Source organism: Eurytemora carolleeae, unplaced genomic scaffold, assembly GCF_000591075.1.
Source record: "Eurytemora carolleeae unplaced genomic scaffold, Eaff_2.0 scaffold469, whole genome shotgun sequence".
NCBI classification, from domain to species: domain Eukaryota; kingdom Metazoa; phylum Arthropoda; class Copepoda; order Calanoida; family Temoridae; genus Eurytemora; species Eurytemora carolleeae.
In genome coordinates this window covers 124,670-196,758 of record NW_019396442.1, presented here as the reverse complement: position 1 = coordinate 196,758, position 72,089 = coordinate 124,670, and the positions used below count along the sequence as shown (strand labels likewise).

General features: G+C 31.8%; 4 protein-coding genes across 5 annotated transcripts; 3 read left to right on the top strand and 1 right to left on the bottom strand.

The window, feature by feature from the left end:
- Positions 1–5,143: 5,143 nt before the first annotated feature.
- LOC111703404 (uncharacterized) lies at positions 5,144–20,655 on the top strand. The gene is made up of 11 exons (XM_023475337.1): positions 5,144–5,179; positions 7,256–7,328; positions 7,985–8,095; positions 9,610–9,680; positions 10,620–10,714; positions 13,089–13,162; positions 13,695–13,739; positions 16,489–16,692; positions 17,211–17,492; positions 18,912–18,993; positions 19,558–20,655. The coding sequence occupies exons 1-11, from the start codon at positions 5,176–5,178 to the stop codon at positions 19,987–19,989; spliced, it is 1,473 nt and encodes a 490-aa protein (XP_023331105.1). The 5' UTR covers positions 5,144–5,175; the 3' UTR covers positions 19,990–20,655.
- Positions 20,656–23,719: 3,064 nt separating this feature from the next.
- On the top strand, positions 23,720–48,074 carry LOC111703395 (calponin homology domain-containing protein DDB_G0272472). Its single transcript, XM_023475326.1, has 21 exons — positions 23,720–23,824; positions 25,031–25,108; positions 25,617–25,715; positions 25,949–25,994; positions 27,173–27,269; positions 29,145–29,220; positions 30,306–30,393; positions 30,821–30,926; positions 32,061–32,159; positions 32,283–32,305; positions 32,452–32,524; positions 32,844–32,931; positions 36,837–36,928; positions 37,389–37,453; positions 38,084–38,145; positions 45,072–45,138; positions 45,858–45,919; positions 47,189–47,260; positions 47,778–47,844; positions 47,907–47,971; positions 48,008–48,074. Exons 1-21 carry the CDS (start codon positions 23,796–23,798, stop codon positions 48,057–48,059), a joined length of 1,506 nt encoding a protein of 501 aa, XP_023331094.1. The 5' UTR covers positions 23,720–23,795; the 3' UTR covers positions 48,060–48,074.
- Positions 48,075–48,806: 732 nt separating this feature from the next.
- Positions 48,807–58,690, top strand: LOC111703394 (uncharacterized). Of its 2 annotated transcripts, XM_023475325.1 has the most exons (12): positions 48,807–48,906; positions 50,139–50,215; positions 50,305–50,369; positions 51,768–51,892; positions 52,091–52,192; positions 53,313–53,376; positions 54,428–54,486; positions 55,466–55,542; positions 56,459–56,536; positions 57,336–57,484; positions 57,663–57,713; positions 58,233–58,321. In XM_023475325.1, the coding sequence occupies exons 1-11, from the start codon at positions 48,865–48,867 to the stop codon at positions 57,668–57,670; spliced, it is 846 nt and encodes a 281-aa protein (XP_023331093.1). In that variant the 5' UTR covers positions 48,807–48,864; the 3' UTR covers positions 57,671–57,713; positions 58,233–58,321. The 2 variants fall into 2 exon arrangements, with proteins under 2 accessions (XP_023331093.1, XP_023331092.1); XM_023475324.1 differs by lacking the exon at positions 57,663–57,713 and having other exon boundaries at positions 58,233–58,690.
- Positions 58,691–60,554: 1,864 nt separating this feature from the next.
- LOC111703397 (testis-expressed protein 9) lies at positions 60,555–71,071 on the bottom strand. The gene is made up of 17 exons (XM_023475328.1): positions 70,990–71,071; positions 70,823–70,882; positions 70,287–70,437; positions 68,621–68,668; positions 68,473–68,538; positions 66,864–66,921; positions 66,685–66,722; positions 66,022–66,092; positions 65,424–65,469; positions 65,003–65,082; positions 64,875–64,937; positions 64,458–64,526; positions 63,775–63,853; positions 62,876–62,953; positions 61,319–61,395; positions 60,865–60,912; positions 60,555–60,679 (listed from the first exon to the last, which is right to left on the bottom strand). Exons 1-17 carry the CDS (start codon positions 71,058–71,060, stop codon positions 60,655–60,657), a joined length of 1,128 nt encoding a protein of 375 aa, XP_023331096.1. The 5' UTR covers positions 71,061–71,071; the 3' UTR covers positions 60,555–60,654.
- Positions 71,072–72,089: the final 1,018 nt, after the last annotated feature.

Below are 72,089 nucleotides of genomic sequence, written 5' to 3'. Positions count from 1 at the left end.
TTCTATTTTCAAAAATCAACACACTATAAAAAAATTTGTTTATGTATTTTTATTTTTGCAAAAAATGCTATCACTCCATCCAATTATATATGACATATCTTCCGTAAAACCATGATTGTATAGAAATAAATGTCATTTTCATAAATGTATCCTTATCTATTTGTGTCGTTACTGTGCCATTTGTTAATTTTTACAGTGATATAAATATAAATATAAATATATTTTAAAATTTTTCTAAAATGTTTCTGTCAAAGTGGGTTTTACCATTAAAAAAGAACCTCGCCCACTTATGTTTGATATCCATACAAAAGTTAAAATGTGGTTGATTCAGGTAAATATTTGCAAAATATCACATAATGAATCCAAATAATAAATGTTTTTCTAATTTAGTATCTTTCGGCTTTTTTATCAACAGAACAAGAAACGTTAACTTTAGGAAAGTGTCAAAAGTTAACTTGTCGATGTTTTTGTTGCATTCCCAATAAAAACCAATCAGAATTGTTTTATTTGTTTAGGGTTGAAAGTATAGAAAAAAGTGTCAAGATTATGTTTGTTTTTTAATTTTAAAAAATTCTGTTGATCCTAATTTTAATTACCATGCCATTAATGCTTTGAATGTCTTAAAAACTATAAAAGGAATTGAGTCTTTGTGACAAACTCTGATTTTCTAATCCCTACAATAATTGATTATGTGGCAAAATCTCAGTTCCTTTAATGAATTTGAACCGCGTCTCAAATCAGACAAAACCGGTTTTAATTGAGCACCGGCTTAAATCTTGAAACATTGAATACAGTTTTCAGTGGAACCAACCATATTTAAGCCGCGTCTAAAATTTAAGCCTTGTTTCAAATTCAGTAAATGTTTTTTAAAATGTTTTTATTTATTTGATCCTTATTCACCTCAAATTTTAATTTTTAACTAGTCAGAATTTTTTTGTTGTGAATCTCCATCTTATGCAGATTCCTTTCGAAAATCCAGCGGAATCGTATACCCTGCAGAGATCAAGAAATAAGGATTTAAGCATTTGAAAGTGCCCACATTAGATATCGAGATCAAGAGTTTAAGATTGAACAATATCCACGCCAAAGTTCTGGCCTAATTTTTTAAATCGATAGATGGAAAATAGAACCAGTAAAGTTTTAAACGTTTTGTGAATAAAAACGAGGGTTTCGTGATCAGAATACATTAATTTTAGGTTTGTAAAGATTAAAGTCTCATCCGTATACACGTGCAGCTTTACCATAGGACATTTTTATCTTAAAGAATGCGAGGAAAATTTATTTCTTCATAAAAAAAACATACAAAAAATGCCTGTATGGCCAGGGTCAGGACACGATTGTATTTTTAATATTCAATATCTCTATCTTAAGGATGAATTTTTGTATTGGAGCCTGATAATCTCGATGCTTGATCTTGATATCCACAGTGAACGCTTTTGAATTTCAGGAAGAATCTGCTTGATCTCTTGATGAATATATCTGTAATCTCTCTGTTTTCTCATTGTTTGATGCAAAATCCCCTGGATTCTGATTGGCTATTCACGGGATATTAGATTGGCACTTTAGAGAATATCAAAAAAAGATTAAACTAACAAAAGATCGAGATGATGTCGATATCCACTGTATACAAGTTCGCCACTCTGTTAATTTCCAATAATAGTTTAAGTTTGTGTTGTTACCTAAGTTCTTAACCTGGATCTGAGTATTTTCTCATCAAACATTATAAAGATAACACCACAATATCTCCGAATTTTCCTGTTTTTAGTTTTTTAAAAATGCAAAAATCCAACTGTAAAGTTAAAATATTCTTTTGATTTCTGGCCTGTTAAATGTAAGGTATACCTTTCCACATAAAAAAAGGTGGCCTGATCCACTTAGTAAGCCGTTCAGCCATTAAATAAGCTAACACGCCAACTTTATGCATTTATTATACCAGTTGACAACTTCATGTTCCTACTTATTTTATTGCCTGGATATAAACCAGAATTATATAGTTCTGGTATTTCGTAGGTTGGATACTTCTTCTCTTCCTACTCTCTTCTGTTGTTCTACTTTTATAATTGATTCACAGCTGTAACTAACATAAAGAAATTAATGGAACCTTTCTGCTTACTTTTTATATTAATTGACCTAATGCTGTAAGGGGGAGGGGGGAGGGGGGGAATGTAAAGAGGAAACCCAACCAATTTTCCAATTAGTTAGTTAATATTTAGATTAATATTCTTTTTTGGAACAGAATTTTTCCATCATTTTCCGTGCCGTGATTTTTCGATTAGAAAATACGATGAGCATTAAAGACTGTGTCACAATTTTCTGTGAGTTTAGTGCGCAAATCGTGCATAAAGCTTTATTGTTTAGTGCGCAAATCGTGCTTTAAGCTTTATTGTTTAGTGCGCATGCCGTGCTTAAAGCGTTGTTATTCATTGCGCATGCCGTGCTTAAAGCTTTATTGTTTAGTGCGCATGCCATACTTAAAGCTTTGTTTAGTGCGCATGCCATGCTTAAAGCTTTATTGTTTAGTGCGCATGCCGTGCTTAAAGAGTTGTTATTCAGTGCGCATGCCGTGCTTAAAGCTTTATTGTTTAATGCGCATGCCATACTTAAAGCTTTGTTTAGTGCGCATGCCATGCTTAAAACTTTATTGTTTAGTGAGCATGCCATGCTGTAAGCTTTATTGTTTAGTGCGCCTGCCGTGCTTAAAGCTTTATTGTTTAGTGCGCATGCCTTGCTTAAAGCTTTATTGTTTAGTGTGCAAGCCGTGCTTAAAGCTATAATGTTTAGTGCGCATGCCATGCTTAAAGCTTTATTGTTCAGTGCGCATGCCGTGCTTAAAGCTTTATTGTTTAGTGCGCCTGCCGTGCTTAAAGCTTTATTTACAGTATCAAAAAGACACCTTTTAAACATTTCTAGCATACAATATATTCATTGTGAATTGGTGGGTTAGTAAAAGCTCAAATCCTTGAAGTTTAAAAAAATTATTTTCAAAGTTCAAAGACATGAAAGAGGCATGAAGGAGGCATTAAAGAGGCATGAAGTGGATCGTGTTTTCGAGCTTTTCTAGACTATTTTCTTCATAGTGGTAATCTGCAGGCTTCCTCAGGCTTATCAAACTGACTTAGCGTCCTGTATTCAAGTGTTAATCTAAAAAACTACATAAGATGATAAGCATGGATAAAAATATGTATTCTTTTTAGAATGCTTAAAAGAAAATAAACATATTGCTTGTCATGATTTAAATCACCATCAAAATGACAGATTCAATTAAAAATTTTGATTTCTTAAATGTGACGTTACATCTAATCTCCTCCCCCCCCCCCCCATCTACATCGATACATTAAATGAATCTTATAATTTTAAAATAATAATGTAAAGTGGAATCCTAGATATCCTACAATCTCGAGGAGAGGAGTAATCCAGATCATCCAGATACAGTTACTCTAGTCCACAGATACATTTAATAGTCTCATGCAGATACATTAATATTCACAAACTTATGGATTAGATCTTATATCAAGTCAGGATTGAAAATTTTGTCGGAAATTTTCATTTTTCCTGAAGAGGAAGATTGTATCTTCGTATTTGAACAGAGAATACTGAATTAGCTCTTGTATCTTCCTATTTGAACAGAGAATACTTAACTTAGCTGTAATATCTTTCTATTTTAACGGAGAATACTGAACTTAGCTCTAACTTCTTCCTATTTGAACAGAGAATACTGAACTTAACTCTAATATCTTCCTATTTTAACGGAGAATACTGAACTTAGCTCTAATTTCTTCCTATTTGAACAGAGAATACTGAACTTAACTCTAATATCTTCCTATTTGATCAGAGAATACTGAATTAGCTCTAGTATCTTCCGATTTGAACAGAGAATACTGAATTAGCTCTAGTATCTTCCTATTTGAACAAAGAATACTGAATTAGCTCTAGTATCTTTCTATTTGAACAGAGAATACTGAATTAGCTCTAGTATTTTCCTATTTGAAGAGAGAATACTAAAGATAACTCTAATATCTTTTTAGTTGAACACAGAATACTTTACTTACTCTAGTATCTTCCTATTTGAGCAGAGAATACTGAACTTAACTCTAGTATACGATCCTATTTTAACAGAGAATACTGAACTAAACTCTAGTATCTTCCTATTTTAACAGAGAATACTGAACTTAACTCTAGTATCTTCCTATTTTAACAGAGAATACTAAACTAAACTCTAGTATCTTCCTATTTTAACAGAGAATACTGAACTTAACTCTAGTATCTTCCTATTTTAACAGAGAATACTGAACTCAGCTCTAGTATCTTCCTATTTTAACAGAGAATACTGAACTCAGCTCTAGTATCTTCCTATTTTAACAGAGAATACTGAACTCAGCTCTAGTATCTTCCTATTTTAACAGAGAATACTGAACTTAACTCTAGTATCTTCCTATTTCAACAGAGAATACTGAACTCAGCTCTAGTATCTTCCTATTTCAACAGAGAATACTGAACTCAGCTCTAGTATCTTCCTATTTTAACAGAGAATACTGAACTTAACTCTAGTATCTTCCTATTTGAGCAGAGAATACTGAACTTAACTCTAGTATACGATCCTATTTTAACAGAGAATACTGAACTCAGCTCTAGTATCTTCCTATTTTAACAGAGAATACTGAACTCAGCTCTAGTATACGATCCTATTTTAACAGAGAATACTGAACTCAGCTCTAGTATCTTCCTATTTTAACAGAGAATACTGAACTCAGCTCTAGTATACGATCCTATTTTAACAGAGAATACTGAACTCAGCTCTAGTGTCTTCTCATTTAAACAGACAAGACCAAACTTAACATAAGTATTTTCCTATTTTAACCAAAAAAAAATCTGAAAATAAATTCAATTCTGAAAAACTAAAACTTTAGCCTCTGCACTTTATTTTGATTAAATTGAATTAGCTGATTGTTTCAAATTTGATTTAAAAAAGCTGTGGTGAAGTGGATATATTTTCCAAGTTTACAATTTTCGTTTATTTTAGTTAGTCGCACATATAAACCGAAACCTGAAACTTATAATTTATACTGTTTAAGTATCAGTTTTTAGCTTTAAACAAAAAATTATTCTTATTAAAATAATAATAAATATATTTGTTTTCAGAAAAATGACTTGAGTATCATCGGTAGTTTTGCTCGCATGGGTAATATGATATAATAATCAAAATATTTAGTTCTCTGTCCTTTTTAAGAAAATCTACAGAACACTAAATCAGTTTTTAGTTTCTTTCTAAACTTCACTTTCTTCTTCTAGGAGAGGATTCAACCATTAATCTTAAACATATATATGGAGTAGATACTGGTACCCAGGGTGGGAGGGGGAGTGGTGGAAGTGGGGACCAGGGGAGTGGTGGGTAGTGAATGGAGTGGGGACCAAGGGTAGTGAATGAAGTGGGGACCAAGGGTAGTGAATGGAGTGGGGACCAGGGGTAGTGAATGGAGTGGGGACCAAGTGGAGCATGGTGGGAGTAGAGACATTGAGGGAGTGATCTTGAATAATGGGAGGAGGATAGGGTGTATTCTTGGAGGGCTATAGGGCTAAATACCCTGTAAAACCATAGTTTTCACTTTTCTATTGGTAACCTGTATAGTATATATGGGTCCATACACTTAAATATAAGCAAATCAAAAATATAACGTAATTGACAAGAAACTAGGCATTTTATCAGAAAATAAATATTTACAGAGAACAGAGTAGAAATCACAAACAAACGCTGTGTCAAAGAAAAATCAGTCTTTCAGCTTCAAATATATTTAAACAAATTGTTAAATGGGGGGTTAATCAAATCACAAAAATAACAAAAAAAATATTTGGCCTTAAAATATTTCTACAAATATTTAATTTAACAAATAGTATTTTCAATTTTCTATTTTTTTAATGTTACCTAAATACATAACTAAACAAGACGCAAGTTTTAAGTTATGCCTTAAAAGTCTTTTTTATAATAACGAATTTAGTGATAAATTAATTTGAATCCCAGACTACATGAAGTATACAGGGTTGCCCAAAAAGAATGAGATTGTAAAGACGACACGAAACTCTTTTCATATTTCCAGGGTAAATTTTCTGCCCTAAATATATTCATAAAAAACTGAAAAAGTAAACAGTTGCAGGGAACCATTAATGTAAGGAATCAGACAGTATAAATTTCGTACAGTCGTCTCTGAAGTCTCATCCTTTGTGGTTATCCTTGTATATATTGTATACACAGCAAATATGTCCCCTTTCTAGCCCACTGTAATCCCAATTCAAGGACTAAATATTAATATGTACTCCTCTGTATAGTTCTGTATTAATCTCTAAAATCCTGAAGACAATTAATTATTAGTCCTCTGTCTTTCATATCCTCATCCCTCTTCCCCTAATGTAGACTCATGTTACCTCCTTTCCTTCCGTTGTGTTGCAAGAAGACTTGTCCCCACACCTGAATAATGCATATCACTATACTTTTTTTATTAAGTAACTAGTTAATAGAGAAATAAAAGATGAAGATTGTGATACTAAACGATTAAACTGCACATTCTTTATAATTACATTTCTGATCCCAAATGGGATCGGGGTTGAAATTACGTTTATGAGCATTAAAATACACTTTCTGTGTCATGTGAACTTTGGCAAGTTTTTTGTTTACACTTTAGAAATGTGTACTGCACTTGGGGTGTTAAAAGATGTAAATATCAGCAAGACAATAAGGCAAGGAAAGTTAATTGCTGTTGCGTATTATTTGCGTAAATATTGAAATTAGTTCTCTCTGGGCGGTGATTGTAAACATGAAAAGATGAATCAGTATCCGAGGAGGATAAAAGCATTTAATTTTGATAATTTTGATAATTCACAAAATAGTTTCCAATACAACCAGAATATTTCATTGATTTTTTAAGTGAGAAATGGATCCCATGTCAGGCTGTGACATCCGTACTGTGTTTACTTTACAGCCCAGAGACAGTATACACTGCTGCAGTACTAAAAATGCGGAGTCCTCTGAAATAACTTTCCTTGTATTATGAATGATTATTTGAATAAATTATGATATAAAGAAAAATGAACACTCTCAAGATGTATACATTCTGCGGTATGGAATTTTTTCTACAACTTGACATCATACTTCCAATTGTTTACAATAACAACATGGTTAATTCCTGCCACTATTATCAATCAATCAACATTTGGTATCGTATTAAATGGAATTATATGGACCTCTGAGTCATTTTGTTGTTAGATCCTGGAACGAACTGTTCGTTCCTTGGTGAAGTGAAGGCTACGGACCCTCTAGCATTCCTCAAACTAAATGAGTGAGTATTGAGTACACGCAAGAAGAAAATGTTCTCTTACTTTTTATTTTATTTGTTGAGACAATAGACCCGTAGAAAAACATTTATGCCTATAAAAGGACCTTTTCTGTCTTGTGCACTCTTTCTGATAAAATAAGAAAAAAATTTCATTTATCCGAAACACCAAAAATACTTCATATTCTTCAGATGTTAATTAATATCCCTACATCAAGGCTCTTTCTTAAAACCGCCCCCTTCACCTTCCATCCACGATTTACAACGGTTCTCTTTAAACCTTTGGCTGATTAAGGATAACAGCCTAATTGTAATTCTTGAACACTTTGTTTGTAAGCTATTTTATTTAAGGAATATTAAATTAACTTTCCTGAAGCGGCAAAACATAAATTTCTTCACATTCGAATATTTGAATCCCGGGTTGTACAGAAAATATATTTTCCAGATGTAAAGTCATCTGCCTTGGATTCGCACAATACACTTGCGGACACTCCAATTAAACTACTTTTTACACAGTAAATCAGAGATATACACCGAGTTCTCAATGCTCGATGATCCGTCAAAGGATTAAAATGTCATACCGTTTTGTATCGGAAATTTTTAAATGGAAGGGATCATTGGAAGTTACGCTGACAATCCCAACAGTAATTAATGTTTTCCAGACCTTGGACGGAGAAACCGTTTTCTCCATGGAAACCTGGAGATGCGTTCTCCCAGACAGATGATTGGTTGAACCCGGAGCATCAATCCATCAAGGAGGGGAAACAAATCAGGTTTAGAATTTGAAACTCTATAATATTGTAATATCTGAAGACTGTCATGAACAATTCACAATCGAATTTATCTTTTCATAATTTAATTGAATAATTATATAAATATCTAAAACCCTGAAATCACAAAAATTTTAGAACCTGAATCCACAATAATTCTTTTAGAACCTGGACCCTTGAGCAATAGTAAATATTTTAAACCTGGAACCATAATAAATATTTTAGACCCTGGAACCATAATGATTGTCATAGAACCTGGAACCACAACAAGATATTCTAGAACCTGGAACCATAATAAATATTCTAGAACAATGAACCACAAAAAACAATTTAGAACCTGGCACCATAGTAATTATTTTAGAACCTAGAACCATAGTAAATATCTTAGACCCTGGAACCATAATAATATTTTAGAACTTGGAACAATAATAAATATTCTAGAACAAGTAACCAAAACAGCATTTTAGAACCTGGAACCATAGTAAATATTATAGAACCAGACACCATAATGACTGTCTTAGAACCTGGAACAATAATAATTATTTCAAAACCTGGAACCACAATAATTATCTTAGAGCCTGTAACAATGATCATTATTTTAAAACCTGGAATCATAATAATCATTTTAAACTGGGAACCATAATTACATATTTTAAAACCTTGAAGCATAATAGATATTTTAGAACCTGAAACCACCGTAATCTTAGAACCTGGAACCATGATAATATTTTAGAACCTGAAACCACAATAATAGTTTAGAACCTTGAACCATAGATAATTTTTAAAACCTGGAAACACAACTAAATAATCTGGAACCTAGAACCACAACTAAATATTTTTTAGGAACTAGAACCATAAATATATTTTAAAACCCACAACTAAATATTCTAGAACATGGAACCACAACTACAATATTTTAGAACCTGGAACCATAAATAATATTTTAAAACCTGTAACTACAACTGGAACCACAATAAAATTTTAGAACCTGGAACCACAATAATATTTTAGAACCTGGAATTACAATAATATTTTAGAACCTGAAATCACAAAAATATTTTAGAACCTGGAATCACAATAATGTTTTAGAACCTGAAATCACAATAATATTTTAGAACCTGGAACCACAATAATAGTTTAGAACCTGAATCCATAATAATAATTATCTTTGACCCTAAAACCATGATAATATTTTAGAATCTGAAACCACAATAATAGTTTAGAACCTGGAACAATAAATAATATTTTAAAACCTGGAACCACAACTAAATATTCTAGAACATTGAACCACAACTAAATATTTTAAAACCTGGAACTACAACTAAATATTTTTAGAACCTAGGACCATAAATATATATTAAAACATGGAACCACTATAATATTTTAGAACCTGGAACCACAATAATATTTTAGAACCTGGAACCACAATAATATTTAAGAACCTGGAATCACAATAATATTTTAGAACCTGGAATCACAATAATATTTTAGAACCTGGAACCACAATAATATTTTAGAACCTGGAACCACAAGTCTCGACGATGGTATTACCACACGGCAGAGGGAGAAACCACAAATGGTATCACAGGTCAATCTTTATATTTATTTACAATTTAAAGAAAATGTTTATAATCTCTATTTTTATTGGTAACAATCTGCATAAATATGCATTTTGTGTCAAAAATATTAAATATTAAAATATAGCATTTTGAACTTGAAAGTATTCCCAAAAATATGTTTTTTTTGCATTAGACAGCTTTTCTTTTAGGGAATATGGAATAATAAATATGAAAAAATACGATTTGAAATCGTTTGCCAAAGGCAGTGCTCATTTTAAAAAGAAAAGTATTTAACATTTTTCTGATAAATGACTCCAGGAGGATATTATTTTCTGATAAATGACTCCAGAAGGATATTATTTTCTGATAAATGACTCCAGAAGGATATTATTTGATGCAAATATGATGTATTTACTATTGTACAGCTGAGGATCTACTCTATCCTATGTACATATTGTTTATTGCAAAGGAACCTTCGTAGTCGTATTACTTTAATTGTACTGCAGAGAATATATTCTATGTGCATATAGCATAATTGTACAGGAAAATTCGTTGTGGTAATACTAATTGTACTGATAAGGATCTACATCTATAAACATATTGATTTATTGAAGAGGAACCGTCGTGGTCGTAATACTAATTGTACTGATAAGAATATTTTCTATGTACATATTGTTTATTGTACAGGAACATTTGTGGTCGTAATCTTAATTGTACTGCTGTGGATCTACTCTATGTACATATTGTTTATTGTACAGGAACATTTGTGGTCGTAATCTTAATTGTACTGCTGTGGATCTACTCTTACATATTGTTTATTGTACAGGAACATTTGTGGTCGTAATCTTAATTGTACTGCTGTGGATCTACTCTATGTACATATTGTTTATTGTACAGGAATATTCGTGGTCGTAATACTAATTGTTCTGCAAGGGATATATTCTATGTACATATTGTTTATTGTACAGGAACATTTGTGGTCGTAATACTAATTGTACTGCTGTGGATCTACTCTATGTACAGAATGTGGATTGTTTGGGCATACACACTCAACTTTGATCAGGTGCATTTTTATCTTCAACTCAGGAATAGGAGTACTATAAAAATTTACAAGGTTATCCACAAATTATGAGTATTTACGCTTGATATATATATATATGACGTTCTAAAGCTTTTTGCTATGTATTTAGGGCTTTATTTTAATCTATTCCAGAGGTATTCAAATAGCCTACTATACTTTATTTTATTCTTTTCTAGAGGTATTCAAATAGCGTACTACTTTATTATCACATTTTCTTCTTTCTTGATAAGATGTTGTCCAATCTTTTACAGCAAACTAATAGTTACTAATAATACTATAAAGATCAAGATTTAAAAACTGTTTTAAAAGCTAAAAACCCGTTTAGCTGAAATAAAAAAGTATTAAAATTCTCTGTCAAGAGAGTTGCTGGAATCTTCCAGAAATTGATAATATATTTAGTTTTAATCAAGTCAAGTTAGAACTTTTAGAGACATTTAATAGGGTTTCTTTTTTGAACACGGAATAAGAAAAGTTAAATAATAAATTACAAAAATTTATCACACATTTAAATCCCTTTGCCAGGGTGGATCTTCATTTTTATGGCGAATTATTTTTAGTAAAAATAATATTTTATAAAAGCCACCTAAACCCTTATTTTAGTTTTCATCTCTTATTCTTGAAGTTAGTCCAGAGAGTGTTGAATGTCGTGGCTTGACGAACAAACGTGTTTTATATTTTAATCCTTAGAAATAATTAGTCTTGTTTTATCTGTGTGGGGGGATTTGGTGGAGTGGGAAACAGATTGTTAAGAAGAAAATCTAATTAAGAATTTTGTTTAATTTTTGGAGAGAAGGAGAATCATACACTTTTGTTACTTTTTACTAAAGGGGGGTTGAACCCATTTGACGGTGAAACGTATTTTCAAAAGGGGCCACTTAGGACTTCTTCCTTTAAAATAATCTCAAGGATTAAAAATAGTTGGACAGGGTTTGTTTATTTACGTCAAACTAAAAATTAGAAACCCCCTATCACTCTAGTATGCCGAGTCCATTAGCGCCTGATCAAATCAGGGTTCAGCCATGTGTTAGGTGTCTATTCTGAACCAATAGAAATTGCATGGCGGTAACATTTATCTTTCTATCTAGCTCATTATCCAATAAGGTATAAATCCTTATATCAGCGCTACAACAGTAAATGGAAATATCTCTGAATACAGACATTTTTTTAAAAATATCTCTGCGTATAGACAATATCTATGTATAAAGACATCTTTTTTAATATATCTTTATATAGACTTTTTTTTACAATATCTCTGTATGTTAACATTCTTTACAATATCTCTGTATATATGGACATTTATTACAATAGCTCTGTGTATAGAAATTTTTTACAATATATATGTATAAAGACAAGTTTTACAATATCTCTGTATAAAGACATTTTTTAATGAGTTTATATTGTAGAGTAAACAGAAAGAATGCATTGTGTTCTGGTGACAATAGATAAATATTTACTTATGTTTATACTACCATTAATGTGTATAGGTATTGGAGAAATCATTGTTTTTTATGACCAGACTTTCATCTTTAAATAGACTGTCCATGTAATTATTGAGGGACTGAGGTGCCTTAAATGTTGAATTAATACTTAATTATTTTAATCGAATTTTATATCAATTTCTCGAGACAGGAACATCAGATATGCTGTAGCCTATACCCCTTTTAATTTTAGTCCCTTTCAATAGCTATATACCCGATTTAAAGGGAGTGTTCGCGAAAAATGAAAGGGGGTATAGGCTTAATGCGATAAAAAAGCGCTTTTGATCGCTACTAGTATTCCTTCTATCTGTTGTTTCTATAAGGAGAAAATTGTTAAAAACTACAAATACCGAAGAACTTAGTGTCCATACAAATTCAGAAAGATGCACCTTTCAACTAGGATCGTAAACAAATCAAATTAATTCCAAACAAATCATTCAGATATTACAAGCAATAGTCATCGATTATTTTTCGACGCATTCGTAAATAGCTGATATTTCATAATATTTTGTATTTTTCATGATCTGAGAGTTACTTTTGAAAACATTTATTCCTGTTTCGAGGATTTTTGATAATGAAGACGACATTTTCATATTTTCCAGGAATGTTCGAAAATCCAATTCGCCAGCGAAAATTATTAAAATAAAATCTAAAATACTATGAAATATTAACTGTATACGAATGCGAACACTCCCTTTAAGTCAACAACTTCTTCATTCTAACTCAGATAAAGTTTTTAAAGGTTGTTCTTTTATGAACAAACATTAAGATTATAATTTAGATTATGTTTCTCACGCTGGAAAAATATGAAATATATATAAATACTTTTTATAAAACTGAATGAATTTTAAAACATTTTTCTAAATAATTTTGTTCAGGCAACAGTTGCAAACCCAAAGGGTTGGGATTTCCTAGTATCCTGGCTCTCAAGCAGAATAACAACCAAGAAAAGGAATTTATAAAGGATTCAACTAGAATATTAAATGAGCTCTGAAAGACACCATATTATCATATTTACACTTTAGAAAATATTTTCTAGAAACTGTGTTCACTAAATCATTAGACTAACAAATATTTAGCACTTTGGAAAAAATACTTTGGAAATTTTAATCCAACTCCTCTATAGTCTCTACTGAATAATTTTTAGGAATATTTTGTGCTTTGTTTGATTCTTAAAACTGAATATCATAATGGAAGAAAATTCGGCCAAGGAATTGAGTCTTTGCCACAAAATCAATTTTATAATTCCTATATCTTTGCAACTCGATTGCTTAAGTCTTTGATATTTTCAATTTAGATTATTTGATCTATCAGAAATCATAGTAGTTTGAATATACAAGGTGTACGACATTGGGTTGCAAACTTATAGGGATTTTGAAAGTTAGAGCCTGCATGTCGTAGGAGCTCTTTTCATAATTTGTGAATAACGAAAACTCGCATTTTATAAAAGTTTTTGTATTTAAACATTTATAAAATGTGTTTAGAAGAAGCAGAAAAAAAGGCTGTGTTCAGGACATAGAGAGGCACAGGTAAAATACGTTCTTTAGAAATAGAAAGGAAAAAGTTAATCAATTCTTTAGAAATAGAAAGGTACAATTGTGAACTGGTTTCTATCAGTATAATAAAAAGGTACAATTGTGAACTGGTTTCTATAATAGAAAGGTACAATTGTGAACTGGTTTCTATCAGTATAATAAAAAGGTACAATTGTGAACTGGTTTCTATCAGTATAATAAAAAGGTACAATTGTGAACTGGTTTCTATCAGTATACTAGAAAGTTGCAATTGTGAACTGGTTTCTATCAGTATAATATAAAGATGAATGTGAAGCAATCATTTAGAAATAGAAAGCAACGGTTACGTGCTTTCTTTAGAAATGGAAAAATATCATGCTGCACAAATTGTAGATTTAAAAACAGATTGCATATACAGATCTAATCTTAGAAGACTGAATAAACATGTTCCAAATACAACTATATACTGATCAACCTAATGTAAACACAGAAAGGGAAAAAAGAAAGAAAAAATCCTGAATTAAATACCATAAGATTTTAATATATGCTAACCTTCTTGATGTCCTTAAATTTTAAAGGGACTGTACGTGTAATTTCAATTGTCTCTCTTTGCAAGAAGGGATGCCCAATTTACACGCAGTGTCTTTTAAACCTTTGACTGATCAACGAGTGAACTTTTACAGCTGGCGTTAAACTCATTTCTTAAAAATCTAAAATGTGTTTTGTTTTCGAAAGGTGATTTTTAAAACATCGATGTAAATCTGCGTTTCTTGAAAGTAGATTTTGATATTTCTTATAATCAAAAGAAATTTAAAAAAAGTGTTCAACAATTGTGTTTGTGTAAATAAGATTCGTCATTTTCAAAGGTTTGAACTGTAATATTATAAAGCCAACACGTCACTCTGCACATGGAGTGTTTACGGTCCATTTAAGAACTTTATTTTGCACATGGAGTTTTTACGATCCCTTTAAGATCTGTATTTTGCACATGGAGTGTTTACGATCCCTTTAAGATCTGTATTTTTCACAAGCAGTGTTTATGATCCTTTTAAGATCTGTATTTTGCACATGGAGTGTTTACGATCCCTTTAAGATCTGTATTTAGCACATGGAGTGTTTACGATCCCTTTAAGATCTGTATTTAGCACATGGAGTGTTTACGGTCCCTTTAAGATATATATTTTGCACATGGAGTTTTTAGGGTCCATTTAAGATCTGTATTTAGCACATGGAGTGTTTACGGTCCCTTTAAGATCTGTATTTTGCACATTGAGTGCTTACGATCCCTTTAAGATTTGTATTTTGCACATGGAGTGTTTACGGTCCAATTAAGATCTGTATTTTGCACATGGATTGTTTACGGTCCCTTTAAGATCTGTATTTTGTACATGGAGTGTTTACGGTCCCTTTAAGATCTGTATATAGCACATGGAGTGTTTACGGTCCCTTTAAGATCTGTATTTTGCACATGGAGTGTTTACGATCCCTTTAAAATCTGTGTTTAGCACATGGAGTTTTTACGATCCCTTTAAGATCTGTATTTAGCACATGGAGTGTTTACGGTCCCTTAAAGATCTGTATTTTGCACATGGAGTGTTTACGGTCCATTTAAGATCTGTATTTTGTACATGGAGTTTTTACGGTCCCTTTAAGATCTGTATTTTGCACATGGAATGTTTACGGTCTATTTAAGATCTGTATTTTGCACAAGGAGTGTTTACGGTCCCTTTAAGATCTGTATTTTGCACATGGAGTGTTTACGGTCCATTTAAGATCTGTATTTTGCACATGGAGTGTTTACGGTCCATTTAAGATCTGTATTTTGCACATGGAGTTTTTACGGTCCCTTTAAGATCTGTATTTTGCACATGGAGTAATTACGGTCCATTTAAGATCTGTATTTTGCACATGGTGTGTTTACGATCCCTTTAAGATCTGTATTTTGCACATGGAGTGTTTACGGTCCATTTCAGATCTGTATTTTGTACATGGAGTGTTCACGATCCCTTTAAGATCTGTATTTTGCACATGGAGTGTTTACGGTCCCTTTAAGATCTGTATTTTGTACATGGAGTGTTTACGGTCCCTTAAAGATCTGTATTTTGCACATGGAGTGTTTACGGTCTCTTTAAGATCTGTATTTTGCACATGGAGTGTTTACAATCCCTTTAAGATCTGTATTTTGTACATGGAGTGTTGTTTACGGTCCCTGTAAGATCTGTATTTTGCACATTATAAATTTTGAATCTGGAAATGAAAATTGGCAACAAATTTTAATTGTCTAATCCCTATATCTCCGTAGTATGATTCTGTAGACCTATGATATTTCACACTATGATTAATTTTGTCATATCAAATAGTCAAAGTTTGTAAATATAAAAGGTTTACACCATAAGCTTGCAAAGATTAAGGGATTTTTAAAGTAAAGTATTTAGTGGCTAGCAAATAAATTATAAAGTACAATAGGTGGCATCAGAGCAATGGGTCAATTATACACGACGTCAAAAGTGTCAAATATAACAAGAAAAACAAAATTTTCTCATATTAGTTGACGCTTGACATGTTTTCCAAGATTAAATAAAAAAGTGTAAAAACAGAAAATAAAGAACAACATATAATTGCACTTATTTCACTGTAAGATAAGCTCTTTATTCTAAAATTATCACTATCATTAACAATTTTGTCGGACACAAAAACTAAGTTGACACTTGTGACGTTAGAATACAGCAGTACTGAGAGTGTACAAATTCCACGTTGTATTTAGGGAGATATTAGGCCATTTATTGGAGACTAATGAAGTAAAATCTGAAGGAGAAGATCACAATGAAGAAAATGCTAAAAGTGAAAATGTAATCCAAGATCAGTATTATTCTAAACACAAACAATTCAAAAATTATAATTTGTCCGAGGAAGATGAGAAGAAGAGAGAGTTTAGGGCGTGTTCTGAATACAGAAATAATATAAAAGGGTGAGTTTTTGATTTAACAATTTATTCAATTCGTTCCAAAGAAACTGAAAACTTGCCTCATTATCTAATTTTCTTATTTTTATATCTTTGAAACCTGCAAAGAGATAAGAATTAGAAAATCAGAGATCAAGTCCAATGTCCAGTTTGGTTGCCCATGTTTACCCAGATGTTCATCATATACTTAAAAAGCTACCACATTAAAATGAATAGACATTTTATAATTTCACTTTTCTCGTTTATATTTTTCTATACCTAGAACTTTACATTTCTAATACTTAAAGTAATTGAGTCATAGCCACAAACTATAATTTAAAAATCCCTTATATATTGCAACCCAATGTCTTAGATCTTAGATATTTCAAACTGTAAACTCTGTTGGCTCAGATAAGTTTGAAATATCAAAGGTTTACATTATCAGTTTGTTGGGATCTAATCCCAAAAAATTGGGATTAGAAAATTTGAGTTTGTGGCGAAGACTCAACTCCTTTAGAACTTTAAATTGTAATATCTGCTTAAAGATCTGTGTCTGATATAAGCTGGTTCCAGCAGCCCACCAGGACTAGGAGAGAGAGCTACCGACAAGGAAGCAGCCACACAAACCCGTCAATCCTTAAATCCTTTCCATCCTACAATAATTCATACCCGGAGAGAAGACCGTCAATCCTCAAGTCTTTTCCGTCCTACAACGATACCCCCCTGGAGAGGACGTTGTCCAGGTCTAGTTCAAGTCAAGACTTCTCTCCCCAGGTCTTTTATCAGGTTCATCCGGCACAAGTTCACGTTCAGATGCGGCAACAGAGGTTGGTTTTCGAGCATTTCTCTGTAAAATCAGATTTTAGGAATATTGAACTTTATTTTTGAATTAATCTTTTCAAATTTATCAATGCATTACAATATGACATCCTTCATCTAGTTCTAAGTATAGTTTTTTGTATTTTTGGACATTACAAAATGTGTCCGATAAAAATTAATTTGACTAAGATTTTATACTTTTGTTTTTATATCTTTGCAGGTTAACACTGAACATCACTCGCCACAAATTCTAGTATTTTAATCCATATATCTTTGTAACCGAATATCGTCACCTTCAACCAAGAAATATATAGACCAGGAACCGCCATATCTGATGCGTCAAATCTGTGTCCTGCAGTGGGAGGAGATCAAAGATAATATATATATGATATGCAGGCAGGTAGAAACCTCCTTCCTAAATTGCTAAAAACATACAGTACGCGTATTGCATCCTGTATAGTTCAAGTGTTGCTATCTGGACCTGTTTGACCAATAAAATTAAATTTCAAGGTAACACAAACATACAGTACGCGTTTTGTTTATGTTATGATCAGATCAGTTGTACTTTGTCCTAGATTCGATGTACTTTTATAGTAATAATTTTTATTTAAATTGCGTTAATTTACGTTTGCCATTCAGTACAACTTGCACATTTAAACTTTGTCTAGTCAAATTCTTACCTCAGTTTTATTTGCATTGATTAATTTGTTTCATTAAGTACAATATGCAGTAAACATTGTTAATACTATAGTACGCATTTAGTGTTATCACGCATAAACAAAGTGATAAATTAGCAACAATCCAGAGGATAAAATGCCATGCGTACGACAGAGATGGTGCTGTAATTGCACCTTTTCTCAAGACCTCTAAATTTATACCTGCCTGCATATCTATATATATATTATCTTTGGAGGAGATCAAAACAAAGAATTCAGGGGCAATGCTTCATTTTTGAGGGAAAAGTGCTCAAGGGGTGGAATAAGAATATATTGCTATTGTATTTTCCATATTGACCATAAAACCAAAAATTATAAGTATTCGGTCTAACTTGATATATTAACTTGTTTTTTGTTGGACTGTAATAACACATCAGAGCTGTAGTCCTTTCCCTCAACTTCTGTGGGGGTACTGGGTTTTTTTTACATTCCTCCCACAGTGTACAGTACACAATTTGCGCATATCTGAGTTGGGCGTTCCTGTATTTAGTTCCTTGCCTTCAACTAAGCTGTTGCGGTAAGTTACAGTAAACTGACTCAAGACATAATTGGTTTTAGCTTAGCTAAGAGTGTCATAGGCCTTAGATGTTTTAAACAATCAAATTGTCTAAATCTAAGATATCTAAGGTTTCAAATTTGTAGGGATTAGAAAACAGAGTTTGTTGCGAATAATCACTGAATCATTTTTTTGGTAAATAAACCTCTATTCAGACAAAGGAAAAGTGCTTCAGTGCAACATCTAGTAGAACAGCAGCGGCTGAGTTTAGGTCCAAATACAGTTTCAGATTTACAGGTAGCGTTTCCTACTCACAGGCAAGGATGTAATGCGAGGCAAGTTGATTACGGTCGTGTATACTCTGCGTACATATTGAAACCAGTTCCCTTTGGGCGGAATTTGTAAACAAGAATAGCTGCATCAGTGTTCGTTTAGTATCCGAGGAGGTTAAAGGCATTAAATTTTGATAATTTTGATAATTCACATAATAGTTTCCTATGACCAGAATATTTCATTGATCTTTTTTATGTGAAAGATGGATCCCATGCATGAGGCTTCGACATCCGTCTTGTGTTTACATTACCGCCCAGAGACAGTACACTGCAGTAAAAAAGATGTGTACACTTCTGAAATAACTTTCCTTGCATTACATCCTTGCTCACAGGCAGATCTTTTAACTTCAAGTAATCTTAATTAAGTTTTAAAGAAATATCCTTTATTAGAGATTATTTTATCAATTATCTTTTACATTCGAAAACAAAGTAAAACTAACTTTTTCCATCTAAAAAAATAATATTTAAAGGTCAGGGTTCTTGAAAGGATTTATATCTGCAAAAACCTTTCTTTTGATTTTCTTTCTAGATTAAAGAGAGAAGATTATCTTATCATCAGAAACCAGAAGATGAACCTATCCGGGATATCAGGGGCGGAGGCCAACACCTCCCTCCAGACCCTCATGGAGTAGTTCGGTTTAACAAAAATCCTCTAAACCGACGGAGGTTTGACACTTTTCAGAATACGGGTTGGGGATCTCTGGATAAATATACTGGAGAGATGAGATATCCTAGATTATCTAGATCTAGTTATTACGCAGATCAGGGTTCTACTTCTAGGAACCTACGACGAGCCGATTCAAATCAAGATGATTACTTTACACCTGAAGATAGTAGTGCGCACAGGATGCGCGTAAAGAAATATTTGAATGCACGTGAATCCAATGATTATATGCGAATGACAGTGCGCTCAGAAAGTCCCCAACCTCTCACTTGCAATCAATATTTAGAAATTGATTAAAAAGTTGTCGGTTAAAAGATAATTCTACATTTCACTGCTATGTTATAAAAAGTACCCACATAATCTACAGCTGGCGTGTTTCAATAAACATAGGATTCTAATAAAGACTTCTGAATCGTAATACACGTAGTATTCTTCGAAAATTTCGTTGCAATGTATTCAAAGCGAAAAAAAAAATTTCAAAGATGTATAAGATGTTGTCTCCATGTTTTCTATCTTTTTAGAGCAACAAATAACTTTTCCAATTGAAAAAAAAACCTATTTATTCTTGACCAAACAAAACTTTTTAGGTCGTATTGTTGTAAATCGGACCTTACATTCTATAAATGAAGCTTAGTTTAAAATTAAGTTTAAAGTCCCTTTAAATTAAAATATAATGTGTTCAAACATTTCTTGTGACACTCCATATGTGACGTTTATCCCAACTTAATCATGAAATGAAATAAATGTTTAGAAATGCCAAACAAAAAAATCTAATTCCTTCCAAGCTTTGAGAAACCAATTTTCAAAAAAGAGAGTAATTTTCTTTAAATATTTGTTTAATATTTAACAATTTTTCGACCAATGATAAAATGTCTAGATGAGTACTCTAATGTGTAACGACAAATTTGTGTTAATGTGTAATGTAATGTATTAATATGTAATTTTATAGATATAACAAATATATAAAAGATTTATCTAATTAAATTATGCTAAATTAATACAACTAAAAAATAATTAATACAGATTAGAACGTGAATGTAAGTCTCTAAGTTTCGGTAAAAAGACTCAAACAAATTTTCTAGCACTTAGGTTTTCCTAATAATAAGCAACTTTGAAGCTTTTTAAAGTCAATTGTAAACCAACCAAGGGTTTAGCCAGTTGTACATAAGCTGATATAAGTTCATTGCTCCCAGCGGGGGAAATGATGCATAATAAATGCAATCTATAAAGCCAAACAAATCCGGAGTCCATCCAAGAGTATTAATCTCTGAGTATGTGTGCAACCCTAGATATAGAACAGTGTAGAACATATAAGGCTGCAAGCTGGCCGGGGGGTGAAGTGAACCCGGAGTATAGGTAGCCTGACAACAAACTCCAAAGAGTATCAAACCTTTTTTTATCTAGAAAAATAGGGGAGTTAGGGAACAATAAATCAGTCAGCACAAAGTATCTGAAGAGAAGAGTCGAATGGAAATATATTCGTCCCCAGGTGTAATTAGATCAACTTTAGTTGTTCCATCACTAATTGTTTGTATAGTTAAAGTATAAATATATGTGTGTGTGTAACCATGCTTTGTTATTCCACTCAATCTTGGTTTTTTAATACTGACATCTTTTCAAGTCTATACAACAATCAATAACATTTTTTTTTGCAGTCTTTAGCGGGCTCGCAAAGGATTCCGCTGGGTTCGGGCAGTGTTCTGCTAACTTCCTGAGTTCGAACAGGATATTTCTGTGCTCATGTCCGCATGGCTCCCCTACCTCCACCTTTAGCCGTCTTTACGTTTATTGGATACAAACCATCAAAAAAACACCCAAACGCCGAAACGTACAAAACAGATAAAAGAGATTTGTTGTTTTGATAATGATCTAAAGTCAAAATATGGTAGAAAATATGCCCCCCCCCCCTTCAATATTCTAATGAAGTCACCAAAACAGTGTTATTACCGTATTATATATTCAATATGATATAGAAAAATGCACAAGCATATTATTAGAAAATATTTGAATATGAAAAGCATAAATTAATTTCTTTATATTTTGTGTTAGAATCTCGAATCCGTGGGTCTGAGGTCTCTAGATTATGTTGATATAAAAAAATTGCAGCAAAAATTCATGGCTTTGCTTCTATACTTTTTTAAATGGTAAAAAAAAGAATCTTTGAGGACCTCCTTCCTCCACCACTTAAATATATTTGATGAAAAATCTAAACAATCTTCTTAAATACTGAACGTTTATAAAATATGCTTGGGCTTTCATATCCTAGCAGAGAAAAGAATGGCTGGTGAGGCTATAAAGTATAAATAGAAAATAAAGAAGATTATTGTTGTTTGATCGGATTCTAAGATTTAAAGGCATAATGAAAGCATTAGAGACCAAGAACTAGGATGGATACTGAACTTCATAATATTTAAGAACATAAATAGTAAACATTTAAGGTGCTCGCCTTTAGATGCACATAGAAATGAACGTTAATCAATCATTCAATCATAAATAGTAAAAATTAAAGTTATATATATATAATAGATATAATAAAAAAGATACATATTTAGTATTTTTGAGGACTAATTCTCACAATACTAGAAAAGAACATTGAACAAAGAGAGTAAAAGGAATGAAAATAAAAGGATACAAATTTGAAAGTAACAAAGGAAGGGGATAAATGTAATAAAGGAAAAATTTTAGAAAAATAGATAGAATTTAGAAAAAAGAAAAAGATAGATGGATAGAATAAAATATCCTTTATATCTTTATTAAAATATCCAAGTGATGGAGATTGATATTCAAGATATGATCGATAAAGGATATGATAAATAGGATATTCTTAAAAAGATATCATATGATTGGATATTCAATAAAGAGACATGATAGATAGGATATTAAAAAAAGAGTAATGATAGATTGGATATTCATTAAAGAGAAATGTTAGATTGCAGATATTCAATAAACAGATATTAAAAATTGGATATTTAATAAAGAGAAATTATAGATAGGATATTAAAAAAAAGAGAAATGATAGATAGAATATTTAATAAAGAGAAATGATAGATTGGATATTCATTAAAGAGAAATGATAGATTGGATATTCAATAAACAGATATTATAAATTGGATATTTAATAAAGAGAAACGATAGATAGGATATTAAAAAAAGAGAAATGATAGATAGGATATTCATTAAAAAGAAATGATAGATTGGATATTCAATAAACAGATATTATAAATTGGATATTTAATAGAGAGAAACAATAGATAGGATATTAAAAAAAAAGAGAAATGATAGATAGGATATTCATTAAAGAGAAATGATAGATTGGATATTCAATAAACAGATATTATAAATTGGATATTTAATAGAGAGAAACGATAGTTAGGATATTTAAAAAAAGAGAAATGATAGATAGGATATTCATTAAAGAGAAATGATAGATTGGATATTCATTAAAGAGAAATGATAGATTGGATATTTAATAAAGAGAAATGATAGATAGGATATTCATTAAAAAGATATGATAGATTGGATATTAAAAAAGAGAACTGATAGATAGAATATCCCATTATTAGATAGATAGATGGAGATGATATCCGATAAGGAGATAGATAGATTAGCAAAAACTCACATATATAGAAAGTTTCATAGAAAGCTTTCACTTAAGGATATAGCAGTACTAGGCCATATATATACACAGGGGGCACGGGAATACCTTAAAATGAAAATCTAAACATTAAAATTTAACTTGAAAATATCAATGTTCACCCTGTTAGTTGATTTTGATTCAGGATGTTTATGAGAACTATTATTCGTGTGTGTGTGTTGTGGGGGGAGGGGGTCCAGGGCCCACCCGTGACACTGACACTGTGAAGTAAGTATCCTGTATACTCTGGTCGGCAGCTAGTGTTCTCCACTCAGATATTTATAGAACTATAGCAGAGTGCGACACTATTTATCATGAGAGACAAAACTTTAATTTTTCTATTTTCGGAGCAAACCTTTTTAAAAGTTAATTTCAACAATTCTAATATTTATTTCTTGATGTTTGAAAATGAGACCACTCAATTAAGCAATTAGTGATAATTTGCCTTTTAGGTATAAATGGTTTAAAAATGCTTGTTTTCGAAGAAGTGGAGAAAAGGTAATAATATAGTTTAATTTATCTAATTGGATATTGATTTTAAAATACGCTGAAACAAAGTTTGAGAATTTTACAACGAAGATTTTTTTTACCGAACTTCTTTAGAGAAATCAGTGAATCTTATTCTTATCTTTAAATATTTTAGTAAGGAGTTGCTTTAAGGAGGATGCTTTAAATAATTTCTAAAAGTTTGGGATATTGGGGGATCTTACGACTTATTTTTTTATTAGTTGGAGAAGTTCTACTATTTAATAGGTTGAGATTTGGACGGCTCTTTCCTTAACCTATTATTCTCATTCAGTGTTGGGAGTTAAGAGGCTATTGAGCTATTACATTCCAGGGTTGGGAGTTGGGAGTGTCCTTACCTTTCATATTTACAGTGTTGGAGAGTTGGGGTGTCTTTATCTATTATATTTCAGGGTTGGGAGTGTCTTTACCTATTTGTATTCCAGGGTTGCGAGTTGGGAGTGCCTTTATATATAATATTCCAGAGTTGGGAGTCTCTTACCCTATTATATTCCAGGGTTGGGAGTTGGGAGTGTTTTAACACATTAAATATTCAGGTTGGGAGTGCCTCTTCCTATTATATTTAAGGGTTGGGAGTTTGGAGGCTCTTAACCTATCTTATTCCAGGGTTGGGAGTTGGGAGTGTTTTAACACATTAAATATTCAGGTTGGGAGTGCCTCTTCCTATTATATTTAAGGGTTGGAAGTTGGGAGGCTCTTAACCTATTATATTCCAGGGTTGGGAGTAAGGAGTTGGTTAACCTTTATTTATATTCCAGGCCTGGAAGTAAATTAACCTATATCATCTGGATGATATGTGGGTGATATCGTCTAGATATCATCTAGAAATCATCCAGATATCACTCACATATCATCCAGATATCACCCACATATTATCCAGATATCATCCACGTATCATCCACATTTCATCCAGATATTTTATATTCCAGGCCTGGAAGTAAATTAACCTATTCTATTCCATGGGGTTGGGAGGCTCTTAACCTATTCTATTCCAGGGTTGAAAGGCTCTTAACCTATTCTATTCCAGGGTTGAAAGGCTCTTATTCTATTCTATTCCAAGGTTGGGAGTTGTTTTTGTCTTGACCTATTCTTATTTAAGGGTTGGAAGTAATGAATTCTCTTAACCTATTATTTTCCAGGGTTGAGAGTTGACAGTGTCTTTACCTATCATAATTGCAGGGTGGGGGAGTTGGGAGGATTCTCCTCTAAACTTGAGGAAATTTTACTTTTCTTACTCCGAGATGCACGAGACATGAGGAACCATTCATTATTCATTAATTACTTTTCCAACTATAGACTTCTTATACTGGTCAGACAATATTTAATATTTCTGCAATATGCATATATTATTTCAAAATCAAACTTCTGCTTGTCATATTTCAACAATTGTAGGTCGTATTTAAAGTTTCATCTTTAGCGGGTAACCCTGTATTTCTAAAAATGAATTGTGCTAGCTATTCTAATCAAAATTTAAAATAACAAAGGTTTTAACAATCATTGTGTCATGATATTAGGCTTAGAAAATTAGAGTTAGAGGCATTCAATCCCTTTCCCATCTCGATTCTAGTTTTTGTTTCGCGTCAATTCTTAAACAGACCAGATATACATAAATGTTTTCTTCAAACAGAACATATATATATTTCAGTTTTTAACTTCACATTTTTATTAAAAAAAAATTATACTAAACATAATGTTTCACGTCTATCATGACGATGTTTTTTTTTCATTACAAAGAAGTAACTGTTAATGAATCAGCTTGAAACAGGGAGACTGCAAAAACTGAAAATGATGCCAGAAAACTGGAAATTGAGAAATCTACCAAAAGTTTGGAAGCCTTGATGAACGAAGAAACAGATAAACTAAGGAAAGGGACATTACAAAATGTGNACTTGGTATTTTCTGGAAATATTATCAGGGAACTTGGTATTTTCAGAAATATTATCAGGGAACTTGGTATTTTCTGAAAATATTATTAGGAAACTTGGTGTTTCCTAAAAGAAGTGTCGAATGGTGACTCCGTGTGTCGATAATCGTTTGATCGATTGGTAGTAAATTTAGTAAAAAGATATAAAACCATTTTAATGTTTTATAAAACAGAGAAATTATAAAGAAAGAGAATATGGAAAGACAGCGTGATATGAAGGTAATCATTCACGCTAAACTAACATCATTCACGCTAAACTAACATCATTCACGCTAAACTAACATCATTTACGTTAAACTAACATCGTTCACGCTAAACTAACATCATTCACATTGAAGTAACAACCATCACGTCAAACTATTAACAGTCAAGCTAAACTAACAATAAATAAACATGAAATATGTTCAAATCAAAGATTTTAGAAAAAAATGAATTTGGAAGAGTGTTCCAATGAATATTAAATGTTCATATTCAGGATTTAATTTTAAAACGAAAATGAAAATATACCTGACTTCTAGAATATAAAGAATTTTAAATGTTAAAAACAGGAACTGCTACTTATGTAATTTGTAAGTCTGATCACCGCTCTGTAACCAAAAATTAGATTTTTTAGTTCTGGGATTTCTTCTTTCGTTCCTTTTCCCTCTACTATTCACCCTGCTATGCCTGTCCTTAAAATTCACCACTTTTTTTCTTTTTTTTTTTCTTTTTTTTAAAATTACTTTGTGCTTTGTGTATAAGTTATTTGTTAATTTCAAAAAAAAATGTATGGATAAAACTTAAAAGGGCCAGCCAATCAAAACGAACAGATATGGTTAGCCCTGGCTAATGATAATTTATTTATAAATTATAAAATTTTAAACGTATTTATTGGGTCAGTCTATTTTAAATCAACCACTTTTTCCAAAAGTCAAAGCATCACGTTCGGTTTTTTAAAAACTTTAAATATTATAAGATATTCCAAAATCTATAGTTTTTTTGTCTGAGGTCATGAAATTTTGACTTCTGCAAATGGTTGCAATCAGTTCTTAATTTCCAAATTTGAATAGTGGATTCCTAACATATTAAGGAGCTTTATCTATGAATTAAATGAACATTAAATGATCAGATATATTCTTATTTTAATTTGAGCAAGCTATTTATCTCAGTTGGTTTGGCAGAAATCACTGAAAATCGACGAGTTACGTTCACAAAGTTTTTTCCCCGCCGACCATAAACTTTGTTTTGAAGATACTAGAGGTACCACAAAAAAAAGTCCCATTGGTTCAACCGTTTTGAGGTATATTAGACACAAGCAAACACACTAACACCTGAACGGACAAGCCATTATATTATGTAAATATGAAAAACTGCCAATGGAATATAACAACTTGTTTTCATGTTTTCTTGTATTCCAGGATATAGAAGCATATGTGAAGATGGAAGGTGCAGAGAGAAGGAAGGATATGGCTGAGATTAAAGAGAAAATTAAATCTGAGGAAGAAAAAAGATTAGGTAGGTTTCTTAATTACTTAAGAAAGAGATTAAATAATAAATATGAATAAACCAGGTGTGGCGTTATTTCTGGGTAAACGTTAAATAATGGTAGTAGATTCTACGCAGCAAATTTTCCGCGGCATTCGCGCACAATTCTGTGAATGTAAAAAGTATATTAAATGAAAGTATTTCTTATATTTGAGAATCATTCAAGTTTGGCTGAGCAACAGACAGAAAAAATCAATTGTTTTAACATTAAGGATCAATATTACAGCTTAGTACGTACGTAAGTTAATTGTTAAGATTCTGCTACTTGCAACTAATGAGAGTTTAATGTATAGTTAATTACTTCTGTACTCACATTATATATCAGCATATAGGGTATGTTTTAAGTGTATAAATATAATTTATAATTTTGAAATTTCAGATAAAATACCAGATTTCTGTTGTATGCATTGCCTTAAACTGCAAAAATATGTGCGAATGCCGCGGAAAATTTTCTGCGTAGAATCTACCTCCATTATTTAACGTTTACCCAGAAATAACGCCACACCGGCCTAACCTGCCATATATACTACAAATGATTTAAAGATTCTATTTCGGAAAAAATATATTTTTACTTTCAAAACTTCTGAAGTCGTCCTAGAGATGGTCACTTTAATTAGGAGTATCTTTAGAATCTATGTAAGAAAGTCCCGGGGAAAAAAGTTTCTGGAAAAAAACTCAGGAAATAAAAACTTTGGAAAAAAGTCACTGGAAATAAAGTCCTGTGTTTTGGATTCCTGGGACTTTTTTCCTAAAATAGTATGGGGGCTTCCAATAAAGTCACAGGAAATAAGATCACAGGGAAAAAAGTCCTGAGCCGGCGATTTAAAAAGTTCAAGAATATACGACTCGGGTCTAAGCTGTTGTTGAGCCTTATATACGGGCTTTCGGATTTAAGTTGCATCTATTTTTCAACAGAATTTAGTTCTTAAAACCGGTTTAATTCTGTATTTGACGGATTTTCATAGTTGGAATTGGTGCATTCCGGGTTTTGATGAGAATAAGACCAAACATTGAGCCTTATTCTTCCATAAAACCAACCAAGGTCGGTTTTATTTTCATTGGGCCTAACTCCTTAAGTCGAGCCTAAGATCTCGCAGCTGTCAATCACGTGACACAAGCTGTCGTCAGAGTTGGGTCTAAGATTGGGTCTTAAAGCTGCGTTTAAGGAATTAAGACTCGAGCCGAAGGTTTTAAATCGCGGGCTCTGAAGAAAATAAATCCGAGGAAAAGAAATTGTGAATCATGCATTTTCACTTGTTAGAGGACTTTTTTTTGTACAAAATCATACTGGAGCCAGAAAAAAAGTCCTAGAAAATAAAGTCTCGAATTGGTAGGACTTTATTTCCGGAGACTTTTTAATAAAGGACTTTTTATCCTCAGGACTTTTTTAGTGTGAAATTTTAGCACTTTTTTCCGGAAACTTTTTTTCCAAGGACTTTTATGGCGGTTACCTATCTTTAATCTTGAACGTTTTATCTCGATACCTAATGTGGGTATTTTTAAATTGAGTGTCAATACTTGATCCCCTCATTCCAGAGAATAAATTTACTGCTCTATTTTAAAATTTTGTTAAAATTTTAATTAAAAATAAATGTTAAAAAATCTGCGATAAGATGAAGAAATCAGTGTTTGATCACGAGATTCACAAAAGTTCTGAACTTCTGACTGAAGATCAAATTCAGATTCTGACTTACAAACTATCGCCGCAATGGTTTTAAGCCCCTGGAACATATTTGTACTGTTTGACCCTTTAAGCATATTTGTATTTTACTGTTTGACCCTTTAAGTATTTGTGTACTGTACTGTCTGACCCTTTAAGTATATTTGTACTGTACTGTTTGTAAGATGATGCTAAGCAGATGCAGGAGAAGATGGAGAGGGAGAAGAAAGCCCTGCAGGAATATGTGGAGAGGGATGCAAGGTAAGCAGACGCAGTAGTACGTAGAGAGGGATGCAAGGTAACTAAGATATAGAGGGGGGGGAAGGGTTAAAACCTTACTAAAAAATGAATATACAGAAATGTAGTTAGTACGAGTTACAGTTGACTTTATCAAAAGGCGAAATTGTTTTTAAAAGAAGCCATCCTCACCACCTACTCTTTTTTTATTACCTTCGCAACCCTAAATCGTTTACCTATGTTATTCTTATACATGCATCCTGTTCGATCAAAAAGGCTAAGTTTGAAATATCAAAGGTTTACACCATCAGGTTGCAATAATATTAGGATTAGGAAATTTAAGTTTGTGGCAAGAACTTGGATCATTTTTCGATATGAGTTGTTTAGAAATATACTTTGGAGCTAGATGAGATCTAGAGGAATATACTTGGGAGCTAGATGAGAACTAGAGAAATATACTTGGGAGCTAGTTGAGACCTAGAGGAATATACTTGGGAGCTAGTTGAGAACTAGAGAAATATACTTGGGAGCTAGTTGAGAACTAGAGTAATATACTTGGGAGCTAGTTGAGAACTATAGGAATATACTTGGGAGCTAGATGAGAACTAGATGAATATACTTGGGAGCTAGATGAGAACTATAGAAATATACTTGGGAGATAGATGAGAACTATAGGAATATACTTGGGAGCTAGATGAGAACTATACGAATGAAAATAACAATGAGAAAGTGTTTTCATTCAAGCATTCTAATTGTTTTTAGTAAACACTGCATGTAGTGAGCAGAACATTTTTACGATTTCTTCCTAGATTCTTTTTTTTACAATTGATTGTGTTATTTTTGTAAATTTCATTTGTTTATTTGCATGCAAGAAGAAATAACTGAAATTAAATCAACCTTTAGGGGGCAACTTTTAAGTTTTGCTTGATTTGCGTTAGATCTGCGGTTTGTTTTCTTGTCCCACTTGTAAATATACTAGTTTGGAATATACAAACTAAGTGTGGGGGGGTGGGTGTTAGGAATCCCTTTAATTAAAGGAAAAGTTTCGTGAAAATGTAAAACTCTTTAATGATAATTGTTGATATATTGCGTAATTATTAACTGTTCAGAGAGACGAAGGAAAGGCTGGCGGAGGAGAACAAGGCTTTACAGCAGAAGCTGGACAGGGAGGCAACAGAACTCAAGAAAAGGCTCCAGGTACAAAAGAGACAAATTAATGGAAGGGGGGGGGGGGGTAAGAGGATACAAGGAGGATGTGCAAGAGAGGAAACAATGTGGTTCAGCAGAAATTGGACAGGGAGGCAACAGAAGTCAAGAAGAGGTCCAGTGATGGGGAAGCTGCTGGAAGGAACAGAACTTTAAAGATATCCAGCGGATATAAATGAATTATTTTAATTTTAAACTTTCTAAATGATCGAGAAAAGTTTGGTATGTTAAAAATATTTTTTTATTGAAACATCGCGGGTTGGTCAATCACTCCTCTTGATGGCCATCATATGGCATGTTTTGCCAATTAAGTAGGCCGGATGCAAGGTCAAAGAGCAAATCAGGCGGTTAAGGGACTGTTTGCACTTTTTACTAAAAAATTTCTCCCATATTTAAATTTTACCTTTTCCTGTTGTAGGACGTAGACGAGGAGAAAGCTGAAGAGATGAAGATCCTGCAGCAGAAACTGGATCTGGAGAGAAAACTACTTAATGAGAAGATGGAGAGAGAAAAGGCAGAGTTAGGTAAACCCAAGGTTATAATGCAAGGAAAGTTAATTGAGGTTGCGTATACTCTGCGTATATATTGAAACCAGTTCTCTCTGGGCGGAATTTTGTAAACACGAATAGATCCATCAGTGTTTGTTTATTATCCGAGGAGGTTAAAAGCATCAAATTTGATAATTTTGATAATTCACTTAATAGTTTCCTATGACCAGAATATTTCATTGATTTTTTATGTGAAAGATGGATCCCATGTAAGGCTTCGTCATCCGTCTTGTGTTTACATTACCGCCCAGAGCCAGTACAAAAGTACAAAAGTACACCTCTGAAATAACTTTCCTTGCATTATAACCTTGGGAGAACCTAGATTTAACAGACAGGACATGAGTAACACAGAGATTATACAGACAGGACTAGACTAGCTTAGAGAGTTAATAGACAGAAACAGAGTAACCCAAAGATTAAACAGAGATGATAAGAGTAAAAGAGAAATTATACAGACAGGACTAGAGTAACCTAGAGATTTAACAGACAGGATAAGAGTAACACGGAGATTTAGCAGAGAGGACAAGAGTGACACAAAGATGTTAACAGACAGGAATAGACTAACACCAAGATTTATCAAACATCACAAAAGTAACAAATGAAGTATTCAAGAATCAATTTCCACAAAGAAATAATCTTTTACAATCCAAAACTTTTCAGAATTGGAGCTAAATGTCTTGATATTTGATTTTGATTTCCAATTTGAAGGGTTACAGGATCTGGTGGGGGTTGTACCTCTAGCACATCGCAGATTAATGAAAGCCATATAAATTTTTCCTTTTTTAATCATGATTAATCTGTATATAACTTCTTAAAGTTTTTCTTTTCAATTACTTGCAAATATACTGTAGAAACAGTATAAGACTGGGGCTGACAAGCTCTTCTAAAACATTATAATTATCAAAATGTCCTGTAGCATTATATTATCAAAAAGTGTTCCTGAAAATATCTTTTTTACAAAATAGAAGTTTTTTTTAAATACAACTTTCAAATTTCTGCAAAAATGACAAGAAAGGGAACTGAAAGAATCTATTTGCAGCTCCGGAAATTCAAAGAGCTGCACAGAAAACAATTAAGAAGTTTCAAACTGTTCAGTAAATATATTTGCAGCTGAGGAGATGGAAAGAGCTGAACAAGACAGGAAAAAAGAAGCTGCAAACCTAAAATCTAGAATGGAAGAAGAAGCTAAACAGACACAGAGCGGAATAGGAAATTATCTTCACAAAGAATAAGTTTAAATATCTATGAAGTTAAGCCGGTTCTGAATGCATAAACTCACAACTCCGATTATAAAGATATTGAAATACCATATGTTATGAAGATTATTTTTAGTTACGATGTTTGAAAGACTGAAGGTGAAGTTTAAAAATTAAATCACATAAAAAGTTAAAAACGAATAGTTGAAAAACAAAACCAAGATTCGACCCAAAACCCAGATTTACTGATTTACGTCACACTAAATATTGGTTCACCAATTCTTTGAAATTAAAAATGTTTTCAGACCGAAAACGAGACGAGGAAAACCGAGATCCATGGTTTAAAGGATATCTTGGTTCGGGAAAATGAAAAATTAGGTCAGTTCGAGAAACTATGTGCAGCGAAATAATCTGTTTTATTCAAATTGCAGAAATTAACGTGTTTTCAAATAAAATTATAATTTACAATGAAAACCAGAAAACTGTGGAAAAGGAAGATGCCATTAAGTAATACTTATGTGTATGTGATTTTGTTAATATGTATTTTAGACTATTAAAATCTAAAGTTTTTGATCCTGACTGTATTAGCATGTTCAAAGACATTTCAATACATGTGTAAAAACGATATTTTCCTACACAATTTATGGAACTACTTATTTTATGAAATTTTAGAATTTAAAATCTATTGTTAATCGAGGTCGAGACCAGATGTTGCTGAGTCAGAAACTGGACAATGCTCTTCAGGATTTAAACGAGAAAATTGATCAAGAAGTCACAGACGTCAGGTTAGTCTTTGGAGGTCACAGACGTCAGGTTAGTCTTTGGAGGTCATAGACGTCAGGTTAGTCTTTTGGCAGTCTCAGTTAAGTCAGATGAGTTTTTGGAGGTCACAGACGTCAGGTTAGTCTTTTGGCATTCACAGAAGTCAGGTTAGTCATTTGGCAGTCACAGTCACAGAAGTCAGTTTATCTTTTGGCAGTCACATAAGTCAGATTGGTCTGTTGACGGTCTGGGACGTCAGGTTAGTTTTTTGACAGTCAGGGACGTCAGACGTTAGTCTTTTTGTGGTCAAAGACGTATGGTTAGTCTTTTGACAGTCCGGAACGTCAGGCTAGTCTTTTGACAATCAGGAACGTCAGGTTAGTCTTTTGACGGTCAGGGACGTAAGGCTAACCTTTTTGAGGTCACAGACATTGCAGGCTTTTATATATAGATTACAGACGTCAGCTTAGTCTATTGGTGGTCACAGACGTCAGGTTAGTCTTTTTGTGGTCAAAGACGTAAGGTTAGTCTTTTGGCAGTCACAGAAGTTAGGCTAGTCTTTTTACAATCACAGACATCAGGTTAGTCTTTTGACGGTCAGGGACTTAAGGCTAGTATTTTTGAGGTAACAGACATTGCATGCTTTTATATAAAAAAACACAGACCTCAGGTTAGTCTTTTGGTGACCACATACGTCAGGTTAGTCTTTTGGGTAGTCACTGACGTCAGATTAGTCTTTTGTTGGTCACAGATGTGCGGTTAGTCTTTTGGTGGTCACAGATGTAGTCTTGTAAGCTTAGTATTTTGGCAGTCACAGACGTCAGGTTATTCTTTAGAGGTCACAGACATTACATGATTTTTATATAAAGGTCACAAACGTCAGGTTAGTTACATGGAGGTATCCGAGGTCATACTTTGGTCTGGAGGTTAAAAAGTAAGCCGTCACAGACCATTTGAATTAATCGTTGTGTTATTCATAAATCTCATGTTTTTTTAATTTGTCGAATAAGACAATTTTGTAAAGATCATGTTGAAAATATTTGCTTGAATATGAACGATAAAAAAATTCTGAAAAAGGTTCCAGTATATTTGTCATATACGATCAAACATAATTTTTTAATGGTTTACAGCATAAAACATAATTATAATTAATATATACATGTTTAGCTAGATTTTGTTTTAACATACAGCAGAATCCCCCTTTCATGATATTTTAAGCCATTAGCAACTTAGACGATATATTGCAAAATTGATTAAAGATATATTGGCGGCATTCTATTTATAAATTTACCAATAATTCATTGAATAGATAAAAGGTATCGGCTGAACTTATTCTATATATATTAGTTAAACGTACGTTTTCATCAAAAATAAAAAAATTACTATGACCCACTTTCCTCTCCCTCTTTTTTTTTTAAAGCAAAATCCAGAAGTAAAATTATATAAAAACAATTTTTAAAATCATTAAATTGAGGGTTTTGTTTTCAAATTTTATTTTACAATTTCAAAAGAAAAAATCTCACCTTTTACATACATGGTTACCCACGAGACTTTAGAAGACCCGAAACTCTAAAAATATGTCGATGTAAGTTTGATTTTTAGCTTTTGCATTTAATTGAGTATTTTGATGGTTTACTAAATGATTCAATATAATCGTCTCTGAAGTCTCATCCAGAATACGAACAAATATTACCTTAAAGTATACTTTCAAAAATTTACATTTAATCGTTGACATGGGTCTGAATGTAGAGTTCACTGACATCAGCCTAGACATTTAAACCACTACAATCTGTTTCAAGTTTTCCTTTAAAATGTTAAAACCAAATATTTGAAACTGCCGGCATTCTTTTTCAAGTTAAAGTTTCTTTTTTTTGATAAAAATGTGAACCGCAACCACGATGTTTCTTTAAAGAATTATGGTTTCCGAAAGAAAAGAAGCATGAATAAAACAGCGAATACATGTTTCTTGTAAAAATTTATGATTTATTGTCTGAACACACAAAAAGAAAATTGTGTTCGTGAAGATTCAATCTTGTATGATGATATTATGTTGGATAGCATTATTTCTATAATTACACCCACCCTATATGAACTATGTATACTGTATGGAAACATTCCAGTTTTTGTTTACAAACAATTTTCAATTTAACTGATCGTAAATAACCCTAAACAGGCTGGGCCCCCCCCCCCCGGTAGTTTTTTGTTTTAGCACTCTCATTTTTGACATATCACCGTGAAACGCCCCCCAGGCTAAAGATAAATTCAGACCTCCCAGCCTTTATAGGGTTAAATTAGTTATATTGGAACAGTTTTGGATCTAGTATATGTTTTGTCATTAAATGTATTCTATATTTGCTATTTCTAAACTAATGTATATTTCAGTTTACAAATACCCGAAGAATAAAGATTATATACTCTTGAACTCTTCAACCATTGGTACAAGTGTATTTCCGGAGTACCGAATCAGATTGAGATTCCATATATCCTCCTGATTCCTATACTTGTTTTTTTGAGTTTCCCAATATACAGTATATACTGAACAAATTGATGTCGTGATTTTGTATATCATACCAAAGTTTAGAATATAAACTTCATCAGAAAAGTATAAACAGCTGTTTAACAGCTGTTTAACAGCTGTTTAACAGCTGTTTAACAGCTGTTAAACAGCTTTCCCTTTTCATATAAGCAGTTTAATTGTATTATAAAGAGCGACTGTCTACGTAATTTCAAGTGACGTTAAACAGCTTTCCCTTTTCATAAAAAGCAGTTTATTTTTATTATAAAGAGCGACCGTCTACGTAATTTCAAGTGAGTTTCAAGCCAGAGTCAGAACAGTATCCTTTCAATTAAAATTTTACTGTGATTTTTCTGACAAAAGTCATTTGCGGATTTATGCTGCAAGTTTAACGTTGTGAATCCAGCCAGTAGCTCTTTGAATAAAAGTAAAATTTTTTTTTTTGCAAATTTGGTATTTTTTATTTTCATATTTTTTACAAATTACCATTTTTAAGCGATTTTATAATGCAGACAATAATTTTTTACAATATTCATTTTTTCGGTCTACCATTTTACACTTTATTTAACTGTGTTGTATTATCTACGACCCCNCCCCCGATGAAAGAGTAGAATACTCTTCTGAAATAGTTGATAAAAAATTTGTATTTCTTTATTTTTGGTGTCAGCGTGAATTTGAGTTGCACGCTTCGGTGAAATATCGTTTGCACTAATGATTGATCGGACTAACGTACATTCGTACTAACGTTCATTCAGACTAACGTTCATTCGCACTATAGTGCAAATGAAACCTTAATTGTTAAATCAAACTAAAATCCGCGTGGCTAGATTTTTTCAGCTGGTGGAGATTGGAGAGCTAGCTATCTTTTTAAATTTTAGCGGAATTCGCCTAGCATTTCATTAATTAGCTCCAATGAACATATTTTAGTAATAATGAACTAAAAAAGTTCAATTGTACTAAAGCCAAAGTGTGGGTAAAAACAAAGTTAGTAAAAAAAGTTCAATCGAAATTAAATTTGATATTTCACCATTTCACATTTACCCTAATTAGTACAAATAAACATATTTTAGTGCAAACGAACAAAAAATGTTCATTTAAACTAAAATTTAAAATTTCACCATTTTTATATAAAACCTAATTAGTACAAATGAATTTAGTGCGTATGAACAATAAAATGTTCAATCTAATTAAATTTAAAATTTCACCATTTTGCCCATAAATTATAATTTATAGTGCAATTGAACTGATCTAGGGTGCTTCCCTAGGACAAGTGTTCTCATGTCAAACTGCTGATCCCTCTCAGGAAGTGGAAAGAAGTTATATAATATTAAGTTAACAGTACCTTTAAACAAGATGTTCTATTTATAAATCTACTTTTGACACAATTAATATATTCTTTATTTTTATTTTTAGGAAAGAACTAAAAACTACGGCGTCGGATTTAACAGATAATATGAAATCTGACAAGAAGGAAATCAAGGACAAAATTGACGGGGAATATGCAGGCAAAATTTAAAATATTTTATTTATTAAAGAAACATATAAAAGTGTTAATTTAAATCCATAACAGAAAAATAATTTGATTTTTTTTTCCGTAAATCCTTTTCTCTGATTGGTTCAGATTTTTCCCGGGAAATTCAAATTTAAAAATGAGAAAGTTTAATATTTAAGTAGCTATTCATTATTTTGCAGAACTTTTAACCTCAAACTTAAAATTCGCGCATTCTTTAGTTTTAGACTCTGGAAACTAATAAATAATATTTGTCTGAATCTGAAGAAGAAAGTTGAGCTGGAAACTAATGAATATTATTTGTCTAGATCTGAAGAAGAAAGTTGAGCTGGAAACTAATGAATAATATTTGTCTATATTTGAAGAAGAAGGTTGAACTGGAAACTAATGAATAACATTTGTCTAGATCTGAAGAAGAAAGTTGAGCTGGAAACTAATTAATAATATGTGTCTAGATCTAAAGAAGAAAGTTGAGCTAGAAACTAATGAGCTCAGGGATAAAATGCAATTTGATAAGAAGGTGGGGAATTCAAAAATGAAAGAAAAAAGTCAAGATTTCAGAATATTCATTAAAAACGTTAAAATTGAGATTAAAATGTCTTAAGAACCCTTATTTAAAAATGTGTACAAATCTCTCTTTATCAAAAGTCTTTTTCAAATGTATGTACATTCGTATGTATTGTATGTATTCCCATCTAAGTTTAGCATATTTGTTAAAGAAAGCAACATCATGGATTTTCCTTGGAATAAAAAAAGTGAAAAAGTAAAATTCAAAAAGAAGTTTAATAAAGTGATCCCTATAGAACTATGGAATAGGAACACTAGATGAAACCAATCGTCAAGTGTATTTGATACTGTTAAAAAAAGTATTTTACTAGTTTTAATTGAAAATCATTTTATTATGTGAAATGGTTCGTGCAAACTGCACATTTTCTGTGTCTGATGTTAATTAAACAGTGGACAAATTTAAACTGTATTTTTAGTTTGAAAGACGAAGTTGTTTTAAAATTTTATGATTTATTAACAGTCAAAAAAAAGGTTATTTCTCAGAAGAATTCAGTAGATTTTATTTAAGATTTTCCAAGTCAAGAATTAAAAACATGGAACAATTTATTCCTGTTTAAAGGATTAATGATTTGAAAACTTTCAGGCAATGATCGTTAAGTTTGAAGAGGTTGAGGATGAAAGACAAAAAGAAGCAAAATTGATCAGGTAATTAATCTAATAAATCTAATCAATCGATTAATCGATGGAATAAATTTATGTNGGGGGGGGGGGTATTTGGAAAGCCTGTTTAAAGGGAAGCAAATTGCACATGTTTTACAAAGAAATTTTGCACATACAACTTTAAAGAAGTTTGCAAATTTATACTTTTCCTTAATACTAAATTTGCATGTGAAAATTGGCTGGGTCAGATTTCGAACAATTAATATTTTCCCACATTTTATGTTAAATAACTGGATTTCGAAATAGATACTTGGATTTTTACTAAAAATGTATGAACTGCTATAGATTAATATCATAATAGGGAAATAGTAGGGGGGAGGGGGTTCCAGGATCCCCCCCCCCCGGGTATTTAGGGCAGAGGAAACGTCCGTAGGAATAGGAATAAGTAAATATTTGATTCGCTAGACCAATATTTAGTTTTAAATCTTAATATTTCGTTGAAGCTTTGATTTTCGAATCCTTTGCTTCTAGAGAATTTAGACAAATTGTTGAAAAGTTTTCCAAAGTTTCAGGTTTAGAGATTAGGTCCTTTATTAAACCTCACATAATAATATTATAAACTAGAGTTGGTAGGCCAATATCCAATAATTAAAGGGACTGTGAATAAATTTTAAGTAACCCATCATTTATAGAATGGCATCTCTATTCATTATGGTAGTTGGCACCATTAAAAGCTTTCCTTATAATAAATACATTATTCTTATATGCATTTATTTATTTATTTATTTATTATTTTATTTTATTTATTTTATTATTGGACGCCTTTTAAGCAATAGAAACAAAGAACTTTTCACATTATTGTTAAGAGATGGTTTAAGGGTACTATTGTCGGTCCCTCTTTTAATGAAGGTTCACTTGGAATATCAACGTCAGACTCATGGAATATCAAAGACAGTCTCTTGGAATATCAACAACAGTCTTTTGGAATATCAACGCATTCCCTTGAAATATCAACGACATTATCTTGGAATATCAACGACATTCTCTTGGAATATCAACGACAGTCTCTTGGAATATCAACGACAGTCTCTTGGAATATCAACGCATTCTCTTCGAATATCAACGACAGTATCTTGGAATATCAACGACAGTATCTTGGAATATCAACGACAATCTCTTGGAATATCAATGCATTCTCTTGGAATATCAACGACACTCTCTTGGAATATCAACACATTCTCTTGGAATATCAACGCATTCTCTTGGAATATCAACGCATTCTCTTGGAATATCAACGACAGTCTGTTGGAATATCAACGACAGCCTCTTGGAATATCAACGACAGTCTCTTGGAATATGAACGCATTCTCTCGGAATATCAACGACAGTCTCTTGGAATATTCACCTCTCCTTCATTTTTTTTTTTTTTACTTTTATCGTATCATACGCCGCATAAATCTAAAGTTTTCAGGGACCTGGACCAGACAGCCAGATATTGAGCTCTCCGGGTTTCCCGGCACTGTAATAATCATAGAATTCATCAATGTGTTTTTAACCCTTGTAAATGTATAATTATGTGCCTAATAAAATATTTATTTATTTATTTATTTAATATCAACGACAGTCTCTTGGAATATAAACGACAGTCTCTTGGAATATCAACGACAGTCTCTTGGAATATCAACGACAGTCTCTTGGAATATTAACGTCAGTCTCTTGTAATATCAATGACAGTCACTTGTAAAATCAACGACAGTCTCTTGGAATATCAACGACAGTCTCTTGGAATATCATCGACAGTCTCTTGAAACTAAAACAAACCAATTCAGCCAGATGTTGTAGTTTTTGTGTTCCTAAATCTTGGGATCAAGCATTGATCTTCATCTTATCAATAGAACTACGAGTAAATATAATTCCTCTCCGATATCTCGTGTTGGTTATATCCTGCTTGGATAACTTTAATAGGAGGGCAAAATTTATAAGAGCCCGCATTAGATATGGATATCAAGTCAAGTTTTCAAGATTAACAGTACTCGACACAAAAGTTTCCCCTTCTGATAGTTAAACTATAGTTTAACCAATGCAAAGTTTGTTGGCCAATACCCTAGCTCTTTAATCGAAACTTTAACAACCAAATTCATAGAGATTTATTCAAAACTAAATTATGAATATCAAGAAGGAAAAAATGCATGTTGATATATATTTACAGGGTAACCCACAAAGGATGAGACTTCAGAGACGATTGTACGGAATTTGCTTAGTCCGTTTTCTTGTATTCAGGGTTCCTTGTAGGTCAAAACGTGTTTATATCTGTCCTTTATAATTTAGTAAACCATTAAAATTACTCAATTGAATGCAGAAACCAACAATCAAGCTTTAAGTCAACATATTTTTAGAGTTTTGGGTCGTCTTTACAGTCTCAGCCTTTATGGGTAATCCTGTATGATGATAATAAAAAAGTGCCCGGCGTTGCCCATGAAAATAAAAAATATATCGAATTAAAAATATTTTTATGAAAAAAATTTGATTTTTGAGAGTTTTTTTTTAGCTTTTGTTACCTCCCGGGTACCCAATACCATGGATTCCCTTAAAAAATGGTAGCCCACTGGTTCCAGTCATTTTGCCGGCTATCGTTAATATATTCATTTATATATCTATATACAAAACATATTTACTACTTGAATCTTTAAAATCGAATTTTGAAAAACAAATATCTTGATTTTTCAACTGTTACCCGCAGGATACCCATGAGTTCTCTCAAAAAATGTCAGCCAATTCGATCCAGCCGTTTGGCCGGCTATAGCTAACATTTATATATGCAAATATACAAGGTGTATAGAATACAAGGTGGGGGCGATGGGATTTACTTTTACTTTGCTGTGACGTTTTTGGACTGCTGAAGAAACAGATTCTGCGTAACAACAATAATAATGATTGTAAACAATAACAAAAATGATAAACAAACATCTGGCATCTCTGGGATCTCTGGTGTTTGATGAAATTAAACAATTTAAGATGACTACACACAATCAGAGGCGCAACTGCAGTATCTATAAAGGGGGGGGGGCAGGATAACCTTGTATTTGATTGAAAATGTATTTGTAATGAGGTTGTGGAAGACGATGCCTGGCCGCGTTAAACTAGTTCCACAAGATTCAACAGAATGAGATAGAACGGATATGGGGCATTAGTACTGATATCATCTCTACAGTCTACACGTGCGATATCGATATTGACTCTAGTTCTGAACCCTCTAGTAATAAGTTATAAGAAATATATATACTGGAAGTTATCTATGCGTTTTATTAGAGTCTGACTCACGTCCTCTATAAGGTAACCTTTTCGTATGAAATTAAAATCCTTAAAGTTTTTCAGCAGTTATCTGAAATTTTTCTCTTTTTCACCAAAACCGGGGGGGACACCTCCTATTGTATTATTTTGAGTATTTCGATCGTACCCATTGTGTGGATACTTAAACAAAAATATTTAAAAAAAATCATGATGAAAGATATTACCCTCTGCCATCATATCAGTCATATCCATCACTACCTTTCAAGCTCAACTAGATTCACCATTTACTAACTCATGTTTGTTTACATTAGATCGACTGCCTTTGTTATTGTTGTTACGCAGAAACTAGTTCTTTAGCAGTCCAACAGCGTCACAGAAAGTGTACGAAATCAAATCGCCCCCACCTTGTAATCTATATCTTCTTGGGATTTGCCATTTTCTGTTGTGAGCAATGCCCCGTAAAATTACAAAACAGAGAGAGGGGGATTGAATTTTGTAGATCCAGAAAAATAATTAAATTAATATTTATTTAGGGTTAGGTTAGGTTAAGACACTGTGGCCACGGGTTAGGTTTAGTTAAGACACTTTCTGGGCCGAGCACTGCGGCTAGGACAGGCTAGGGGGCCGAGCGCTGCGGCCACATGTCTTACATTTAAGATCCCACCTGTTGCCAGTCTCTACGCAGGCATCCCACAGATATTATTTTTCTGGATCTACATAATTCAATCCCCTCTCTCTGTTTTGGAATTTTACGGGACATTGCGCGCAACAGAAAATGGCAAATGTTCTTCGCCTTGCAGATGTATATGTGAGCGAAGAGCTTTATTGTTAATAGATAAAGTGATCAAGGTTTAAACTAGAGAATAGTTTATATAATGTTTTCATTTAGTCAGGAATTATTAATAGATAAAGTGATCAAGGTTTAAACTAGAGAATAGTTTATATAATGTTTTCATTTAGTCAGGAATTGCAAGAATCTCAATAATTTATTTTCTATACAAAAGAAATAAGTAAACCAATTTTCTAGGCAACAGGAAAATAATCTATCAACATGCCGTTTCAGATATAATCTTAGATTTGTTGTGTAAAATTATATATACTAAACTCAAAAATCTGAACACATACCATAATCTATAAATATAAAGTTGTCATCGCTGTTCGTCTGTTTGTATGTCAGATCATAACACATGAACCACTTGCCTCAAGTTTAGATTGGGGAATTAGGGAGAACCACGGAAATGTTTTGAGCCTATAGGTCCACTTTTTTAGAGAAAAATAGCAAAATTCGTAATTCACGACCAAGCGCGGTTAAACGACAGGAGTAACTATGGGCAACGCTGGGTTCTCAAGCTAGTATAATATAATTTACGAAGTTGCACCTGATATAGCAGACCTTTGGTTTTTCTAGATATAAAATATGTAATAAAATAAATATAGTTTAAGTTTAAAGTACAGTAGTAGGTTATTAAGACAATACAATCTTTTATATAATAAATAATTCGTGACTATCATTTACAAAAATGGCGCTTTGCATCGTCTTTCCTTGAATAATTCTAAAAAAATCATCCTGATTTGACAATTTTCAAGATTCAAAATTTTTCTTCGGAAATATTTTTACCTTTCGAATAAACCCTTGGGGTCATAAGAGGTAACACAACAAAATTAGTGCCTGTTCGGTTCAGCCGTTTACAGCATAATACATTCTTGAGAAGTATTTAAAGTATTCTGAGAAATAAATTTTGTTTAACATGCAATATAAAAATGAAAATCCCTATTATCCTGCATGCGTTTATGAGAATATACGTCATTGCATTCTCTGGAATGATGTTTACGTGATTTTATTCAATTAGGAAAAACAGAATAAAATTCAAGGACAGACATTTTTCCTTTTTATTGATAATCCCGATATAAGGAGATCTATTGTTTAACAGCTATATATATATATTTGTTTATGTAAAAATAAACTCAATTATTTTTATTTTTTAATCAAAAAGTTGAACATCTAATATTTATCTCTTTTATTCACTTCTTCAGTATTAGTTAAAAACCGTGTCATTCCTGTAGTCTTGAGAATTCTTAATTTCCATTGCCAACTCCATTATCAGCTCCATCCGAAAGGTGTATTACCAGTTCCATTTTTTAATATATTTATATAACTCCATTTTAAAGTGATAAGGTTTATTTAAGGTTCTATTATCAGCTCCTTTCTTAAGTTATGTTATCAGCTCTATTCTAGAGTTCTATTATATGCTCCATCTAATAAATATATTATAGAATCTGTTCTATAATCAGCTTCATTCTAGAGTTCTATTATCACCTCTTCCAAAGTTCTATTATCAGTTCCATTTAAAAGTTCTATTATCCGCTCCATTCAAAAGTTCTATTATCAGCCTCATCCTAAATATCTATATCAGCTCCTTCCTAAGGTTCTATAATCAGCTTCATTCTAAAGTGCAATTATCACCTATTCTAAAGTTCTATTATTAGCTCCTTTCTAAAGTTCTATTATCAGCTCTTTTCAAAAGTTCTATTATCCGCTCCATTCGAAAGTTTAATTATCAGCTTCATCTTAAATATATATATCAGCTCCATCCCAAGATTCTTTTATCAGCTTCATTCTAAAGTTCTCTTATCAGCTTCATTCTGAAGTTCTATTATCACCTCTTCTAAATTTCTATTATCAGCTCCATTCTAAAGTTCTATTATCAGCTCCAAACTTAAGTTTTTCATCAGCTCCAGTCTAAAGTTTAATTATCAACTCTCTTCTATGGTTCTATTATCAACTCCAAACTAAAGGTCTTTTAACAGCTCTATTCTAAAGTTCTATTATCAGCTTCATTCTAAGGTTCTATTATCCGCTCCATTCTTAAGATCTTCCTCAGCTCAATCCTAAAGTTCTACTATCAAATCCATTATAAAGTTCTATTATCAGCTCCATCCTAAAGTTCTACTATCAAATCCATTTTAAAGTTCAGCCTTTGCTCACATACGAACACAAAGAAAGATAAATGATAATAGAAATGAGATATTAACTCTTTTCAGCTATGATGTTTTTTCTGAAAGCTAAATTTTTCTTTTTTGTATGGATTGTACAGATTTTTTTCTGAAATGTTTGGATTGTACGGATTTTTTGAAAAAAATGGACGGATTGTACGGATCTTTAAGAATGGAATGTACGGATTTTTTTCTTCATAAATGTACAAATTGTACCGATTTTTCTCAAAAAGTTTTGGCCACCCTGGAAATATAGTGATTACCTGAAACCACACTTGTTAGTAAACAAAGATATCGACTATCCAGGTTTCAATTTTATTTCAACTTGACTTAGACTAAACTGATTAAGCTTGTTGTGAAGTTTGTGCATTTTTATGGGGTCTCTCTTATTTTCATATACTAAATAAAGGAGTTGGAACAGCGTCACATTTAGCATCAATGAGGTCATGTATAATTATTTCAAATCTTTCTGCCCCCTGTTAAACTTGATTATCAATGTGGGGGGTTTTCATGGTGTTTCATCTTCATTGAGTTTAAGGGTTAATAAAATTATACTATCAGCATATCTATACAAAATAAGCAAAAAGTTTGTTTTCTGAGCATCTTCAAGTCCTAGATTAGATTTGTATCCTGTCTTGAACAATAAACATATATCTTGAGTCTATCCTTAGATAAATCATATTTAGGGCTCAGCTACAGAGAGAACGAGAGGAAACAAGAGATATGGTTAACAGCGAATCCAAGCTTATTCAGGTATTTTTTTATTTTCTACACCCAATTTATAAAAACTGGTTGGAAAAAGAATCTTTTTAAAAAAATTACTTTGTCGAAACATCCTTAAGTTTCATTCTGAAAAATCAAATTAAAATGTTGTTAGAAAAAACTATTTGTTGGTAAGATTGATTTGCATCGTTTAATATAAGCGTAGTATTTACATTTAATTATTTTTTATTTTTAATAGATATAATTGATAATATAATAAATACGTCCGTATCATGTGACCATAAATTCCACCAATGGCAGCGCAGTATCATTATCATGTGATACGGATAAATAATATTATCAATTATGAAAAATTATTAAATTCAAATATTAAAAGAAGCAACCTAAGGTTCTTAGGCTCCTCTGGGATATCATGGTTTTCAGATTGGTTGTGTATTTACTGCATGTGATCCGTTTAACATTAGATAGAACTCTTATGGGTCTTGATCAACTCCTAAAATGCTTAGGTTTTCATTTTTCCTTTACAGGAAATGCAAGAGAATTAATTGATTAATTGATCAGGATCAATTGGATGGAAATACAAGAGAACTAATCGATTAATTGATCAGGATTAATTTGATGGAAATACAAGAGAATTAATTGATTAATTGATCAGGACCAATTAGGTGGAAATACAAGATAATTAATTGATTAATAGATCAGGACCAATTAGATGGAAATACAAGAGAATTAATTGATTAATTGATCAGGACCAATTAGATGGAAATACAAGAGAATTAATGGACATAATCAAGAGAGAAAAAGGAGATAGGTATAAAAAAAAATTTATAATTTTATTGTTTTTGAATATGCACTGAGAATAAGAATTAAATCTAACCCTAATCTAAATCTAACCCTGATCTAAATCTAACCCTAATCTAAATCTAACCCTGATCTAAATCTAACCCTAATCTAAATCTAACCCTGATCTAAATCTAACCCTAATCTAAATCTAATCCGTCAATTCAAATTACATTATTATATAGTTTTTCATATTATTCTCAAAAAAAAAGTTTTTAGTTCATTAAAATTGCACTTAACCTTAAAAAGATTGAAGTCTAATGCTGAATCTTTGTATGCACAGAAATGGGTCCCTGATAAAAATTTAAATCGCCCTTCCCGTTGGGCTATTTTGTATACATATATGTGGGGTACTGGGAAGTATATAACAGTCAAATATTCACTTTTTCTCAAGATTATTCTTGTCTGCATGTCTGTGTGGTCGGGTGTATGTCTATTGTCTGTTTTTGTATGTTATCAGGGATCGTAAGTTTGAGAGCATACAGAGACGAATAGTGTACATGGGCATGTTAGTTTGAGAGCTTAAAGAGATGAATATTGTGCATGTGCATGTTAGTTTGAGAGCATAAAGAGACGAATAGTGTACATGGGCGTGTTAGTTTGAGAGCTTAAAGAGATGAATATTGTACATGTACATGTTAGTTTGAGAGCATAAAGAGACAAATAGTGTTAAGTGCATTTTAGTTTGAGAGCATAAAGAGACGAATAGTGTATATGTGCATTTTAGTTTGAGATCATAAAGAGACGAATGATGTTTGTTTGCATGTTAGTTTGAGACCATAAAGAGACGAATAGTGTACATATCCATGTTAATTTGTGAGCATAAAGAGACGAATAGAGTACATGGGCATGTTAGTTTGAGAGCTTAAAGAGATGAATATTGTACATGTTAGTTTGAGAGCATAAAGAGACAAATAGTGTTAAGTGCATTTTAGTTTGAGAGCATAAAGAGACGAATAGTGTATATGTGCACTTTAGTTTGAGAGCATAAAGAGACGAATATGTGCATTTTAGTTTGAGAGCATAAAGAGACGAATGATGTTTGTTTGCATGTTTGAGAGCATAAAGAGACGAATAGTGCATATGTGCATGTTAGTTTGAGAGCATAAAGAGACGAATAATGTATATTTATATATTATCAGGATCGTGAGTTTGACAGCGTAAAGAGACGAAAAGTGCATATGTGCATGTTAGTTTGAGAGCATAAAGAGACGAATAATGTATATTTGTATATTATCAGGGATCGTGAGTTTGACAGCGTAAAGAGACGAATAGAAGACGAGAAAAAGGAGCTTCAACTTAGTATAGACAGGTAGAAAACTGTAAGATGGATCGTCTGATAAAGTGATAGCAGAAAAGGTAAAGTGGTTTAAGAACAATTGAGAACGTAAATTTAACGTAAATTTGATAAACTAGCCGGTACAAAGAACTTGCTTATTTGACAGACAGATTTACAGAATAAGCAGGTTTAATAGACGTGTCAGACTGAATGGGAACATTTAATTAAGAGCGTAGACAGAATAGGCAGATTTTTTATCAGGATTTAATAGAAAGAGCTGACATAATAGAAACATTTTACAGACAGGATGAACAAAAAAGGTAGAATTAACGGACAAGATATACAGTACCTGAGTACAGGCAGACAAAATAGACAGTAAAGACTGATTAAAATAACCTTATAGACTGAACAGGTAAATTTGATAGACAGGATAGACAGGAAAAACGGGAGATAAAAAATACAAACAACAGAATAAGCTAATCAAATTAGTTGATAATAGAATAAACAGATTAAATATAAATGGATTAAATAAACCGGTTTCATAAACTAGGGATCGTGATAATCTCACAAAGAAACTAAATGAAGAACATGATCAAAGAAGAATTGAACAAATGGAGGTAATTACTTGATTAACTATTATATTATAATTATAATTATATATTATAACTTTTATAATCAGGTTCAACAGCGATTAGAAACAACTGAGAAATCAGGGAAAAATGAGATGAACGAATTATTTGCCAGGTAATTTAGGGCCTAGATAATATCCTGTATATCTAGGGTTAAGAGGTATGAAGAGGAGGCTAGGATAGATAATATCCTGTATATCTAGGGTTAAGAGGTATGAAGAGGAGGCTAGGATAGATAATATCCTGTATATCTAGGGTTNACCAACCAATTTATAACCCGCCTAGATTTCAATATTTCAAAATGTTGACTTGAAAAGTCACTATAATAAAATAAAGAGATCTAAAATGGATATTTCTAACATTTATTTAAAACGAAAGTGTTTTGAAATATTTGCATTTAAGGCGGAGTTAAAATTGGTTGATTTAGAAATTAACAAAGGAATTAATGATGAATGTTGTGGGTACTTCATGGGAGTGATGTAGATCTTCATGTTGGTGAAGCAGATCAACAGGATCTTGAACAACAGGACTTATCCAACCTAGTAGGCAGAGATCGCGGCTTGTCATGCTGGCTATGAGCGATTATGTTGTCTCTGGAATGCATGATGAACTGGGAACCCTTCGGGTAAGAGCGTCTGCTGCTATCTGAGTATCTGCGTCATCATCATAAAGGAGTCAAGAGGCTCCCTGTGTCGGAGCTGTTACTAGTTCAACTGTCCTAACATGACTGAATACCGGCCGGGAGCTGGGATGAGCGGAGATTCGACATGTGGGCACTACATGAGGAGGAAATGGATCTTGAGTACACATACATCTAGAGAAAAGGCTACGGCAATTTGAGTCGGAAAAATCGTCTTCCTTATATTTCGAATTAATTTTAACAATATTATGTATGGTTTAGATTAAATGAAAGTTTAAGTATGCATTATTCAATCTGACCTCGCATTATGCATATATTTTGTATGATTCAGATTAAATGAAAGTGCTGATGTCCAATCTAAACTCTCTATGCTCGGGAAATCTGTGTCAAGACATTTAGACTCATTAAAGGTTAGTTTCTTCTATGTTCTTGTTAAGCCAGGTAATCAACAGGCTCAAAATATCAAGATACTCCTAGAGTTATCGCACCTCGTCATGCTTTGCTTAAGTTAATCGCAGAACTTTTTACAAGCCTCATAAACTCTCGACTCAAATCTACTTTGTTTGTGGGATACACGGCTCAATCTAAATAGATTGACCGGAATTATTTTATTTAATACAAAGAAATATATAGACTAAAATGCATAGCAAACAGAATTTTTGAGCATGAACACATTTAATAAAGAAATATCAAGGATTCTTTATTTTACTGTAACATTTAATCAAATATAGAAGACATACAAATATTTCTTAAATACAGGACTAAAAAATATTTAGATATTTGAAAGCTAAAAATGCGATATTCTTCAATAAGATCAAATCTCAGTTTAAACCATATATTCATTCACAAACTACAAAGTGCGATATTCTTGAATAAGCTCAGATAAACAATAAAACCATACATAAATCGTAAATAGTACCTATAAATGTATAAATAGATAGACAGATTGATATATAGTGTATAGAGAGGAACCGTCCCTTTCCGGTCAAATTATGAACGCAAAATCGGCTTTTTCTCCGGCCACCAGTGTCTTTGAAAAGTAAGACTATTACCAATCAACAGCGAATAGGCTGTTTAGTTTACCCTGAAATTACGCAAAAAAGTGAACGGTCCCTTTAATGTGCCTTAGGCAAAGTCAGAACTCGGTTTAATAGCAACAAATATTAATGTTTGACTGACTAGAAAATATACACATAGCATGGTTCTAATACTAAGTTTACAAATCAAAACCGGTTTCGTTTCTGAGGTACAGACTCATACTCCTCTCTGTTCACAGGGGCGTCACAACTTTACTCAAGGGTACTCAGGGGAAAGGGAATATACGGAACATGACGAAAACGTCTCGTAACAGTTCTCAATTAACTAATTAAATAATTAATGACCATACAATATGTTTCTCTCAGCACGAAAGCCGATGAAAATTTTAATAATATTTTGTGCTTTCGTTTTCTTTAAAAATTCATAGTTTTAAACGACCCCCCCCCCCCTCGCAGTATACTACCATGTGCAATAAAGTTCACCACACAAACCAATGACCCCCTCAGAGACAAACAAACATGTTGTTTTGTTCTGAAAGAAAATAATGAGAATGGTGACATATAGAAATAACAATGCAATCAATAATAATTATGTATTTGTGTAGCACAGTCTACATAGAGAAGTACAGAATATGCTTGAATTAATGCAGAAATCCTGCTCTGTGGCCTTCAATGCACATAGGTACTGATTAATAAAAAAAACTCAACTCCAATAGAATATATAGGAATTGATAAAAGTATTTATTTCATATTAAACAAACTTTTATTTAGGGATGATGCACATGCCGAGGGGGGAGAGTGTTATATTACTTTTAGCAGCTGTACCGTTAACATAGGTAACAGATGGACAGTTGAAATATTATTCATTTATCTAGTTTTGAATTTATCCGCTTGGATGACTATCTAATCTATTTACTAGAATAACTCTTCAGTTTTTAATTTATCCACTAGGATAACTATTTAGTTTTAAATTTATCCGCTGGGATAACTATTTAGTTTTTAATTTATCCACTAGGATAACTCTTCAGTTTTTAATTTATCCACTAGGATAACTATTTAGTTTTAAATTTATCCGCTGGGATAACTATTTAGTTTTTATCCGCTGGGATAACTATTTAGTTTTTAATTTATCCACTAGGATAACTCTTCAGTTTTTAATTTATCCACTAGGATAACTATTTAGTTTTAAATTTATCCGCTGGGATAACTATTTAGTTTTGAATTTATGCGCCAGGATAACTATTTAGTTTTAAATTTATTTGCCAGGATAACTATTTAGTATTAAATCTATCAGCTAGGATATCTATTTAGTATTGAATCTATCAGCTAGGATAACTATTTAGTATTGAATTAATCTGCCAGGATAACTATTTAGTATTGAATCTATCAGCTAGGATATCTATTTAGTATTGAATCTATCTGCCAGGATATCTATTTAGTATTGAATCTATCTGCCAGGATATCTATTTAGTGTTGAATCTATCTGCTAGGATATCTATTTAGTTTTGAATCTATCTGCTAAGATATCTATTTAGTTTTGAATTTATCTGCTAGGATATCTATTTAGTGTTGAATCTAACTAGGATAAGTTATGACTCGATCCACTAGAATAACTATTTAGTTTTAAATATATCAGAAAGGAAAATTATTAAACTTGAAGTCTAACAGCTAGGATAACTATTGAATTTTAGATTTACGCGCTGGAAGAACTATTTCGTTTTAAAATATAACTCTTTGAATAACTAGTTATTTATGAATCTATCCATTAAGATAACTTTTTTGGGTTGGAATCTATTCGCTAAGATAGTTATTTAGTTTAGAATCTATCCCCTGTGATAACTATCTAGGAATTTATCTGCTAGGATAACTTTTTAGTTTGGAAGTTTTTCCCTTGGATAACTATCTAATTTGGGATATTTCCGCTTTGATAACTATCTAGTTGTGAATCTCTCCACTTGGATAACTATTTAGTTTGGAATCATTCCCCTTTGATAATTATCTAGATTGGGATCTTTCTGGTTGGATAACTATTTAGTTTGTAATCTTTCCGCTTGGATAACTATCTGGATTGGGATCTTTCCGCTTGGATAACTATTTAGTTTGGAATCTTTCCGCTTGGATAACTATTAAGTTTGTAATTTTTCCGCTTGGATAACTATTAAGTTTGGAATTTTTCCGCTTGGATATCTTCAATCGCTTAAGAATAAGACTGTACAAAATCTTAAATATTGCAGGGAACGGGTTTATCCCTAAGTCTGGAATATTCCAATGCCCTGAGCCTGGCTTGTATTTGTTTACTCTCACTGTCTGCACATATGACGGCAAGAAATGCCTTCTTATCATCAGGAAGAACGAGAAGGTAAAAATATTAATTGACATCAAATCAGTTCTATATTTGAACGATATCCAATTTGGGTTCGGGTTCTATACATGTGACTAATTTGAATTAATAGGGATGGTTATTTGCCACAAAGTGACATTTACATGTTACATTTATGATTAACATTTACATTTGCAGCATCTGCATTCTGCTTAGGAAATATTGAGAAATATTTAGGATGTGTGTGCTCTTATTGACCAGGATGGAAACGAAAATAGAGGAAAAACTATGATAAATCAAACTTGTTTTATGCAACTTGAAATAGGAGACAGAGTACAGGTGAATAATCAGACTAGTTTTATTAAATTAGAAATAGTAAACAAATTACATGTAAGAAATCAAACTAGTTTATGCAACTAGAAATAGGAGACAGAGTTCAGGTGAGAAATTTGACTAGGTTATGCGACTAGAAATAGTAGAGAGAATAAGACTACAAATCAGACTAGTTTATGCAACTAGATATATATAGGAGACAGAGTTCAGGTGAAAAATCAGACTAGTTTCATGCAAGATAGGTTATATCAATAAGAAAACATATTTGAAGGAAAACCAAAGCCTTTTTATAAAAACAGACAAAAGACAATATTTTATCCAATTAGTTTCTGAACTTTCTCTTTAAAAGTCAACAAACTAAATTCAAAACTGTTAAACCAAGTCAAAAACATTCCCCGATCCCGTGGTTCTACCAAGTTCTCCAGTCAAAATTAAAGGCAAATCGGTCAAGGGGTTCAGGACTCATGATCGCACACACAAACAGACAAAGCGATTAATACTTTACAAATATAGACTAGTTTGAGAACCCAGTGTTAGAAGTTTTAAACCAAACTAAGAATAGTCCCTCTGTGCTGAAATACTTCTCATTGAAAATTTGAGTCACATCTTGCAAGGGTTAAATGACTTATGATCGAGCATAAAAACAAACAAACATTGATCAATACTTTAATTATATAGATAATAGCATTTTTATTTTATTACCTTAACTTACATAACTAGATAAAGAATAAAACATAAATACACCGCGTGTTATTACTTAGATATAATTAATGTAATCTTCATTAAACAATCTTGGTTTTTACAGTTGTTCTAAACAATAGGAAAAGTATTTATTTTTTATTTTTTGTGGCAAAACTTATCTTATGCTTTGAATAAGATCCTCAATTTAAAGAATTACATTACGAATTTAAAGCTGTCCCTTTTCACCTTTTAGGTTTTATTTTTACAAGATGATATTTGTTTTTAATTTGCAGATTCATGCATTAGAGGAAGGGAGGGTTTGTATAGCTTTTTAAGAAAGAAAATCAACAATATTTCCCTCAGATAAAGGTTTCAATGGTTATATTTGATTGTAAATCATGAAATGTACGTATTTAATGAATCAAAATGTTTGATTTGTGTTTAGGTTTATGCTGTTACAGGGACAGGTTTATCTGATACTAAGAGTTCACACTATACTCAGTTCTCAGGTATACAGTGATAACCAGGAATAATAAATCGTATTTTAGACTCAAAGTTTGAATGAAAAAAGTCTTAGGAACATGAGGCACAGTAAATGTGCAGTGTAAACAGACAAATTTTGCTTAATAAGCGATTTAATAATTTACTACTTCTTACTAATGCACTTTAAAATATTGTTTTCATGTCGTCTTCCTATTCTACATATGACTCAAAAAAACCGGTTTTTGAGGGGTTTCCGCGTATTTTTGATCCGTTTCCGTGTTGAGTCGTTTCCGTGTTGAGGCGTTTCCATGTCACCCATGAAACATAGCACACCGGGTCAAGGAAGGGGGGGGTTAAAAGTCTGAAAGTGTACATGAGATTACCATTTCATTTCCATGGGACTAAATTAATAAATAATACTGTTTTAATTATGACTTAAACAACTATTAAATGACTATGAGTAAATTTTGATGTTGTGTTATATTTAATCAACAGAGTGTACTGATCAACCGTTAGTTAGCCTGCGATAGGTCACCCTGAGAGACATGACTCAGGGGATGAGTTTAGAGAGCACACAAAAACTCCGTCACACTTTCAATGAGTGACGCACAAATAGATTATGATTTGGTTTGGAAATCAATTCTTACTAGGGCTAGATTTTAGAAACTTATGAAAACAATTTATTTTATATGGGACTAGGGGGGGGGGTGCAAATTCGTCATTGCACCCCTCTTTCAGAAGAAAGGGGGGTGCCCCCTTGCATCCCCCCCCCCCCCTAGCTAAGGGCCTGGTTGTACCGTCCCGTTGTACCGTCCCGTTGTACATTTGAAAAATCCTAGAAAAGCATAGACGATAAACATATAATATTGAATTATTTTGTAGTGCAGCTTAATCAAATAATTACTAAATTGTAAATGTTAAAATTGATTTTTGAAAATTGTAAAATTAACTAATAAATAACTATTAAAATGTTTAAGAAGTTTCGTATTTCAAAATTATCCAAAAATTAGAATTTTCAGCATTATCTTTTCTTAAAAAAACAACCATTTTGTTTTATGAACACAATAATATTTGCAGGAGTTCTTCTTCGACCTTCTCCTGAAACCTTCAGAACTGCAATCCGACAAGCTGTGCAGGTAAAACCTGTTTAAAGAAACCATCTCCAAATACTAGTTTAAAGAACCAATCTCCAAATATTAGTTTATAGGAACCATTTCCAAATATTAGCTTAAAGGAACCATCTCCAAATATTAGCTTAAAAAACCCATCTCCAAATATTATTTTAAAGGAACCATCTCCAAATATTGGTTTAAAGAAACCATCTCCAAATATTTGTTTAAAGAAACCATCTACAAATATTGGTTTAAAGAAGCCATCTACAAATATTTGTTTAAAGAAACCATCTACAAATATTGGTTTAAAGAAGCCATCTACAAATATTTGTTTAAAGGAACCATCTACAATTGTTACTTTAAAGTAACCATCTCCAAATATTAGTTTAAAGAAACCATCTCCAAATATTAGTTTAAAGAGACTATCTGCAAATATCTGTTTAAAGGGACAATCTCCAAATGTTTGTTTAAAGGTACATTAACAAAATATAGACTTGAAAACAATCTACAAATAAATTTGTGACGAGACCATCTGCAAATATCAGTTTAAAGGAACATCTAAAAACCGGTTTAACAAGTCTATCTCCAAATCTATCTTCGGACGAAAAATCTCCCAATTAGATTAGATCCAGAGTATAGATCAAGAGTGTTAGCAGATGGGTTGGAGCAAGGTTATTTTTGAAGGTTAAATAAACTCTTATTGGGTGAAGATGAAATGATAACGTTGCTGGTGAAAGGGGAAAGGATCCTTGAAAGCTCTTAAATCCTTTCCCCCGTTCTCTAAAAACGTTGTTTCTTCGTCCACCGCCAATAATCAGTTTCGTCATATAAGGATTTTGAGTGTCCATTACTATGAAGACGACATTTCGCGTAAATTCTAGCGCGTCCATGGTATCTAACCTTAATGAACAACCTTTTTTTGGATTGAATTTGGATATCCCCAAAAACGCAAAATGAAAAATTTAAAAGATATTTTAAATTTAATTTATAAATATATTTTTAGGCTGAAGAGGAGGAGAATAGTTTAGCAGAAGGATCTCTGCGTGGATTCACCCCTAATCCATCTAATATAGAACTAAGGTGGGAGAATATACAATTCATTAATGACACTTAAACATTAATCTAATCTTAATACAGTCTTCAATCTAATAAATAGAACTAAGATGGGAGAATATATAATTCATTAATGACACTTAAACATTAATCTAATGTTAATACAGTCCTTCAACCTAATAAGTAGAACTAAGATGGGAGAATATACAATTAATAAATTACACTTAAACATTAATCTAATATTAATACAGTCTTCAACCTAATAAATAGAACTAAGGTGGGAGAATATATAATAAATAAATAACACTTAAACATTAATCTAATATTAACACAGTCCCTAAACCTAATAAGTAGAACTAAGGTGGGAGAATATACAATTCATTAATTACACTTAAACATTAATCTAATATCAATACAGTCCTTCAACCTAATAAGTAGAACTAAGATGGGAGAATATATAATTAATAAATTACACTTAAACATTAATCTGATATTAATACAGTCTTCAACCTAATAAATAGAACTAAGGTGGTAGAATATATAATTCATTAATGACACTTAAACATTAATCTAATATCTATAGTCATTCAACCTAATAAATAGAACTAAGGTGGGAGAAATAATTAATTAATTACACTTAAACATTAATCTAATCTTAGTACAGTCTTCAACCTAATAAATAGAACTAAGATGGGAGAATATATAATTAATAAATTACACTTAAACATTAATCTAATATTAATACAGTCCCTGAACCTGATAAAAACATGTTAGAAATTAATTTTAAAACTTAACACAAACTTTGATGAAAAGTCATGCATCTTCCTATTCTTATTATTTCTATTATATGATGTTTTTACTGGAGGGATATAATTTTTGAAAAATAATTTTCACCCCCTCTCTTCTTTTCAGGAATTTTATAAATGAAAATGAATTTATCTAGAGCTGCGAGTAGGCGGGCTGCTAGCAGTTCAAGAACTGAAAAGGACCAAACTAAAGAAAATGGAGTTCAGCAACAGGGGTGTACTTTCTTTAATTATTCTCAACTTAAAAATTGTGTAAACAAAATTAGAATTTTAATAATGTTGATAGTGAGAAGAATGGAAACTAATAAGAAATGACAATAATAATATTTATCAAGATTTTTTTTTAATCAAAAAGCATTCATAATACAAAAGTTGTGTCGGCACATACTGGCATAGAGAATAGAATATATAGAGAGGAATTAAAAGAATCTCTCGGTATGAATTTTTTCAGTCCCTTTCAGCCTGAAAGGGAGTTCAAAGTGTACAAATCATGTAAATGTTCACAAATTATATGCAGTAGAGTACATTAATACAGTATGTTCCCTAGACTATCCATTTCAATTTCGAATTTTTTAAACTGTTAATTAAACTTTATAATGAATTAGGTGAATAAAAACATCATTTGATTTATAGTTATAACGGAAAATCATCGTTTGTAAAGTGGAAGGCATAGAGTCTATGTGAAATGATCATTGGTCAATTATGAAACCAGCCTATTTCATAATTTGGTTTTCTTTTAATAATAATTTGAGATTTTCTATAAAATAATATTCCAGGGCCCAACAGGTTATATAGCATAAATATGTGAAGTACACCTGCAGTATGGAAACAGTACAACAAAATGGCCGTTTTACACTTTTTTCTAGTAAATTCCTCTCTATATATTCTATTCTCTATGCATACTGGTTATTCATCAAAGATGAAAGTCTGATCAATTACAGAATTAAGTCCTTAAAGATAACTAAGATAAAACAGGATGTTTTGTTAAAAATTAAGAAAAGTAAGCCTTTAGGGTCCCAGTGTACCTAGTGTACCCAGTGTACCCAGTGTACCCGGTGTACCCGGTACATCTGTCCCACTACCAACCGTAGTACCTAAAGAGAGAACTAAAAAGAAGGAAGAACTGAAGGAAGAGAAAGAAAAACCTCAACAGTCGTATTTAGGTAATTTTAGTTTTACCCCGTAGATAAAAGATAATATTTAATACATACATTATAGGACTTAACATCATGTGCAATACATGTAAATAAATTATTTGACTTTAGTAACTGTTTATGTATAATAATACTTGATATATACTCTAACTTCAGCACTAAACAATGGCTAAATACATATTTATAGTGCGTTGAAAGAAGGGCCTACAATGAAATTTGCATCTAGCATAATATAAAAGTAAGGCAAAATAAAAATAGAGATTTATCAATTAGTAAACATCAAAATCCTGTAATTCAAAGGAGGGTGTCGACAAGTTTTATGCTTTTTTCGACTTAGCTTAATCGCTTAATTGTTAGATAAAAATAAACCAATCTGTATATGAATAATCTGAAGAAGAAAAAAACGAATTGCAAAGAAACTTGTCTCTCATCCTGGAAAGGCAAAAATCCAGTTCATTTTCTTGTTAGTCTTACTTTCAAGTCTTAACCATCAGAAAACCAATCAATATTACGATTTAAAAGTTAACTTATAGCACTTTATTTAAAATCCCGTGGACAAACCCTTTAATTTATTCACCTGTAGAACCCTTTCTGCTTCTTGCTTGTATGTGCTTATCCTAATTTGCTAACTGTAAACACCTGCTTATCCCTTCTTTAAATACGACTTGGAATTGTTTATTAAATCCTTAATAAACAACTAATAAATAAATCTAATGTTTAAAAAATCAGTTTCAGCTATTAAACAAGATTGTTTCAGCGCTGACTGGGCTAGGAGGAGGGGACAAGAAACCAACGGAAAATATGGAAACCAACAAACAATCTCAAAATGGCGACGCCCATCAAGATACACTAAAACAAAATGGCGACAGTTCAAGTAAACCGAAAGAAATTAAACAGCCAACTGGCGCTAAAAAACAAGAAGGTTCTACTTTCTATTCATTCCTTAAAAGATAGGTTTAACAATTTAACTTAAACAAATTGAACTTTTAAAAAAATTGTATTTTATAAATACACGGGACAAAAGCGGGACAGGAAATACCCAGTCAGCACTAATGTATCCTCGGACAATACAATTTACAAACATTTAGCAAATTTATATATAATCCATATCTTCCATAAGTATGTAAACATTCATTCAAGGTGTTTAGTTCTTTAAGCATGATTAGACACATGTTAGAAAACTCCAATGTAAAAAATAAATCACGTGTATCTAAATTGAAAACAATTTATTTGTAAAAATCATATTTATACGTTTTGATAAATAAATCTCATTTTGTATTTGTAAATTGATAAAGTTTAAGTCTTAAGATAAAATATTAAGGCTGTGACAAGCCACGTTCAAGCCAATTGCGTCCATGACATATTATCTGATATACATTAGCTGGTCAGAAAATTAAACCGTCATGAATATAGTGTAAAAAATAAAGGGCTGAGACGTAGCTAGAAGTTTCTTTTAAAATAGATTCGCGAAACGTATTGGACATCCCTCGGACAAGGTAAACCCCTCCTTTTAACACTAGAATAAAATCATTATGGAACATTTTAAATTCTTATATCTTAAATATGGTTCTACCTTCTTAACTTTTGTTATTGTTTCTATTGCATTTATCTTTTAGAAGGATGTGTAAAGGATGAGAAGAATGAAAAGGAAAATAGATCGAATGAGTAGGATTGAAAGGATTAAAAGAATGTAAAGAATGAAAAGGATTAAAAGAATGGGAAGAATGAAAAGGATTAAAAGGATTAAAAGAATGGGAAGGATGAAAAGGATTAATAGATCGAATTAGTAGGATTAAAAGGATTAAAAGAATGGGAAGAATGAAAAGGATTAATAGATCGAATTAGTAGGATTAAAAGAACCAAAAAATTGGGAAGAATGAAAAGGATTAATAGATCGAATGAGTAGGATTAAAAGGATCAAAAGAATTGGAAGATGGAAAGTATTAATAGATCGAATGAGTAGGATTAAAAGGATCAAAAGAATGAGAAAGGTGAGAAGTTTGAGTACAGCCTGAGAAGGATGGGTACAGGTCACAGGATGAAAACTATGACAATTATGAGTACAGGATCCGATGAGACGGATGAAAATGATAAATACAGGAGATGGATGAGAAAGATGATCAAAGGATGAGAAGGATGAGTAGGATTTTTTCATTTATATATCTTAAAGTGTCGAACCCCTTGGATATTTTTAAACTGTGAATTCTGATCAAATAATCTAAGTTAAAAATATCAAAGGTTTAAACCATCAAGATGAAAAGAATATGGATTGCAAATTTGAGGTTGTGGCAATGCCTAAATTTTTATGCGCATTAATTCAATGTAAAAATTCTTTAAATGTGAACAAATACCTCTAAATAAAGTGGTTCTGAATATAAACAGGAAGAGATAATTTAGATCAAAGTACGAGAAAAAATTGGTTATTCTCGAGAAAAAAAATGAACTTTGTTAGTTTTTGTTAATCAAATCCCTACCTTGAAACTTGGCCAGCTTGCAGAACACACAATTGAAAGATTACGTAGTTTAATTGAGTCAGATGATCAGCCAAATTTAGATAGACTTTCTCAAACATTGTTTCTCCTTCATAGCGATAATTTGACAATTTGTCTGATTTACTTTCATAGTTTGGACGATTTTTTTCCTGCAAGTTTAGGTTATGATACAATCTTCAATTGTATCTACAGTCATATTTTCTGTTATTATGTTTATAGAAAAACTTTTTAATGTCAGCTTTATTTCAACATGCAATATTGTTCTGTCGACTTTTGTAACAAATCCAGCGCACTGCATACAGAGATTTATTGACTTGTATTTATATTAGAATACTCCACATATGTTTATGAATTTAGCTTTAGAACCCAAAGTTGCCTAGGTTTATCATAGTTATTTCCGCCGTTTACCCGCACTTGGTCGTAAATTACAATTTTAACTATGTTTTCCTGTAAAAGGGACCCAATTAACTTAGAATTTCAAAATCAGCTAAAAACCTATTTCTCCCGAGGTCCCCAATAAAAATGTGAGGCAAATCGGTCCAGGGAGTCATGAGTTATGATTGGACATACAAAAAAACACACATAGATTACAACTTGAAATACTATATATTTACAGTATTATACAGACAAATTACAACATATTAACACTGAAAAGTAAGATCTTTGTGATAAGGTATTATTCAATCTTTAGTTCACTTCAGTTCCATTAGCACTGAAGAATAGAATCCATTAAATTCAATTTAATGTTAAATTTATGCAAAATAATTTCGATTTATGTTATTTGCATTGAGAAATAATAATTTAAAACCATTATTGGGTATTGTGTAATTTTTCAATAGTCGATAATTATGTATTTGGTGAAAACATAAAATAAAATGTTTTTGTTTGATGGATTTCCTGGTAGGTTTCCAATCTAATGTCTCCATAAATTCATCCTCTGTATATCTGAACAGAGAATTTTAAAGGAACTCTCATCGTACTTAAAAGTGAACTATAAAAATGGGCATGACCGATTCACATCAGTACCTTAATAAATGCGGAAAACAGAGCAGTTTTTTGTCTAAAAAGTGTTAAATTCTCATAATTTCTCCATAGTTTCTAAAGAAAACAATTTACAATTTACAACAGTTTTCCAAAACAAAAACATGTATTAAAAGCATACTTGATGAGAAAAGTTTTTACGGGTATCGTTGAAAATCGGACATATCCCTCTTTCAATGGGTCAATTGAAATTGCGCTTACAGTCCCTCAGAGAAGGTTAAAATCAATGGAAGTAAAATTAAAACGTGTCCACTGCGTAAAACTGAAATTGAAAAACTAAAGACGACAATCAGTCCACACTGTAGCTTACTTGAGTACATGAGCAGCTTCTAGGTGCAGTTTTTGTCTCTTTAAAACATCAATTAACTCCATTTGTTTCTTGAATCCCTGAAAACAAAGAATCAAAATACAGGGTTAAAAGTAGGGTTTCCATTTTTCCGGAAAAAAATTTCCATTTTGGAAATGGAATGATCCGGAAATTTGTTGCGTAAACCGGAATTCCGGGATAATTCCGGTATAAATGTGTATAACTTTTTCTACCGTCCGGCATCCATCCATATATTGTTAGTATTACTAACTGGTGTTGTATTTACATATGTAAGACTTTAATGTAATTCTGGTACCAATTGTTCCGGAAACCGGAAATTTCCGGAACGATTTTCCGGAAAATTTCTGGAACTCTATTCCGGAACAACGATCCGGAAATTTCCGTTTTACGGAAAAAAAATCGTTCCGGAAATCGTTCCGGAATTCCGGTTTTCCGGAACCTTTCCTTAATGGAAATGGAAAAAATTTCCGGATCATTTCCATATGTAAACCGTAACCCGGAATTCCGGTGGAAACCCTAGTTAAAAGGAATTATTCTATAGTGCTGATGAAAATATATTGCAATTAACTCGATGCCTTTTGAACTATATAGGGCTATATAGGGCTATATAGGGCTATATAGGGCTACCCCGACAAATAAAAATCGAAACAGTGAAACGTTTTACTAAGTGAATAATCAAATCCATAAATAATTTTGCAATCCATAGTAAATTCCACTTAAAATACCGGGTTTATGTCTTCAGAAGGGCTTACTAATGTTTTAACATTAACTTTGTATTTTGTAATTTCACATGAGTGTTAGAATAAAGCTTGTAAACAAATGAACTCCATTTAATTTAGTACAAAAAGATCATAAGATCATATTCTAAATTACTTCGGACATAAAAATGTCGTCATCCAACTACGACTTTGGTCCACTTTATTATTTATTTACTTTCTCAAACCCTCCGATCCTTAATCAGTCCTTTTCACCACGACACGAAAAACTAGTAAGATATATTATTAACAATTCTATTACATTTATACATTGTCATTTATTTGTACTGTACCTGCGTTTTATTGCAGGTTTGAAATATATTTTTATTTTCGTGAATATTTGCAACTACAGTCTATCTACCCATTGATCAACCGACTTACAGTCAATCAAGTCTATCTATCTATTTATCAACCAACTTACAGTCCATCAAGTCTACATATCTATCTATCAACCGACTTACAGTCAATCAAGTCTACCTATCTATTTATCAACCGACTCACAGTCAATAAAGTCTACATATATATTTATCAACCGACTTACAGTCAATCAACCAATGTCGCCCTCCTATAGTTTTACAAGTGTGCACTGTATACTATACAGTCCTTTTTTCAAGTTTTAATAATAAAGGGGTCACATAATTACCAACATTTCTTCTAAAAGAATTTTATTTTTATTAATATGGTAGTATTTTTGAGTTTATAGGAGACATTTAGAAACCATTATTCCGAACAGAAACATCGGATGGAAACTATGTAGACCTTCCCTTTAAACATAATATTTTACCTGCAGCAATTCATTTCTTTGTTTTTCAAGGAATTTATTCTTAATTGTTAGATCCTCAACGGCCTTCCTTCCTCCTTCCTTCAAATATGATACTATTAAAAAAACCTTGATTCCTGGAATTAAAAGATCCCTCTAGGATTAAGTGAAAATGAAATTCTAGACTGTCAGATGGCTTCACAACATGAAAAAAATTGTACAAAGCTTTAAGAAATTTTTGCTTTACTTTCATATTACTCCAAACAAAAGATAAACATAAATGATCTTCAAAATGACATGATGGACCAAACCTCTGTAGAGTAAAAAAGTAGATGTTAGTTCCACATTTATTGAAAATATATTTCGGTCTGGGTTGACCCTCGTCAGTTCTAACGATATAATAACGATCAAAATCTATAAAAAAATAGAAATTTTTTTTGCTGGAAATCACAAGAAACAAGCAAAAAAATATAAATATATGATCTTTATAAATATAAATAAATGATGTTTAGGGTTTTTGATAGAATTTGCAAAATATTCTTCAGATAAAGTTATTCTTCATTCCTACACTTTACAGAGTTGATTACTCGCGTCACCATAAACTCGGACTTTTTAATCCTTTTATCTTTGTAACCTGAAATTTTAATATTTAAAACTATAAATGAGCTAGATTCAATGTTTGTGTGGCGAGTGATGAGCTCCTTCATATCACAATTAGTTCGCCAATAATCATTAATACTCATGTCTGGTCAGTAAACTGATCTTTTATGCTGATCTTTTTAATATTAATAAATGTTTTAAAGAAAAAAGTCTAAATTGGTTCACACAACCATTGGGCTGGTGTGTTCAAGGTTTTTAAGGTCCAAAACATAGTAAATGCATGTTTTTAACATATTTTTATATCCATGAAAAATAAAAAGAACCTTTGCTTCCTTCTTCTCCCTTTCTGCAGCTTGAAGTTCCCCTCTCAACCTATTGGAGTCCTCCAGAGCACGGTTCAACCTATGAAAAGAAAAGCATAAGGTTGGAAAATGAAAATAAATATACAATTTAATGGTTTAACAGTTTGATGGTTTAACAGATTGTCTAAAAGCAGTTTGAGCAATTTGATCAGTTTGAGTAGACCATAGATTACAATACAGATAGAACACTAGAGGTCGTCTTTTCAAGATTTATGCAGTTTTTCGTTCACAATAACCCTGAGGCAGAAGCTCAAAGTAGTTACGCACATGCTGCGTTGAATTACAACACAGAGAGAGAGTATGCGCGTAACTCCTCAGGCTTCTGCCTCAGGGTTATTGTGAACGAAAAATTCCTAAATCTTGAAATGACGTCAATTAGTGTTCTATCTGTGTTGTTATTAATCTATGGAGTATACATAATCATTGTTTAACTATTTGTGTCATTAGAGTTATGAAGGTTTGGATGGAACTTGTCTCTTTATCGAGGTTCAATATTTTTTATACTATTTGTGTTGAGAACCTTCAAGATACGGAAACATTTTAGTCCAGATATGCTGATGGTTTTGATTAGACGGGAATAAGTAGTTAAACTAGGTAAATAAAGTTGAACTACTTGTGTAGTATATATCTGGCGAAGGATTCACCTGACGTCAGAAGTTGTTTTCTTGCTCACATTCTTTTTAATTTCTTTCTTGGCTTCTTCTACTTCTTTCCTGTAGAAATAATACAACAATTAATATATTTTTGCAAGATCAGGGATCAGAGGCCGAATTTAATGAATTCAAAGTTAAAGTTTTCTGAGGATTTGAATCGGTAATAAAGAATTTGAACCGGTGATGTTTAGTTCTGCTAACTTATCAAATTTGGTCCCAAAGTTGATAAAAAGCGATAAGTATTTGAGCTAGGTGTAGGTACTGTCGGTTCAACCAGTTCTCTTGTGCTCCGATTCAAGCTGAAGAGAAGTGGTTTAATCTAATCTATATAGTTCAACTACTTCTCCTAATTATTAAACCTTGGTTCCAAAACATGAATTTGAAATTTCTTACACTGAAATTATTTACCTGAGAAGAATATTCTCATCTTCTGTAGTTCCAACTCTATGTCGTAGATCTACTATCTCCCCCCTAAATATGAAAAAGTCAACTACAATGATTGCAAATACGGAGCAAATGATTTGTAATAAATCTACCTGAGTTTCTCCAATTGGCTTGTCAGTCCTCGATTCTGTGATTCTGTTCGTCGTCTTTGCTCTTCAATATTCCTGTTATCCTGCATATACATATGTTTGAATATACAGTAATAACCAGAAAACTCTGGAATATGAAGACGATTTTGGCCTTAATTTATGACTTTAAATAGTACAATATGCATGGGATACGACAATTGTTCAGTGTAAACAGACCCATTTCACATTATTTGTGATTTAATAAGTGGCTAGTAAAACTATTTGCTTTGTAACAACATCAAATACAATTAAGCAGTGCTATAAAGTCGTCTTCCTATTTTAGAGTTTCTGGTTATCACTCCATATGTTTGTATATATATCAGAGCTAAAGTTTAGGAAAAGGAAAAGCGATAAGTTTATGTTCGGATATCTCTCTTCATTACACCTTCTCCAGGTTTTCTTTTGCTGCCGCTAATTCCGTGTATTCATCTCTAAATAAATATCATAACTTTATAAATAAATATTAGATAATATTTTGTAAATGTGTAGAAAAACAGATATGAATATTATTTTACTGCATTGTATATATCAAATTAACTCTGCAGAATAATAACAATAAGAAAAGAAAAGATGATTCTATCTTTGTTATACTTTATGTATGATTGGCTTGATAGATAATACAAACTGAATAACCTTTCAAAAGGTTTCGAATTTAATCTTGAACACTTGTATTTTATTGTAAAATAAGCTGATGTGCGCTTGAAAATTGTTTTCTAAGTCACCGGCCATTTCTATTTTATCTAAAAACTAAATAATTTTTTGTTTTTATTAATGAATTTAAAAAAAATAAAATCTTATTTTCTTCGGTAATTGATAACCTTCCCCGGGATCAAGAGAGGTAACAAAAAATTTAGTTATATTTACGTTTATAAGCTACATTGATGTAATGACGAAACAAATACATTTATAGAATATGAATGGATGAAAAGCCCCAACTATTTGTAATAAATTAAAATGTACATTGTTTAATCTTTTTAGCTTACCGCATACGATCCAATTGAGTTTCATACGATCTAAGTTTAAGATTTAAGATCTTTACTTGAGTCTGGTCAACCTAAACAAATAAAACAAATCTCAGAACGACAGGAAAAATTCTCAAATGTTTAAACACAGTGTTTATAAAACATAAAAGGATGTTTTGAAATCAAATTCATTATAGATACGATCCAAGAATTTGGTTTAAAATAAAAAATTAATACAAAACTGCATTTTCCACTTACAGGGTCTATACATTCCTCTAGGTTCATTTTAAAGTTTGAATCGAGTGAGATGGGAAACTTTTCTGTGGAATAGCGTTAATCTTGACAGCTTGAGCTTGATATCCAATGTGAGCACTTTTGAAGTTAAAAAGTATATCTACACCATGGACTATCGATGAGAAAGTCTGAAGAAAAAAAGTTAGAACTTTTGTATTGAAAATCTAGGGAGCAATCCTTTATCTCCATCTTATACCGATCTACGGATTCATTTCATTCCTTTTCGACATCTTACGATTGGTGGTTATACTCTGCAATAAATAAATTTGCTTGAGGGCCGGATAGAACGTTTATTCTCAAATATAAAAGGGCTCACGTTGGATATCGAGATAAAGCGTTAAAGATTAAGAATACTCCATACAAAATTCCCGACTCTTAAACGTTTGTTACCTTACCAATCAGCTTTTCTTCTGGAAAGGTTTGGTGATCTAAAATATAAATAAATCATCATTTTAAAGTATCTATAACAATTTTGAAAAGAAAGAAAAATGTAGAGTATTTCATTCAAATTAAGCTAAACCACGTTTTTGTTTCGCTAATTAGATTTTAGGTGTCCAATTAAAATTCACCTAAAGATATTTTACTTGGAACTTCTCTAAGATCCCAACTTTCTTCTTTCTGGTTCTCCTAATTCAAAATACAAAAATGTTAAATCTTATATTAATTTTTGAACGGAGATAATCAATTAACGAATATATTTCATTTTTCGATCCGAGTAAAAATAAATAGTTTCTAAAATAAGCATTGTAAAATGCATCGCGATTTGCGATGCATGGAAATAGTTCATGAAAATATTATTTTTATACCTTTGTAAGGGTTTAATGAATTGAAAAATGTTATTGTGTTCAATTTTTTGTTTCGTTAGAAAATTCAAGCATTAAGAGGTTGCACGGAATTAACTTTCTCTTGTTCTTCTTGAATAGAAATCTGTTCTTGTTCAACCTATAGTTGTATTATACTAACTGATGTTTCTCTTGTTTCTCTTGGATATGCATCCTCCTCTTGTTCTACCTATGATTGTACTATACTACCAGTTGTTTCTCTTGTTTCTCTTGGATAGCATCCTCCTCTTGTTCAACCTTGGTTGTATTATACTACCAGTTGTTTCTCTTGTTTCTTGGATAGCATCCTCTTCTTGTTCTACCTATAGTTGTATTATACTACCTGATCTCTTGTTTCTCTTGGATAGCATCCTCCTCTTGTTCAACCTTGGTTGTATTATACTACCAGTTGTTTCTCTTGTTTCTCTTGGATAGCATCCTCTTCTTGTTCTACCTATAGTTGTATTATACTACCTGATGTTTTCCTTGTTTCTCTTGGAAAGCATCCTCTTCTTGTTTAACCTATGGCTGTATTATACTACCTGTTGTTTCTCTTGTTTCTCTTGGATAGCATCCTGCTCTTGCTCCAACTTGGTTGTACTATACTACCAGTTATTTCTCTTGGATAGCATCCTCCTCTTGTTCAACCTTGGTTGTATTTTACTACCTGTTGTTTCTCTTGGATAGCATCCTCCTCTTGCTCAACCTTGGTTGTATTTTACTACCAGTTGTTTCTCTTGGATAGCACCCTCCTCTTGTTCAACCTATAGTTGTATTATACTACCAGTTGTTTGTTTTGTTTCTCTTGGATAGCATCCTCCTCTTGTTCTACCTATAGTTGTATTATACTACCAGTTGTTTCTCTTGTTTCTCTTGGATAGCATCCTCCTCTTGTTCTACCTATAGTTGTATTATATTCTACCTATAGTTGTATTATACTACCAGTTGTTTCTCTTGTTTCTCTTGGATAGCATGCTCCTCTTGTTCTACCTATAGTTGTATTATACTACCTGTTGTTTCTCTTGTTTCTCTTGTTTCTCTTGGATAGCATCCTCCTCTTGTTCTACTTATAGTTGTATTATACTACCTATTGTTTCTCTTGTTTCTCTTGTTTCTCTTGGATAACATCCTCCTCTTGTTCTACCTATAGTTGTATTATACTACCAGTTGTTTCTCTTGGATAGCATCCTCCTCTTGTTCAACCTATGGTTGTATTATACTACCTGTTGTTTCTCTTGTATCTCTTGGATAGCATCCTCCTCTTGTTCTACCTATGGCTGTATTATACTACCTGTTGTTTCTCTTGTTTCCCTTGGATTAAAATCTCTTCTTTTTTAACCATGTTTTATCATATTACCTGGAGTTCCTCTTGTTCTTCTTGGATGGAAATCTCTTCTATTCTTGGCTCTAAGCGTTTATTATTCTAAATATATAAAAAGCATAAGCATAAAGCAAGTCCAAGACGATTTTTCGATGATGCTCTTCTTTAAATGTTTAACAATTACCTTTTTCTTTTTTCCTTTGTGATTTACTTCCTCTGTTCTTGGCGCCTCCTGTAATTTCAAAAATGAAAGATTATGAATATCTTAAAATATAGATATCTTAAAATATAGATATATCAAATATAGAAATCTTAAAATAAAGATATCTTAAAATAAAGATATCTTACAATAAAGATATCTTAAAATATAGATATCTTACAATATAGATATCTTAAAATATAGATATCTTACAATAAAGATATCTTAAAATATAGATATCTTTCAATATAAATATCTTAAAATATAGATATCTTACAATATAGATATCTTAAAATATAGATATCTTACAATATAGATATCTTACAATATAAATATCTTAAAATATAGATATCTTACAATATAGATATCTTAAAATAGGAATGCACTATAACACTGTTTTTATACATTAAAAGGCAAAACATTAATTATTTGTTTTACATTCTTTATCCTTTACCTTTTGAGTTAAAAAAGATTATTAAAAATATGTTAAAGCAATTTCGTTATTAACACTTTCGAGTAAATGAACAAAAGTGCTGTTCATACTTTTTTTGTGAATTGTTCGCTATACTGCAAAACTTCAGCGCCATCACCATGTTTGTTAAGAACGTTTAAAAGTTTGTTTATACAGACCGCTTGCAAAATCCAAAAAATGACGAAGCTTTAATAGACGACTGCAACACAGTGTACAAAATTGCCGTTAAAATTTAGCTTTTGTGTGCACAGTGATCGTTGATCTTAAAGGGAGTGTTCAAGAAAAATGAAAGGGGGTATAGGCTTAATGCGATAAAAAAAGCGCTTTTGATCGCTACTAATCTTAATTCTATCTGTTGCGTCTATATGGAGAAAATTGTTAAAAACGTCTCATACGTTTATACAAATTGAGGAAGTTGGAACATACGACTTGGATCGTAAAAAAATCAAATTAATATCAAACATATATTTTAGATATTAGATCCTATAGTCATCGATTATTTTTCGACGCATTTGTATGTAGTTGATATTTCATAATATTTTTTATTTTGTGTTTTTTTTAATTAATATTTCGCTTACAACTTGTTTTCACGACTGGCGCATTCCCGGAAAATATGGAAAATGTCGTCTTCATTATTAAAATCCTCGAATCAGGAATGAATATTTTCAAAAGTCACTCTCGGATTATAGAAAGTAAAAAATATTATGAAATATTAACTATATACGAATGCGTCGAAAAATAATCGATGACTATAAGTTGTAATATCTGAATGCTTTGTTGGGAATTAAATTGGTTTTGTTTCTGAATTTGTAAGGAATCTACGTTCTTCGGTATGAGACGTTTTTAACAATTTTCTCATTATAGACGCAACAGATAGAAGAAAGATTAGTAGCGATCAAAAACGCTTTTTTATTGCATTAAGCCTATACCCCTTTCATTTTTCGCGAACACTCCCTTTACAGTTTGAACTAGATATCCAATGTGGGCACTTTTAAATACTTTATTCCCAGATTAACAACATAAAAGATCTGATTTCTTGTTGTATATATATTCTCATATGTCATTAAATGCATGAAAAAACTACGGCAATGCATAATGCTTGATTTTTAAGAGTGTTCAAGGAGTCATTGATTGTAAGTAACCAAATATCTAAGAACAGATAAAAAATCGTATTTATACCTGAGGTATTGGAGCCCAAACATACGTATTTCCTCCTGCTGATGGAGTGAAGGGGTCCGGAAGTGTGACCGGAAGTGGGGCCCAGATAAAATTGTCCTCCTCTTTATTCTCCGATCCTTGGATTTCTGCCTCCCTGGTTTTACTGGTTGGCCTTGAGAAAACATGAATTTACCGAAAATAAAAAAGTACAATTAGGATTTTCAGCGGAAGCAAACTTTTGCGCAAAAATACGCAAATTGGCAAATTTTTCTACATAAGAAATGCCCAAATTATAGAATTTGCAGCGGAGCAATCTACTATTTCTATTATTTGTTGTTATTATTATGTTTCATGCTTTAATTTCATTCTATAATTTTCCTTTTTAAAGTTAAATAGAGAAAAATAAGTCTCAAGTTCAACAAGCGTTAAACCCATACCATTAACAAAGCTTAGTATTTTTAAAATAAGACTTAAAAAAAATTTTCTCTTCTTTTTTCTTTTCGATTTTTTATCGCTAACTTGCTGACAGAACGTTTTCTCAGAATTAAATAAATTACCTTGAATTTCTTGGTTTAGAAAGACGACATTTTGTGGCTCCTTTCTTCTTTGGCTCAACACTAATACATGCAACAGTTTAAAAATGGATAATATAATATTTTATTACATTAATGTAAAATGCTTCTCAATAAAACTAATTTCAAGTAAAACTTGTGGTAACTTAAACCTCGCATGTTTAGAGTCCAGTTCAGCATTCAACTTTAATAATTCCTTTTCTCGAGTCAGCAGTTCATCCATTTTTAGTCTTAAAAACTGTAGATCATAATAACACAAAAAAAATAATAATTGACTTTTAAAAAAACTTCAGAGGGACAGACGTTCTTTACAGATTTTTTATTTACAATTTTTAATCATATTCCTAAGATATTGGATATTCTAATCATATTCCTAAGATATTGGATATTATAATCATATTCCTAAGATATTGAATATTTTAATCATATTCCTAAGATATTGAATATTTTAATCATATTCCAAAGATATTGAATATTTTAATCATATTCCAAATATTTTTAAATTTTTTTTGCACAGAGTTTCCCTCGAAGGATAAGACTATAATGACAACATCTTTAAATTTGACTGTATGACGGGTAAGTTTGGTCTTCTAAACTAATGTTCGCAATGAATTTGAATATACAGGATGTCCCACGAAATGTGACAGTTGGTGAATAATTTAAAATGTCTTCTTCCATAATTTGATAAGCTGTTTGATACTAAAGAGACTAACAACATTTTTTATGTGACATGTTTTAGTATAATAAAATTGATATAACAGTAATATATATATGAGTTAACCATGTTTTAAAAGAAATAAACCGCAAAAAGTCTTTAATATCTATAAATACAGTATGTGGAAGAAGACATTCAAAACAATTCATCAACTGTAATGTTTTGTGGGACAAACTGTTTATCCAGAAAGTTAGAGATACAGTAATCGCAAGAACAGTGGGAATTAAAGAAAAGTCAAAAAATTAATTTTTAAGTGTATTTTCTGTTGTCATATTATTAAAAATATTTGTAATAATAGCTTAAAAAATGAATAAAAGAATCCTTATAGAATATAGATTAAACGCAATTGTTGATTTTCTCTAAAATTTCTAAAAAATTTCTTTTGGTATAAAAAAGTTGTTTATTTATTTCACAGGTCAGTGAGGATCATTGAGTATTATGTATAAGATGTTCAGTTAATATAAAAGTCTGCTATATACTGAAGTAAAATTTAGAATATTGACTAAACATGTGAAGAGAGTGAAAGCGTTGTTTTCT

What these genes read in the sequence shown, in the direction of transcription:
- LOC111703404 (XM_023475337.1), top strand. An exon ending in GCATTCCTCAAACTAAATGA is followed by an intron (nt 7,329 to 7,984) that starts GTGAGTATTGAG and finishes AATGTTTTCCAG; the next exon opens with ACCTTGGACGGAGAAACCGT. An exon ending in CAGGACATAGAGAGGCACAG is followed by an intron (nt 13,740 to 16,488) that starts GTAAAATACGTT and finishes CGTTGTATTTAG; the next exon opens with GGAGATATTAGGCCATTTAT.
- LOC111703395 (XM_023475326.1), top strand. Translation starts at nt 23,796, where the DNA reads ATGCTTGTTTTCGAAGAAGTGGAGAAAAG. An exon ending in AACTCAAGAAAAGGCTCCAG is followed by an intron (nt 30,394 to 30,820) that starts GTACAAAAGAGA and finishes TTCCTGTTGTAG; the next exon opens with GACGTAGACGAGGAGAAAGC. An exon ending in GAAGAATTGAACAAATGGAG is followed by an intron (nt 47,845 to 47,906) that starts GTAATTACTTGA and finishes TTTTATAATCAG; the next exon opens with GTTCAACAGCGATTAGAAAC.
- LOC111703394 (XM_023475324.1), top strand. Translation starts at nt 48,865, where the DNA reads ATGCTCGGGAAATCTGTGTCAAGACATTTAGACTCATTAAAG. An exon ending in AAATAGGAGACAGAGTACAG is followed by an intron (nt 52,193 to 53,312) that starts GTGAATAATCAG and finishes ATTTGTGTTTAG; the next exon opens with GTTTATGCTGTTACAGGGAC. An exon ending in CCATCTAATATAGAACTAAG is followed by an intron (nt 55,543 to 56,458) that starts GTGGGAGAATAT and finishes GAATTTATCTAG; the next exon opens with AGCTGCGAGTAGGCGGGCTG.
- LOC111703397 (XM_023475328.1), bottom strand. Translation starts at nt 71,060, where the DNA reads ATGGATGAACTGCTGACTCGAGAAAAGGAATTATTAAAGTTGAATGCT. An exon ending in GATGAGAATATTCTTCTCAG is followed by an intron (nt 64,527 to 64,874) that starts GTAAATAATTTC and finishes TTATTTCTACAG; the next exon opens with GAAAGAAGTAGAAGAAGCCA. An exon ending in GGGAGAAGAAGGAAGCAAAG is followed by an intron (nt 62,954 to 63,774) that starts GTTCTTTTTATT and finishes TCATATTTGAAG; the next exon opens with GAAGGAGGAAGGAAGGCCGT.